Source organism: Sphaerodactylus townsendi, linkage group LG02, assembly GCF_021028975.2.
Source record: "Sphaerodactylus townsendi isolate TG3544 linkage group LG02, MPM_Stown_v2.3, whole genome shotgun sequence".
NCBI lineage: Eukaryota > Metazoa > Chordata > Lepidosauria > Squamata > Sphaerodactylidae > Sphaerodactylus > Sphaerodactylus townsendi.
This window is the reverse complement of record NC_059426.1, coordinates 8,092,399-8,163,589: the sequence shown is the minus strand read 5'-3', so window position 1 is coordinate 8,163,589 and position 71,191 is coordinate 8,092,399. Positions and strand designations below refer to the sequence as shown.

Below are 71,191 nucleotides of genomic sequence, written 5' to 3'. Positions count from 1 at the left end.
ACCTGTGAGGCGGGTGCATGGGTGGGGAGAGCATGGTGCTATGGCGGGAAAAACCAACCGGGGCCTTTCTCCTGGGTGTGTTTCGTAATCGCAGCGCGAATCCAGCATTTTCGGGTTTTGCAAAAGAACCACTAATTTAGCAGTGCCTGGAAAATCCGTGGATAAGTGTTTGCAAGTGTGTTTGGATTTTGAGTATCCCCCCTTTCTCTCCTGCAGGAGATCTTAGCAAGGGGCTGATTAATCTCCTTGCCCTACCCCTCACAACAAAATCAATTCCTGTGAGGTAGGTGGGGCTGAGAGACCTCTGAGGAAGCTGTGACTCGCCTAAGGTCACCTAGCTGGTATGTGTGGGAGTGCACAGGGTAATCTGAATTCCCCAGATAAGCCTCCACAGCTCAGGCGGCAGAGCGGGGAATCAAACCCAGTTCCTCCAGATTAGATACACGAGCTCTTAACCTCTAAGGGAAATCTTGTGGGGCGGGCCCAATTTAGGGCCAGAAGCCATGCAAAAATCATGCACATACCGGGATATTTCACCTCACCATCCCGGGATATTATGTCCGTGCGGAAAACGGCAGGTTCTGTCTGTGACTTATCGTCTAGCTTTGGGCATAGCAGAGACCTGCACGATAAGGACAGACCAACAGAGAATCTCCTTGACGATCAATAACCCACATTAGTTCATGCAAGCAGGTCTTCCTTATTCACCAACGATGACCTTGCTAACAATCTCCCAGCATGTTCCCTCTCACAATCCAAGATGGTGAAGTCAGGTGCCTTCCTGTTTATGATGGAAACAGTATCGCTCAGGAGGTCCTTTGAAAGATTTGTTTCTGCCAGGTAGTCTTTTTAGAGCGTTCAGAACACCATCTGTTTGGTGGCGGTTTCATTATATTAATTGATTTTTGTATAGTGTTCTGTTTTACGTGCCTATGCAGGATGGGCATCTAAGCCTGATAAGGGGATTGTTTCAGTCAAATCTACATTGTGTGAGGCTAGCTTTACCAGTTGAACTATATGTGAGGCAAGCTTTTTCACCAGCTTGAACTGGTGAGGCTTGCAGTACGGGTTTGAACCCTATGCAGGCTAGCTTTACTTCCAGCTGGAACTATTTCCAGAGGCTAGGCTTCACTTGAAGAGAGGCTTATACGTGAGGCTAGCTTTCTTTAATTTTGAAGCTGAACTATAAGTGAGGGCCAGCTTTCTCAAATGCAGTTTGTTCGTATTTGTGAGGCAAGCTTTACCAGTCAAGAGGCTGGGTATAAAGAGTTAGTGTCAGCTTTACCAGCTGAACTATACGTGAGGTAGCTAGCTTAATTAGTTGGAATCCATATGTGAGGCTAGCTTTTACTTGCTTGGGAACTGGCATGAGGCTAGCTTTACCAGTTGTAGGGTCCATCAGTATATGTTAGCTTCACGAAAGCTGAACTATATGTGAGGGGCTAGTTCTTTACTGAAAGTAGAGCCTTTTAAGGGCGTGTGAGGCTGGCTTCAATTTCAGTTGAACTATATGCAGAGGCTGAATTTTTTACTTTAAAGTGAGGCTATATGTGAGGCTAGCTTTACCAGTTGAACTATATGTGAGGCTAGCTTTACCAGTTGAACTATTTGTGAGGCTAGCTTTACCAGTTGAACTATATGTGAGGCTAGTTTTCTACCAGTGAGGCTATATGTGAGGCTAGCTTTACCAGTTGAACTGAAGATTACGAAAGTGGCATCTTACTGTGAATGGTGGTCTTCCTTTGATTGCTCCCTGTGGTTGCCAACTACATTGGAGATTAATTGCTCTTCTGACCTGTGTTAAACTGGAAGAGTGGATTCTTCAGTCATCTTCCACTTATAAGAGGTGTGGCAGCACCAACATAACTAGTATTGTATGTCTTTGGAGGGCTGGATATGCTTGTGAACTGTTTGGGACATATACCCACATCCATTTCAGGATTTATAATAGGTGGACTTTGAGGTGTGGCATATTACTAATTGATAGCTTGTTGTTGATATAGAGGCAACGCTGCTCCTCTTTCTCAGTGGGCCTAGAAATGTGTAACTGTGCTGCTGATGGTGGTGTGGAGATTGCCAACTTTGGGTTTGGTAATTCCTGGAAATTTTTTTTGGGGGGGAGACCAGGGTCTGGGGAGGGTGAAATAATGCCTTACATGTCACCTGCTGGAGCAGCCATTTTCTCTTGGCAAACTGCCAGTGGTGGGATTCAGCCGGTTCGCACCACTTTGGCAGAACCGGTTGTTAAAATGGTGCTTGTAAACAACCAGTTGTTAAATTATTCGAATCCCACCACCGGAACCGGTTGTTAAATTATTTGAATCCCACCACTGCAAACTGCCATTGGGAGCAACAGCCGCAGGAGGCCATTGCTCTCACATCCTGCATGTGAGCTCTCAAAGGCACCTGGTGGGCCACTGCGAGTAGCAGAGAGCTGGACTAGATGGACTCGGGTCTGATCCAGCTGGCTTGTTCTTGTGTTCTTATGTTCTTATGCCATCCAGAGATCAGTTATAATTCTGGGAGATCTTCAGCCCACCCCTGGAGGTTGGCAGCCGTAGGTAGAGCAAGTCCGGAAGAACTCTTTCAAACTGCTTAACCAGGGTAACTGAACAGAGGAAAGGTGTCCTTTTTTGTGTGGTTCCTTGGCCTGCTGCTTTGAAATGAGACTTTACGTCAATTTCCAGAATGACCCCGAGTCGACAAATAAAAAGACTCTGGCGTACGCATTCAAGAGGCCACTTTTCATTAAGTATGCCAATCCAGCAGTCAATTAAAAATTATGGGAACAATGCCCACGCCGTCACTCATTATTAGTTTAGTTTAGCTTAGCTCGTTCGTTTTGTGCGCTGCTCTTCTCCTTGCGAGCTCAGAGCGGCTTCCAACATAAATACAATTTAAAAATTAAAGCGTAATCTAAAAAACAGATGGTGGCTAAACACACGATATAAACCAATCTACAGAGGGAAATAAAGACGGAACGGCCGGGTGGAACAGCTCGGTGTTACAGGCCCTGTGGAACTGCATCAAGACCCAAAGGACTCGGGTCTCAATAGACAGAGATTTGGAGATATTCCTCTCAGGAATATCAACATTGGGCTTTTTCGCACACACGGTTTGTTCTTGAATTAAGGCAATCCGCATCGACATCCTGACCTTTTTGTTGCTGTTTCGACACTCAAGATCATTCACACATCACCAGGTTGTTGTGGATGTTCTTGTTGCTTCAGAAACCCCTTGGTTTTGCATTGCCCTGAAATGCAGTATGAACGAGAGTTCCGATTGGCTGTTGTGCCATCCAAGGGCGTGTTCCGTGTGACGCTTGGCCCCCGTCATCACGAGCTAACGAGCTAACGAGTCAGCATGATTTCACTATCTCAGCAAAAAATTACCATTGGCAAGAGAACTCCGCTTATCTCGAGATATCGGGGCGGCGTTGGAAACAATGCACTGCATGAGCAACCGCGAGGAGGGGCGGGAAGAGAGTGAGATGGAAACGAAACAGTGAAATGTGCACGCGCAACTGGAAAGCTCTACCGCATCCTGATTGGTTGGAGGAAATCGCATCACACAGTAATATGGATCCTCGTGAAGTCGCTTTGTTCCGCTGTATCATTTTGCACCTTCCAGGGCAATCCAGGATTGTGGGGGGAATCCGTTTTATCCAAGAAAGTTGCACAATTATCGAGCGACAGGAAAAATGTGAGACAAAGGCTGAAATGAGCGACAGATCAGGGGTCGAGGGACATTACGGCTCAAGTGTGTGTGAAAAAAAGGCAGAAACCATGACGACCTCATATATTAAATCAAGAACAAACCGTGTGTGCGAAAAAGACCATTATCTCTCAGGAATAACAAGGGTAGTGTTGCCAGGTCCCCCTGACCACCAGTGGGGGATGGGTGGTTGGTAGGGTTGCCAGCCTCCAAGTGGCAGCTGGAAATCTCCCACTATTATAACTGATCTCCAGACAACAGATCAGCTGACCTGGAGAAAATGGCTGCTTTGGAAGGTGGACTCTGTGGCTTCTACCTCTTTGAAGTCCCTCCCCCAAGCCACACCCTCCTCAGGCTCCACCCCCAAATCTCCAGTCTTGGAGCGTGAAACCCTAAACGGTACAGTTGCCAGCTCCCAGTTGGGAAATTCTTGGAGATTTGGGGGCGGCATAGGTGTACCACCCACAGGGATAGGGTTGGGGGTTGTCAAATGATCCCAGGTGCAATGGCAGGGGTCACAAAATCACCCCCACCTCCCTCCTCCCCTATGCCAACCTGGCTCGGAAGAGCTGGGTCGGTGCGGGGGAGATGCCTAAAGAAAGAGTTGACCTGCTACACTGGCACCTGTCCGAGCCACTTCCTCTTAGCCACTACGCAGCAGTGGCGTAGTGGCTAAGAGCAGTGGCTAAGAGCAGGTGCACTCTGATCTGGAGGAACTGGGTTTGATTCCCAGCTCTGCCGCTTGAGTTGTGGAGGTTTATCTGGGGAATTCAGATTAGCCTGTACACTCCCACACATGCCAGCTGGTTGACCTTGGGCTAGTCACAGCTGTTCGGAGCTCTCTCAGCCCCACCCACCTCACAGGGTGTTTGTTGTGAGGGGGGAAGGGAAAGGAGATTGTAAGCCCCTTGGAAGCCCAGGAGAGAAAGGGGGGATATAAATCCAAACTCTTCTTCTTCTTCCTTCCCTCCCCAGGCCCTTCGGGATGGGAGGTGGCTTGGACGGGTACCGCAGCAGTAGATTAATCCTGGGCTACCCGTCGTGGCACTGTGCCCCACCCCCACCACCCTACAGGCCGGCTCCTGCTGTCCCCACAGCCTGGGGAGGGCAAAAGACGGCCTGCAAAGAGTCAGGGGGCAGGCTGACTTTTGCCCTCCAGAGGCCCTGGGAACAGCAGGAGCCGACCTGCAGGGAGTCAGGGGCGGGGCTTGGCACCCCCCCTCCCGAGCCATGCCTCCGAGCATGGGGAAGGTGTTGTCCCTGGGTGCCATTTCCCCGATACGCCTCTGGGGGGCTGGAGAACAAGGGCCTCCGTGGAATAGTGTCATAGGCTCCGCCCCTCGAAAGCAGTCATTGGTGGTTTCTGCACAGCCCAAATATAATGGACTGAGGAAGCTATTTATCCAGTTTGGGGGAAGAACTTTACAAAGGACTCTCCTCCGAAACAGGTTCAGCCTGTTGTATTTCCCTCAACCTGGGTTTTCCAAAAATTGCTAAGCCACTAAGAGGGATCTTTTTGGAGGATCCGGGTAGAAGCTGCTGCCGAGAGAACAGCACAGAAACGGTTTCCACTTTACTTTTCCCGATTTTTCCTTCTCAGTTTTCCTGCAATGGCCTGTTGGCTTTCACTTTCGCTTCTGCAGCCGCCAGCCATTTCAAAACGAGCCCTAATGCTCGGTGAAATCGGGTTTCGACCCAGAAAGGGGTGGAGGACTCCGTGCTGCGCAGAGGCTGCAGAGCTCATGTAGTTTGGAGGAGACAAGGCTACCAGACTCGGACCTTGATTTGTATAAGCCCTTAACACCTTGTTAAGGTAACTGCAAATGCTGAAGTAGAAATTAGTGGGAAGGTAGCTGGTTTGTTTTGGCGGCGTTGTAAATTGTTGGAGTTTATTGTTTCAGGGGTTCTTTTTGTGGTTGTAATGGGTGAGAGTTCTCCTGGAAACTTTCATCATGTTGGATCCTGTTCATCAAGCCCTTGGAGTCTTCAGCAGTGGAGCCAAACCCAAGATGTTAAATGTGGCTGTTAGTATGTTATATGTTAAGAAAGTGAAACTATATTGTTTTTTAAATCATGTTGCGGTAACCGCATTCCAAGGTCTGCCCCACAGAACCCACAGATAGAGGTTACACAAACAGCACCCGACTTCTTCCCCCAGTTCACCAAGCATGGAGGGGGGGAACTCTCTGACTGAGCTCCTTTTAAATGTCCCAAGTGTGTGTGTGGGGGATTCTTTTTTAAAATTTTGGATGTAAATCCAACGCGGCATCCATGGAGATATTACCGGATTCTTAACTCCGTAGCGTCTATCGTTTAGGGATTTTAAAAAAGCCGCCTCGCCGCGAAGCGCGATTTCACAGCAACGGTGATCTGTTTGCAATCACCTCCTGGAGGTGGGTGAAATCTGGTGCTGGGCAAAACCATAGGAAACCAACCTGACTCGAGAGCCAGCGTTACACACATTATTAACATGCTGTGCAGAAACCACCATTTTCTCCCGATTTCTGTGGTGCAGAGATGAGCTTCGTAAAATCCAGAGGATCTCCCAACGACTCCCCGAGCTTTCTGGGCAATCCCCATCATCATGAGAGGGCAATAAAACCCAGCCCGCGTCTCTTCAAAATAATTCCCAGCGTGTTGTAGCGCGGCTTCAGTCTGCCGCCTGTTCTGCTCGCTGACCAGCAAAGAGGTCAGGCACATTCATTCCAACCATTTGCATAAGCACACTAGAGGGCCACGAGTTTGACACCTGTAATCTAAATCAAAACTGTGTTGTAGATGTGGCAAATTTCTGTTTTGCAGTTTGTTGTCAACGTTTTTTAAAAAAAATGGGTGTATATCGGCCTATGGCCCATGCTTAAAACCTATACATTATCGCATTTTGAACTCGGGTGCTCTGGTGGGCTTTGACCAAATCCAAGTCTGTGAGCGGCCGTGATAGCTTGCCGAGGGATTGGTGAGTTGCAGTACTTTGCAAGCTGATAGAGAGTATATTACCCTGCCCTGGATGGGTCAGGCTAGCGCTAGCCTGATCTCATGAGGACTTGAAAGTTAAGCAGAGTCTTCCTCGGCCAGTACAGGGTCGCTATGCAGTGGCAGACAATGGCAAACCAATTCCTTCTGCCTGCCTTGCTTTGAAAAATCGCAGAATGGGTCACTAGTAGGTGTAAGGCTGAATACACTAAACAAAAAAAAAGTCGATAATTAAAGTGCTGAAATCGAACTTTATTGAACTATGTCGCCCTTAGTTTTGTGCTGGAAACTGATAATTCTTGTCCTCAGTTCCAGGTATTTATTTCTATTTCTAAAATAAACAGTAACCAAATCTAACTCCTCCCGTGTCCTTCTGTCCCTTGCTCCCTTCCATTGCCTCCTCCAGAAATTGCGTTGTTTCTATTGAATGCGTAGCCTCCAGCTCAGTTTTCCGAAATTGGAATGGTCGGTGACCGGTGGTTGTTAAAGTTGTAGTCCTGACAATAGGTCAGCTACAACTTGATGGTATTTCCCACCACAACCGTGGGCTAGTGCAATGATTCCTGTTCCTTTCCGTTCTTTTCGAGATCCTTTAGTTTTATCCCCCAGACTCAAGGGCCAAGCAGACACTAGGAGGCAAGTCAGCAATCTTCATGCCACCCGTGGGTGTCATTTTAGTGGTTGCTGCCTAAAGGCTAGTTTAGGTTTCCATTGTGTTTACACCTGTTCATGCAGGGTTTTAGAAAAGCAGCTGCAAGGTAAGGAAATGCTGCCAAAACATGCACAGCGTGAGATGTGAAAAGAGCTCTCGGACGTGGGATCCTTGATTGATAGATCTGATTTCTGCTGAAAATTTATCTGAAACAAACATGGGCAGGCAGTGGAGAAGTTATCCCCCCCCTCCGCAATTACTCTGAAGCAGAGCTCAGCTATTGTTGCTTTGCTTTTGTGATATAATCAAGTAGAGATTCTGAAGAAAAGTTCACCAGTGAGTTCATTCAATTAAATAGTATGTATGGATGTGTGTGTATGTGTGTGCTTCATGCACATAGCTACACAAATAATATATTGCTATACATTATATTGTGTACTTAGCAGTGTGCTTCCATTAAAAGTATGAAATTTAAAACACAATGGACTCTAGAAAACTGTTTGCCTTTCCTCCCTGCTTAGCCCTGCAATTTACCACAGATAACAAAAACCTAGGCTAATTCAATGAAAAAAAAACTCTTTCATTTGCTCTAATCCTTTCCCTTCCCCCCACAAAGCAAACACCATTCGCAGAGGGTGGGGCTGAGAGAGCTCCCGCCAAGAATCTTTATGCCCAAAGGTCACTAACTGGCATTGTTGGAGTGCACATGTTTAATCTTGGTTCCCTTGGTGATAAGGGCTTCCTTCATAGCCTGGCGTGGCAGAGCGAGGAATCAAACTCGGCTCTCCAGATTAGAGTGCACCTGCTTTGAACCACTACACCACGCTGACTCTCAGCCCCCAAGCTGATGTGTGTTTGGTGGCTGGCTGGAAATAAGCCATGCATGGCAATTGGCTGAAAGTGAGTCATCTCCACTGGCTACTCTTTTATACTAGCAGTAAAGCCCATTGTGCTGAAAAATACAATGGACTCGACAGCTGTTGGTGGGTTAAAAGCACCTGGCAAGGAGAGAGGAAAAGGAGAGAGGAAAAGTGAATGAGACGTGCTTTAATGAATTCCTCTTCCGAGCAGTTGCTCTTAGTAATCAGTCATATCATCATCTTCTCCCAAAATATGGGATAAAGATGATCTTACATTTTATTCGTGGCTGAATTCATGTTTATTTCATTTAGATATTTATATCCTACTTTCCTCCCAATGAGAATCCATGGGAAGGGCTGGAATGTCCGACAACAACCCGCCAACCAATGGGAGCTCAGGACTCATGCGTGCTCAGGACTCAAGAGAGTCCTGCATGCCCATTGGTGGGAAGTGTGTCCTTCACTGTGACTTGCGAGAATCCTTCCAGATTCTCAGGTTCTTGCCCCTCATCCTTGGTGGCTCAGGTGTGTTAGCAGGTGATGGGCAGCAAACAACTTCCTTTTCTTTCCCCTAATCTTTTGCCCCTCCCTGGTATGGAGAGGCCTGGCTTCATACCCTCTCTCAGCCCCTCACTCCCGTTTGTTGTTGGCAGCACCCAGCCCTCCTCGGGAGACCCCCATGCCCTTCTTCATGTACAGAATGGCTGCTGCACTGGTTGGCAGAGGGCAGAGAGGCCTGGCAGATGCTGCTTCTAATGGGCCCCTTCCGCACACACAAAATAGTGCATTTTCAAACCACTTTCACAACTGTTTGCAAGTGGATCTTGCCATTCCGCACAGCTTCAAAGAGCACTGAAAGCAGTTTGAAAGTGCATTATTCTGCATGTGCGGAATGAGCCATTGTCTCCTTTCAAGAGAAACCACCAAGTTCCACTGCTTGGTTTGTGTTGTTTTTTTACCAGTTCAGTGTAAGCCCCGCCCCAAAGCCATGTGTTTGTGGCAATTGGTTGGAAGTGAACCCCATGTGGTGATTGGCTGGAGCTGAGGTGTCTCTAGACTTGCTCAATTATATAGAGAAAGATTATACAAGCTCATTGTGGATTTCTGGAAGGCTTTTAATTGTGTTCCCCTGATCTTTTCAAATGTCAACCCCTTCCACCTCTTTCGGCACTCTTCTGACACACAGGTAAATCCCTGATAAAAAACAATAATAATAATAAGAAGAGTTTGGATTTATATCCCCCCTTTCTCTCCTGCACGAGACTCAAAGGGGTTGACAATCTCCTTGCCCTTCCCCCCTCACAACAAACACCTTGTGAGGTGGGTGGGGCTGAGAGAGCTCCAAGAAGCTGTGACTAGCCCAAGGTCACCCAGCTGGCGTGTGTGGGAGTGTACAGGCTAATCTGAATTCCCCAGATAAACCTCCACCGCTCAGGCGGCAGAGCTGGGAATCAAACCCGGTTCCTCCAGATTAGATACATGAGCTCTTAACCTCCTACGCCACTGCTGCTCCTAAAAGCCCACAAATGAATTTTCTGATGGACTGTTTTGATGGCTGAATCATAGATTCTGTATTTGAGAATGTATCCTATATAGTAGGCTTCTCATGGCTATTTCTAAAGTAAATTTGTTAAGTCATTTCAGATATTACATTTATAATATTAGTTTTAATTTAATTATTACGGTTATTATTGTAATTATAAGTTGCTGTAGTAATTACAAGCGTGGCTATTAAACCTCCCTCCCAAAGCCCAGTTCAGAAAAGAGATATTTATTCAGTGATATTATTGCTTAAAGACTTGGCCAGACAAAAATTATGCTTGATTAATCCAGTGAAATTACCAAAAATTACAGGGGTGCAAACATGAAACTGCACAGGGCAGTGGCGTAGGAGGTTAAGAGCTCGTGTATCTAATCTGGAGGAACCGGGTTTGATTCCCCGCTCTGCCGCCTGAGCTGTGGAGGCTTATCTGGGGAATTCAGATTAGCCTGTACACTCCACACATACTACCAGCTAAGGGATCTTTTGGGCTGGGTCGCGAGCTTCTCGGAGTTTTTCTCAGCCCCTGTTCCCCGGGCAGTGGGTGCCTGTTGCAGAGGGGAAGGGCAAGGAGATTGTAAGCCCCTTTGATTCCCCTTCAGGAGAGAAAGGGGGGATATAAATCCAAACTCTTCTCTTCTTCTTCTCAGAGGAATGTCTTGAGAATATAAGAAAAATCTTGCTGGATCAGACCAGTGGTCCATCTGGGCCTGCATCCTGTCTCACTCAGTGGACTAGTTCCTCTGGAGGTCCAGCAACAAGGCACAGCGGCCGAGGTCTTCATAAGAACCTCAGAAGAGTCCTGCTGGATCAGACCAGTGGTCCATCTCCTCCAGCATCCTGTCTCCCACAGTGGCCCCATCACTTTCATCTCGAGATCTGGTCTAATGCTGGGAGATCTCCAGGCCCCGCCTGGAGGTTGGTAACCTGAAGGGAAATCGCACGCTCTGATTGCTGGCGTATTTCAGAGTTCAGCTCAGCTCTATCCTTGATACGTTCCTTCCCACTTCTTCTCAAGTGCATCTCCTAGGAGCCTGCTTTTGTTTTGCTGCCGTGTTTCTGTCTCGCCACCTTTCGACATTCCTCTGCTTCTGGCTGCAGAACGCCTCTGCTTCAGCTTATCTGCAGCCACAGGACAGGAAAGATCTTCAATAGTTCCTCCACCTCTCCTCATACTATAGAGTTCACCCCCCAAAGCAGCTATTTTCTCCAGGGGTTCTGGCCACTGCAGTTTGAAATCGATTGTAATCAGTGGTGGGATCCAAAAATTTTAGTAACAGGTTCCCTCGCCAGCCCCCCCTCAGCAAAGGGGGCAGAGGCGTACCTAGGCAAACCTGAGCCCTGGGCAAAACCTGAGTTGGGTGCGCCCCCCATGAGCAGCCACCCCACCACGACCCCCAAAATTTTTTTGCACCAGGTCATTTCTAAATCATCATCACATTATCGAAAATGCCCCAACTCACAAATCTGAACACAGCAATGGTGAAACACACAGGTTCTTTGATCGAGACTGGTGAGATAAAAGGCACGAAAGGCTGAGAATCATAAGAACATAAGAACAAGCCAGCTGGATCAGACCAAAGTCCATCTAGTCCAGCTCTCTGCTACTCGCAGTGGCCCACCAGGTGCCTTTGGGAGCTCCAAGAATCCATGAATTGCAGTATCTGGATCGGGATGAAACTCCAGTTCAGGTGGAGTTAAGCATTTATTAGTCCTAATTTCTATACGGAACCTTCACGCTCAGCAAGGTATGATTATTCTCGGGGAGTAGCGCGTGGAGATGGAGGCAAGCGGACTCAATTGAAAGGCAACCCCCTCTTGGCACAATACAAGCACTAGGTAACTCCAATTTCTGAACTGGTGAGGAAATCTGCTGGATCCTAACAATCAGATTAAATTCCCGGATAATACCTCTGGGGGCTTGGAACTTGGGCTCAAATTAGATGATGTTTTTCATGGCTCAGGTGAGCCTTTCATGTATGCTGATTTCAGCATGTGGAGCCCCCCCCCCCCCCAAAGTGGCAAATGTGTTTCCCGGCAGTTGCTACAGTTTGGGGAAATGGTGTCTTAAATAAACCGGAGTGGGAGGGGCTGCCGAATCTCCTTTCCCATTCCATGTTGCCATCACGAGCAAAATTGGGCACTGTAGCGCTCCGGAATGTTAGTTCCTTGAGAGGACGTAGGCACCTAAGTCAGGTTGGCTGATCAAGTGGGAAACTCTCGAGGCGTGTTGGTCCAGCCGACAAGAAAACTTGATTTATGCCCATTCTCAGGGCGGTGTAGGGCCATGCAACCCATCTTCCAAAGTGGCCATTTTTTCCAGGGAAACTGATCCCTGTCTCCTTGAGATCGGTTTTAGTCCCAGGAGATCTCCAAGGGCCACCGATAAGTCGGCTCAGTTCCCCTCGAGAAAATGGCAGCTTCAGAGAGTAGATGTAACCTCTAACTGTGGGTTCTGTGGGGCAGAACTTGGAATGAGTTTGCAACAACAAATTTTAAAAACAAGGTGGTTTACTTTCTTAACATATGACATATAACATCGACATTTAACATCACACTTCAAGGTCCTTTTCAGGTTGCATTTTCAAGTCCTTATATTTACAGTCTACTGCCAAGTCCCATTCTTCTTTGCAAGTGGGTTGGCTCCTGAAGACTCCAAGGGCTTGATGAACAGGATTCAACATGAGGAAGGTTTCCAGGAGAACTCTCACCCATTACAAACAAAAAACCCCCCTTAACAAGGTGTTAAGGGCTTATACAACCAAGGTCCGAGTCTGGTAGCCTTGTCTCCTCCAACTACATGAGCTCTGCTGCAGCCTCTTGCTGCTTTGAGTCTCCACCCCTTTCTGGGTCAACCCATTCTGAGCATGGGGGTTACATTGACTCACATCCTTCCCTTCCCCAAATTTCACCCTCTGTAGGCTCTACCCCTCCCCCCAAGTCAGACCCCAAATCATGTAAGTGGCAAGCATCACACTGGGAGCAGGGTGGGAGTAGTACAGCCCCACTAAACTAATTGCAGGGGAAATGCTTCCTCTTCTGCCCTTTCCTAGGGCCCATTGCATCTCCCCCCACAATGGGCTTTGCTGCTAGTTTTAAAATGGTTTGTTTAGTCTGGAGAAGAGGTGACATGATAGCCATGTCTCGATATTTGAAGGGATGTCATGTCGAAGGCATGTCATGTTGAAGCCCAGTGGTGCAACATCAGTCATTTGTTTTGTCCCTCCAATCAGTGCTAGGGTCTGCGTGAAACCCATCTCGAGTCTTTCAAGTGTAAAAGCGCTATGTAAAAAAAAGGAAGGAGTGGAGGTAAAAAGGTGTGAATCCTCTCATAAGTCTTCCAAATAGGAGCTCTGTATGCAGTTGGCTAGACAGAATTAGCATTGGGCAGGACCGAAAGACCCTAATTTAAAAATTGGAGGAGGGCGGTGATATTGGACGTTTGAAACGTTCTTTGCACGTTTCTAATTTTTGTAATGCTAGTCCTATTGCATTGCTTATTAGATCCCTCCTGCTGCTTGATTATGCCATGCATCGACCTTGAGTCTCAAGTACAAAATTGGTCAATAAATAATAAAGCACAAAGAAATAATAAAGAAAATAAATAACGATGGGCTGACCACCCATGATGATACTCATTTGCCCCCACCCCCCGGGCGCAAACATGGAGGGGGAGATGATGTTGCGCAATGCCACCATGCCATTTCCAGGCAAAAACCACTTTAGCAATCCTCCAGATCTCTGTGGTAAAAACATAGAGGTCAGGAGGATTCCTAGAGCATCATGTAACATAGTGACATCACTGGGGGGTGGGGTTGACTGGGAATGATGTTGCAGTGTTACTCCATACAATTCCTGCCCTGCCCCGCCCTGCATTTTTCTTCTACTGGCCATAGCAAACATATTTGAAGGCCCATCAGATTGAGTTTCCTTGTCTTGAAGGTTTCTGTCCTCCAGCTTCCTGGATTTGGGCGTCTTAGTTGATAGTTCCATGGGAATGTCAACTCAATGCATGGCAGCTGTGAAAAAGGCAAACTCTATGCTGGGGATAATTAGGAAAGGAGCTGATAATAAAATCCAGTAAAAGATTGTCATGCGTCCTTATATAAAGTCATCGGTGCGACCAAGACTTGGAGTAACTGTGTTCAGTTCTTGCAATCAGCCTACATCTCAAAAAGGATATTGAAGAGATAGAAAAAGTGCAGAGAAGGGCAACGGGGATGATTGAGGGACTGGAGCACCTTCCTTATGATAGGAGAGGCTGCAGCATTTGGGACTCTTTAGTTTGGAGAGGAGACGTCTGAGGGGGGATATGATTAAAGTCTATAAAAGTATGCATGGGGTAGAAAATGTTGACAGAGAGAAGTTTCTCTTTCTCACAATACTAGAACCAGGGGGCATCCATTGAAAATGCTGGGGGGAAGAATTAGGACTAATAAAAGGAAACACTTCTTCATGCAAGGTGTGATTGGTGTTTGGAATATGCTGCCACAGGAGGTGGTGATGGCCACTAACCTGGATAGCTTTAAAAGGGGCTTGGACAGATTTATGGAGGAGAAGTCGATTTATGGCTACCAATCTTGATCCTCTTTGATCTGAGATTGCAAATGCCTTAGCAGACCAGGTGCTCGGGAGCAGCAGCAGCAGCAGAAGGCCATTGCTTTCACCTCCTGCCTGTGAGCTCCCAAAGGCACCTGGTGGGCCACTGCGAGTAGCAGAGAGCTGGACTAGATGGACTCTGGTCTGATCCAGCTGGCTTGTTCTTATGTTCTTATGTTCCTCCGATTCCCTTCCATCTGGTCCCTGTTTCTCTGTCCACTTTTGATTCTGTTCCTTCCTTCCTCCTTCCCTCCAAGCTCACACCCCATGTAGAATCCCAACTTTATAGGATCTCTTCTTCAGTCCTCAGCCTGCAAGCAGCATTAAACCCACCCTTACAGACTCTTTCCCTTGCCTCACAGAAACTGGGCAGCCAATACAGAATTGTTCTGACGGCAGAATTGGTTGAAAACACTCCACCGCCGTGGCGGCTCATCCAATCTGCAGCTTTGCAGCCATCGGCCCAGTGCAATAGAGATGGACGTCCTGTCCTCCGTTACATCTGGTGTTAGCAACTGAGCAGTGTAACGAACTGCAGAAACTTGGAAAACATTCGCTGGCTAAATGCCTGCTTGGCTCCTGACACCTGCCTTAGGAACTGGGCTGCCTGCAGGTCTGAATAAATGCAATTTCTAATGAGAGCTTTTCTGGAGGGAGTCTCCTACAGCTGTGAGTATCTAATAAGGCTCCCTGCCAAGCTGATATGACTTACCCCTAAGGGTAGCCTTATTAGGAAGCACGAGTCTGGGATCCGTAGCTCCTGGCCCGGAGGGTGGGACCAAATGCCAAATTTAAGCCTCTTTAACCCAACGTGACGGTATTTAAAAGGGGTCTCGGCTTCCTCCCTGGTATGTTCTGATTAGAAGCAGAATCAGAAAGTTGGTACAGTCAAAAGCAGGCAACGGGGGAAAGTATTTTGAGATCTCTCGGCCGATCATAATTAGAAAAATAAATGTCTTCTGGGGAGGAATCGTGACTCATAGTTTATGTTCCCCGGAGTGTTGCTATGGTGAGAGGGGCCTGTGCCAACCGTCACGCAGATATTAATCCCCGATTTGAAAGGAAGATAAATAGCCCGAACTTTGCTTTAGCCAGAACCCAAACTAACTTTGTGTCAACAGTGGAATGTATCTTGTTAAACCAGACGGCCGGAGAAAGGAGGGGGAAAGCTTTCAATCGGCGAGGCTGAAAGAACACAACCTTGCTTTTAAAGGAAAACTATTTTTTTTAAACAATGTGGAGTGCCGCACCCAGTTATTGGGGGAGCTATGACAATACACTCACACCAGTGCGGTGGCGAACCGCTTTTGCGCATGGGTGCCAGAGGGGCGGCACTCAGAGCCCTCACCGTGGGCAATGTAAAATGAGTCCTCTCCACCCTCTACCCCCATCTATAGCTGGTCTGGGCTGGCTGGGCTTTGGATTATTAGCATTTACTAAAATCCATGACCGAAGTTTTGGGGAAGCAGAGTAGGTAACCCTGTTAAGCGCCGTTAAACCCCACTGATTTTCATGCTTAAGAACTAGATGCGATCCTTTACCTGGGAGTAAGCTCTGCTGCTGGCAACGGGTCTTGCTTCTGGAGTAAACCGTCGTAGGGTCGCGGATCTCACCCGCTGGAAGAGCCGCACGCTGTTGCTCCAAAGCAAAGCCACTAACTTCACCGCACCGCTTCATTCCCGTATAACGCATTACACCTCGGAGTTTAAATCCGCTTTTTTTCTAAACTAAAACCCTTAGTATCGCCAGGGGTTAAATTGCCGTGCTGGCAACTCTTTGGCGTATAAGTAAGTGGGTCCCTTTGGGCTTCGCACCTTTTGGGCACTCGGTCTCAAAAAGGTTCGCCATCACTGCACTATACTCTGTCCCACTGAAAGATCTCAGGAGATTTGTGAATCGATTCACCATTTCCTGGCCATCTTTGGCTGCTGGGACCGATTTTGTGCCTCCCATGTGACCAGATGATGTTTTGGCCCTCTAGCTGTCCCTGGGCAAATATGCCACTGGTGGAATGTTTTCCTTGGGAGTTCTTCGCTGCGCAGTAGGGTCATAGTACAGTCTCCTTTCTGTTTCCTGCTGCTTACCTACCCCTCATTGCCTGCTGCTTACCTGTCCCAACTTCCAGTTCATTTTCGGTCACGTAAGATCGGTTGACTTCTGTTTTACACCCCTTCGCAGTGCCTTTGCTACTGGCTACCTTTGTGCTGATTGGAGATTTCTGTGCTATTTAGTTATTTCTCTGCCATATCGATATTTTTGTGCCTTTTTGCAAAAGCCGGCTGTCGATCCCCCAGAAACGTCTGCAAGGAGTGTGGTTGTGTGGTAAGACTAAAAGGACTGGAAACCTCAAAGCGCAGGAAGACGTTGCAGCTCTCACTAACCGTGCGCATCGTAACACCAAATGCACCAGTACAGAAGTCTTTGCCCTGAAGGAAATGTTCCCTGGCCACGAAGCAGAGAGGCTATGCAGAGTGGAAGGTTTGAATGCAGCATAGGTTGTTGTATTTTCTTGAGTTGTAGAGGCACAGGTTCCAGTAGTATTTTCTCCCTAATATTCCACCTTAGATTCAGTGGCTGGGTATCCTCTCAGAGTAGATTCTTGAAGATGCCAGCCAGAGATGCAGGCGAAACGTTAGGAGAGAATACTACTGGAACACGGCCATACAACATGGAAAACCCACAACATCCAAGCGGTGTAGAATTGGTCTTTGTGCTAGCATTAATAAACATGATAAACATAGTTTTCCTTCCCTATGTCCCTGTGGCCAACTACTGCCAATAGTCATGGTCAGGATCAGGGGCGTAATGCCCATTGGGCAAGGTGGGCAGCTGCCCAGGGCACCACCTTGTGGGGGGCATCAAAATGCAGGGTTCGTTTTGGGGTATTTTTAGTGGTTTTCTATTTGTGGCCTGCAGGGGGTGCAGTTTTTAGACTAGCGGCACCAAACTTTCAGCGTATCATCAGGAGACTCTCCTTATGCTACCCCCCAAGTTTGGTGATGTTTGGTTCAGGGAGTCCAAAGTTATAGACTCCCAAAGGGGGTGCCCCATCCACCATTGTTTCCAATGGGAGCTAATAGGAGATGGGGGCTACAGTTTTGAGGGTCCATAACTTTGGCCTCCCTGAACCAAACTGCACCAAACCTGGGGGGTATCATTAGGGAAGTCTCCTGATGAGACCATGAAAGTTTTGAGACTGTGTCTTCAGAAATGTGCCCCCCTCAGCCTGCAACCTCCATTGACAGCAATGCAGAAAACTCAATGCAGAACAAAGATTCTTGGGCAAATTTCTGGGATGTTCCTGCAGGGGGTGCATTTTTGGATGTATCGGTACCAAAATATCAGGGTATCATCTGGAGACTGTCCTGATGGGACCCCCCAAGTTTGGTGCAGTTTGGTTTAGGGGGTCCAAAGTTATGGACCCTCAAAAGGGTAGCCCCCATCTCCTTAGCACCCCCCCCCCCAAAAAAAAAATTGGTTGTGGTGGAGTGGCCACCCATGGGGGGGGGGGCATCCAACTCAGGTTTTGCCCAGGGCTACAGTTTGCCTCGTTACGCCCCTGGTCAGGATGATCTGTCTGAGCATCGTAGCTTCAACTCTGTGGCATGAATGGGCTCCCTGAAGTGGTGCGTGGGGTCCCTTCCTTGAAGATCTTCTGTCTGTTTGTCAGGATCTTTGAGGGGGTTTGAGCTGCAAACATCTTTAAGAGGAGGAGGGCAGAGATTTCGGGTTTACTATTTTAATTTTTGTTTTGAGCTATTACGATGAGCTGCCTTGAACCACAGGGCAAGGAGGGCTATAAATATTTAAATAAATGCCCTTTCCCACGCCCTGAAAACTGTACTGAGATTCTGATTTTTATTTAAAGGACTTTCCCACTTTAGCTGATCCCTAAGGAGGGTTTTCCTGTTGGGTATATTTGGGTAACATAGCAGAGTTTGCCCAGTCATGGAAGCGTGATATTGAGTGCAGTAAAATCAGTCCTTCTAAAAAGTAAATGGCAAAATGGTCGAACTTGCATTTATTCAAGTAGGTTCTGTTCACGTTCTTGTTGCAATTGAAAGAAAGAGAGAAATCCTAAAGAATACATTTCCCTATACAAATGGCCAGCTAACCTGGTGTCATGTGAGTGCAAGTATGGACTATTGGCCTCTACAGGACAGACCTGTAGAATAAGGTGACCAGATGGTCACCTTTGTGAACTGGGACGGGGGTAGGCGGCCGCGCGCCCAGCCGCAGGAGCGCACTGCCTTCTGGGGCGCTGCCGTTTCCCACCCTGTCACAGGGCGGGAAATGGCAGCGCCCCAGAAGGCCGTGCTCCTGAGGCCGTGTGCAGATGCGCGCGCGGCCACAGGAGTGCACGGCCTTCTGGGGTGCTGCCGTTTCCCACCCTGAAACGGCAGTGCCCCAGAAGGCAGTGCGCTCCTGCGGCCGCACGCGCGGGAGGCTGCTGCACTGCCTTGCGCCCCAGAAGGCAGGGTGGCAGCCTCCCAAAAATCGGGACAATGGAAATAACCTGCGGGACGCGGGACAAATTGTGTGAAGGCGGGACTGTCCCGCCAAAAGCGGGACGTCTGGTCAGCCTACTGTAGAAGCGTCTAACTTCATGCAGGTCCATGTGGAAAGTGAGACAAGGAACAATGGCTACTGAGAGAGAAGGCGAAGGGGTCAGAGGGCAACTCCTGAGTACAGACAAAGAGAGGAACATCCCACAACAAAATAACATTTATACACTTAGATTTAGCAGCCCCCAATGTCCAGGCATGCTGAGTTGTTTTCACTCCAACATTTTCCGTGGGCCACAACCAAGAAACTGCTCCTGTACCTGCAGTTAAAAGATGACATATTGGACTTACCATGAAGGTGTCTTCTCTTCAGTGGACCACTCATCCACATCCCAACTCAGATGACTTGAGGCCCCCACCGCACATCCAGAATAATGCACTTTGCAGCTGTATTTTACTGTGTGGAATAGCAACATCCACTTTCAAACAATAGCGAAAGTGGATTGAAGCTGCACTATTCTGCATGTGCAGAAGGGGTCTGAGCCCTGCTGATGGAGAATGACACACAGAACTTACCGTGAAGGTGCCTTCTCTTCAGTGGGGTGAAGTCATGTAATTGACTTTGCCCCACTGATGGAGAAAAGCTCTAGGACAGTGATGGTGAACCTTTTCGAGACCGAGTGCCCAAACTGCAACCCAAAACCCACTTATTTATCACAAAGTGCCAACACGGCAATTTAACCCGAACGCTGAGGTTTTAGTTTAGAAAAAATGGTTGGCTCCAAAGCGCGCGTTACTCGGGAGTAAGCTTCATGGCTTTGCTTTGAAGCAACCGTGCAATGCTTTGAATGGGTGAATCACGAACCTAGGAGGGTTTACTCAGAAGGAAGCCCCATTGCCAACAACCGAACTTACTCCCAGGTAAAGGATCGCACTTTAGTTCTTCCCATGAAAATCAGTGTGGCTTAACAGCACTTAATAGGGTTACCTACATGGTGTGCCCAGCGGCCCAGGCCAGTCTAGATGTGTGTGTGTAGGGGGGCATTTTCCGCCCCCCCCACATGACAAACTCTGTGCGCGTGCCCGCAGAGAGGGCTCTGAGTGCCACCTCTGGCACGCGTGCCATAGGTTCGCCACCACTGCTCTAGGAAAAGCATGGCTTGTGATGCCAGTGTTGCAAAAAAAGAAAAGAAAAGTGGAATAAAGTGTGCCTCTCCGCCGTGGTGTCGGCCCTGCGTTGCTGATCCAACAAAACCTTTTATTTTTGCTGGTGAACCAGGCAGACATGATTAGGGAGGCATTATGAAGCGAGGCGTCGATCGTCCACTGTACTTGTTTCGACTCCAGTGATATAATCCAGGGGCCCAGGACACATCTGACAGATGAATCGCTAGAGCCTCAATCAAAGTGGAAATCCCTGTTGTTCTTTGGAGCCCTGCCAACGATGCCCCTGGACTTATAAAGGACGCACGTCAGTTAGGAGAGGTTTTCTTTTCTAGGAGCGCTTTGCCGATAATATGTGCATGCTATCTTTGTTACGTTTTGCCGACTCTCACATGGCATGCTGTCGCAACTGGCGATAGGCTTGCAAAGAAGGGGAAAAGAGTTCAAAAAATAGCTCTATACTGCAGTTGCACTGTGGCTGATTTGGACAAATATTTGGCAACCCGGCTTTGACTTGCTCCATTCCTTCCATCTTTGAGTCTGAACAATGACCCTTGGTAAAGAAGAACCCCTCTTTCTGCACATTTTCGCACGTCCCCCTCTGGAATTTCCTCCCTGCAGATAGTTAGCAGGATATGCCCGGAGAATGCATGAATTTGGGTGCAGTTGCAAAATCCCCCCGTGGCCTGCTCTAAAAATGGAACGAACAGCCCCATTTTGTGCTGTATCCAGGAATCAGTTAAGGAATGATATGCTAAGAAATAGATTGAAAGGAAGCTGAGCTTGATGTCAGCCAGCTTTTGTGACAGTTGCTGGACACAGTGGTGTAGGAGGTTAAGAGCTCGTGTATCTAATCTGGAGGAACCGGGTTTGATTCCCCGCTCTGCCGGCTGAGCTGTGGAGGCTTATCTGGGGAATTCAGATTAGCCTGTGCACTCCCACACACGCCAGCTGGGTGACCTTGGGCTAGTCACAACTTCTCGGAGCTCTCTCAGCCCCACCCACCTCACAGGGTGTTTGTTGTGAGGGGGGAAGGGCAAGGAGATTGTCAGCCCCTTTGAGTCTCCTGCAGGAGAGAAAGGGGGGGATATAAATCCAAACTCTTCTTCTACTTCTATGTCCCCATGAAGCTTTTTAAAAAATCTACCTTGGCTTCTCAACCACCATGGACTTTTTTTGGAGCAGAGTGCCCTCCGATCCTCCACTTTCTAGCCTTTCCCCTCCCTTGCTGCATTCTTTCTCACATCTGGTTTGGTGCGATCTCTCCGGAAAGGACGCAGTCCGCCACCTTAGGAAGCCATCTGGGTAAAAGGGTCACATTTGTAAAGGTCCCAACTATATTGGCACCATTTTTCCTTTGGCTGGCCTCTCAGATGACATTTCTCCTGCCACGCCACTTTTTTTTGGAGCGCTTAAAAAAAAAAAACCATCTGGCAATTGCTATACCGTAATTCAACAACAATATTTTATCAAGATTGATTCGCTCACCTAAATTCTCAGCTTTGAATTTGAAAGGAGGTCTCTGGCTCTTTTCAGTGTTAAGAAAGGTACCTCTCCCAGTACATCTCTGCAATGGAAATGTTTGCTTGAAAAAGAGAAAGCTGGGAATTTGGAGAAAGTAGTAGTAGTAGATAGTGAGAGATAACATAGTGGTGTAGTGGCTAAGAGCAGTGGCGTAGTGGCTAAGAGCAGTGGCTAAGAGCAGGTGCACTCTGATCTGGAGGAACTGGGTTTGATTCCCAGCTCTGCCACTTGAGTTGTGGAGGCTTATCTGGGGAATTCAGATTAGCCTGTGCACTCCCACACACGCCAGCTGGGTGACCTTGGGCTAGTCACAGCTTCTCGGAGCTCTCTCAGCCCCCACCCACCTCACAGGGTGTTTGTTGTGAGGGGGGAAGGGCAAGGAGATTGCAAGCCCCTTTGAGTCTCCTACAGGAGAGAAAGGGGGGATATGAATCCAAACTCTTCTTCTTCTAGTGGGAATGGAAGGACCGTTGCCTCTTTCTCGCTATAATCCCCCCCCCCCTAAACATAATCTTTTAAAGGGTGCTTTTGTTGTACCTGCTGGAAATATTATTTTGGCAGGATGGGTATCCACAAGAAACAGCTTTGTTTCCTTGCGCACTCGAAATCCACATTGGATTTGTGGAGAGCGCACGGCACTTCTTACTGTTTTATTTCAACTGCCAATGTTATTTTTATATCCTTGAAACAGACCGCCTTAAATTTCATCCTAGCATCATGACACACCAAAAAAAAAAAAGAAAGAAAAGAAAAAGGTTTGTTGACAATCTTGCAAGCGTTTTAAAGCTGCGGAAAGTTGACAGCTATCCCTAGAAGGTTAAACATACATGCTTTGGCCTGTCAGGAAAATTAAGCTTTCGAAAGGCCATGCGGCACTCCATAAGACATAGGTTTATCTGTGTGGATAAACACAGCACCCTCTTCAAAATGCTGCTGCTCAGAGATCTCTTCAAGGCACTGTATTAAAAATCGAGAGAGATTCAGTAAGAAATGCAGACGGCACTGAAGAATGCTCGGGCATTTGGCAGGCGCCCATTTGGAAGCTAAATTCGCAGTGTTAGAAAACACAATAAGCAGTGGTGGCGAACCTTTGGCACTCCAGATGTTAGGGACTACAATTCCCATCAGCCCCTGCCAGCATGGCCAATCGGCCAGCCCCTGCCAGCCCCCACGGCAATAGAGAGAACAGGGCCATTGTCTGCAAACCTGCATATTGGAGCTCCTATTTTTTGAGCGCTAAAGAAGATCCGAAGAAAGTTTGAGCTGAGAAATGGCAGGGGGAGGGGCTTAAAGCAATACCTCCCTGTCCCGTTTTTCTGCTCAAAATCCCCTCCGCAGATTTGTTTTTTTTAAAATGGGCATCAGGATTGGGGGAAAGGTGTTTGAAATCTCTAAGCCGGGGCCTCCCAATGTTTCTAAGTCTGTGGGCACCTTTGGAATGATCGCACAAGGTCATAAAATGGCACCCGTGGGAGTTGCAGCCGGCCACAAAATGGATGCCACGAGAGGAAAAGCCAGTGGCACAACAAACGCCACAGCAGTTTGGAATATGCTGCCGCAGGAGGTGGTGATGGCCACTAACCTGGATAGCTTTAAAAGGGGCTTGGACAGATTTATGGAGGAGAAGTCGATTTATGGCTACCCATCTTGATCCTCCTTGATCTGAGATTGCCAATGCCTTAGCAGACCAGGTGCTCAGGAGCAGCAGCAGAAGGCCATTGCTTTCACCTCCTGCACGTGAGCTCCCAAAGGCACCTGGTGGGTCACTGCGAGTAGCAGAGTGCTGGACTAGATGGACTCTGGTCTGATCCAGCTGGCTTGTTCTTATGTTCTTAGCAGGGGAGAAGAGGAGCATTTTTTTAAAAGAATACACTGGGAAAGAGTAGTGAGAGAATAAAGTCAACACTGCCATGGGCCCTGCCATCGAAACCAAGTTATTTGAATTTGCACATGTCAAACCTTCAATGGTCAATGGGAAGCCCTGTTCGCTCTCATGTACTTGGCGGACACCACAGTCGCCATGTTGGGGATCTCTACTCTAGATCCTCAGTTGCATGTGACACATCTCTGTCAAGGGTTGTTACCAGAGGTGGGATCCAGCAGGTTCTCACAGGTTCCCGAGAGTAGGTTGCTAATTATTTGTGTGTGCCGAGGGGGTTACTAATTGGTGATTTTGCCATATGATTTTGGCCTTAGTTACGCCCCTCCTCTCAGCAGTCGCGCGCAGAACTGGAAGCAGTCTAGCAGGAGGTGCACTGGCGTGCATGACAGCCTGCACCTGCGTGCATTCGTTTCCCGCTCAAGGACTGGCGCAGCGGCTGCATCCTTGCCACTGCCCTACCCCCGGAATGCCCGCCCACGCCCCCGTCGTGCCCCCCCAGCCCCATTGGCGCTACGCCACAGTTTGAATCCCACCACCATCATTGGAACCTGTTACTAAAATTTTTGGATCCCACCACTGGTTGTTACCTAGCAGGTTCAATGGGAGCCAGAAGACAATTCCAACCAGGAAGAGTACACATGCTTAGCTGTACGTGTTGCAACCTTTACACATCTTTCAACCAGGCTAAGAAAAAAAATATTTGTGCTAACCCAGAGGGAACAGTAAATTAACGATATACATTTATCCTTTTATTGGACCCTATAAGGATATTCTAGATTTCATATCGTGCATTTCCTTTTTTGGTTGAGTGCTGCTGGAAAGGAATAATGTTGTATCAGGATTTTAAAGTTTTTCTACCTTGTTCTGTTTTAGCTGTGTGTACGTTTGTGTATACCATCTATGGTTTCACTCTACAACTACAACTCTCTTGCTGGACTGAAATGAAGGAGAAATAGTCTGAGAAGAGTATTCTGCGAAGTTCGGCAATGACTGGGTCCAGACAAAAACCAACTCGGTAAAGTTTGATGTTTTCTTTATTGACTGGTCAACGTCTTCAGTTAGTTAACAGGTGGTGTTACAGTGTTATTAACGCAAAGTAAGATGCATCTGTGCAGATTACAACTCGGTTATTCCTACTGACTGCAGCTCTCTCATAATATTGCATTTTTTTATTTGAAAAATATCAACTATCAATAGTCCGGCTTTTAAGAAAAAAAAAATCAACGCTGATTAAACGTCCAGGAAGCGACTTTTGCATAGTTTGCCATCGTAAATATATGTTCTTACAAGACTTCCATAATTTGCGGTTCTAAATATTTCTTGGGGAGGAGGGCAAGGCTTTAGTGCAACATTATATAAAAGCAGATTTATCAGCAACAAAAGGAAAAGAATACATACATACAAACAAAACAAGATTGTCAAGCACTTGTAGGTTTGTTACTGGTTTACATTGATAATTAAGCGGAATGGGTTTTTCAAAAAAGATTTAATATGCGAAAGGAATGCATTTTACTTTCTGGCCATGTCCATCGGCTGGTTGCAAACGATAATACTCAGAGGCTATTTCATTGCAAAGTTCAGTACATAACACAAAATGCAACATTTGGAAAAAAAACAGCTAGCCAAACAAGGCCTGGGGGAGCTGCAAGGCTTTGATGAAATACATCAGAACTTGGCATGAGTAAATTCCCCGTTCGCCTTGCACACAAGCTCCTGGTGGATTGTGTTTATTTCTGTTTGTAACCGGTATGTTACCTGTGTTTGTAACTGGTATGTTAAAAACATTGCTGGCACTTTGCATAGAATTCTGTTCATTGCTGTTTGTAACAGGTACGGCACACAATACAAATACAAAATGGCATAACATTGCCAATTGAAAGAATAAAAACTCTCCCGCCTTTTTCAAAACAGTCAATACTTTCCCTGCTATGTGAATGTGTAGATCCTAGCTATTACAGTGAATGTTTGGAGTGTCCAAAATTACGAGATCGTTTCAAGTGAGTAGCTGTGTTAGTCTGTAGCAGTGGCGTAGGAGGTTAAGAGCTCGTGTATCTAATCTGGAGGGACCGGGTTTGATTCCCAGCTCTGCCGCCTGAGCTGTGGAGGCTTATCTGGGGAATTCAGATTAGCCTGTACACTCCCACACACGTCAGCTGGGTGACCTTGGGCTAGTCACAGCTTCTCGGAGCTCTCTCAGCCCCACCCACCTCACAGGGTGTTTGTTGTGAGGGGGGAAGGGCAAGGAGATTGTAAGCCCCTTTGAGTCTCCTACAGGAGAGAAAGGGGGGATATAAATCCAAACTCTTCTTCTTCTTCTTCTCTACAACAAATTTTGAGTCCAGTAGCACATTAAAGGCCATCAAAATTACCCAGAGGGTAAGCTTTATAGCCCAATCCAGACTGTGGAGATGGTTGGAGATGGTGCCGCCGCTGCGTTGCCCAGAGGCACAGGGAGGGAGAAAACAGCAAACATCCTTCCCACCTCTGGAAAACCCTCCATTACGGCCAATGGACTTAGCTTACCCCAAAAGGTGGCATCAGTCCTGGGCCCGGGCTGCAGGGAAACTGGTCCTGTGTAGGAGGTCTGCCCCCGGGAATGTCCCAGCCTGCCCCTCTCCCATGCCAGCGTCCGTTTTAGACACCAGCACAGCCTTACTGTGACTGGGACTTCCAGCTGTTGCAGCGGCGGGGATGAGGGCCACCTGTTTGCCCATATGTCGGACCCTCTACTGGCACATTTGCCCCTTCCGCCAGTAGGGTGGCCACCCACATTGGTGCAAGGTTGAGCAGGCTCTACAGCTAACGGCACCCCCCCGCGATCGGGCTGCCCAAGGGTCAAACTCTGGCTGTTTCCGCACGCTGCGCTGTCGTCCAGTTGACCTACCTGCTCTGCGGCCCTCCAGCACGTCGCCGAGGCCAGGGGACACCTCCCCCTGCCCTGCGTGACTGCTCCGGCATCGCAGGGCAGAGGGGGCGTGTCCCCAGGCCTCAGCGACGCGCTGGAGGGCAGCAGAGCAGGTAGGTTGACTGGACATGGGGGGAGGGAAGGCGCCTTCGAGCCTCGGGGAGCGAGGTAGGAAAACGGCGGCTTCACGCCGCTTGGGCGGCGCGGCTGCGAAGCAGCTGTGCCCCCTGTGCGAACGGCTACCTGGGGATGGTGTTTTTGCCGTCCCCAGGCCGCCGTATTAGGCCCGTGCAGAAAGGGCCTCTGTTTGCTTGATGAAGAGCAAGATTGGAATCCAGTTACCCCATCAAAACCCCCAAGATTTCCAGGGGGTATGATTTCAAGAGTCAAAGGTCTCTTCAGAGGATGATCTGTATCAGACGAAGAGAGCTGTGACTCTGGAAAGCTGACAGTCTGGAAGTATTGTTGGTCTTTATGGGCTAGTGGACTCGAATCTCCCTCTTCTGCTGCAGAATGTTACAGCGCCCCCTCTGGTGGTGTCTGAGGCAGTCGGTCTGGACTCTTGAAAGCTCATATCCTGAGAAAAAATGTTAGCCTTTAAGGAGCTAATGTACTCAAAATCTGTTTTAAAAAATGACAAGAGAATGTTAACAATTGCTCAAACATCTGACAAATGCTCAAGAATACGAAGACAGCTCAGATTCACCGGTCTACAACTCAATAAGCATCGTCAACTAGTGTTAACTTGGTATTGCTGGGCCTTTGCCGGGCCATGTGAAAGACTTTTGAGATTCCTTCGTGATACACAATGATGTTCTTACTATTGGATGAGGCAACTCAAACCCCTAGAAATCTATGAGGGGAAAATATGCATCACCCCATTCTGGGCTGTGACCATCAAAAGATTCAATTGATAACATTTCCTAAGCACTCCTACTTGTGAGCGTGGAATGAAAACATATCTTTCAACAAGAGTTTTACCTGCCCTGCTGAGAAGCAGGTCTTCGTTAGTTTGATGGAATCTTGCTACCCAATTCCTTCCTGAGTTTTTTTCATCAAATATTCTTTCAAACCCATGTTTTCGTTCTGCACTCTTTAACGACAGCAGTTCGGTGCACATCTGCCTGTAATCTACTTCTGCTTTACACATCGCTCTCTTTTGCCACATAAACATAAGTGGATTAGGCAAAGAGCATTTCTTTCTTGGAACAAAAAAAATCTGCTTTTCTCTTAAAATAGACCAAAGTAAAATATACATGTATATATACACAATCGTTGTGGAATCAGCATACTTGGAACACATGAACGCAGAGTAAACTAGAGCTAAGTTTATTATATATGTACACTCACTTCATTTTCTTGCTCAGCTCCCGATTAGCAGTTCTAACGTTAGAATCCACACAAACAGTGCAATCCCAAATAGAGTTACATTCTTCTCATTTCCATCCAAGTCAAAGTCAGCCATAACTGTTTAGGATGGCACTGCAATTCTTCTGCCGCGAAAGTAGAAGGGTGAACGAAGAGCAGCAAACTGCAACTTCCCCCAGCAATCCAAATTCCTCGTGAAGTATCCCTTCCCTCGATCGGAAGCCTCTTAGAGACCTCCAGAAAAGCGCAATCAATCATTCCGCTCTTAAAGATGCTTTATCCTAAACTGGTGTACAGGAGCATACCTGTTGAAAATGATGCCTGGAGCAAGTGCTACTGGATCGCTCCCCTCAACTCTACATGGAGTTTGGGGGCTGGTGAGCCGTTCAACACGGGGCTCAATTTGGCCAGCTTCAAACTGCAAGGACAAGGCCTACAAGCTTAAAACTCAACCCAGTCAGTGTTAAACAGGCATGCCTGCCCCTCCCCCCTGCCCAACTCTGCATGGAGTTTGGGGGCAGGGTGAACCCAGTTCAACATGCATTTGACCTGGCTGGTTCAGCATTCAACTGTGCACCACGCCCCCCAAACTCCATGGGGGCACAGTTCAGTGGTAGATGCTTGGAGGCTGCAGGGTGCAGGCTGGTACCCAGGGAACGTGCCCTACCTGTCCCCACCCTAGATACGCCTCTACCAGTCTAGGCAGGTGTTTTAAATACATCCCGCAGATACATTCACATGTCCTACTATCTCACCCTTTCTCCCCTACATGATGGCTACGCTTTCACTTTCCATATGGTTCTTTGTAATGGGATCAGACACACTGCAAAGGTTTTAATCCAAACCAGCCTTCAGTAGCCCCTTTCCAACTCAGTCGCATTTCACTAATAATACAATTCAACTGATGAAGATAGTTTTAGAGGGCAGCCATGTTGGCCTGATGTAGAACAATGAGATTAGAGACCAACAATATTTTGGAAGATATGAGCTTGCAAGACTCAAAGCTCTTTTGATCGGATACGAGCTCTCAAAAGTTTACAGCCCCACCCCAAATCTTGACAGTCTCTAAAGTGCTACTGGGTTCAAATCTACCAATTCTGGTAATATTAGCTTTTGGGGGGACTCTCTTCTCATCAAAACATCTGCTAATGCCAAGAGGGGGTTATTATAATATTTCTGGGGAATATTGTTTACAAAGTCCAAATATGATTAACATGGTCCTTACCAAGTTGCCAATGGAATAACCAGATGGCTCTGTCTCAGTAGTTAAAAATCAACAGTACTGCAGCTAAGACCTGATTGTTATATTGTTTTTCGATGCACTAAAATTCATCTGAAGGCAGCCTTTACTATGTCAGTTTTGACTGGAACAATATTTCTTTATCACACAGCCACGCTTGGTCAAGATTTTTTGATAGGATCCTCACTCAACAAGTTATTGGTCATCTGCTAGGAATAGAGCACCAGGTTTTGGCGACTCGTTCTGGTACGACGTCAGCTCTCTTCGCGTGACCCTGGGTTTAAGCTGAATGGCCATCATGTCTAGCTGCGCCTTACTACATGACAAACATGACAAAAATCAGGCCTAAATGGGTTTTGTAGGCATGGGATAGTGCACACAATCCTGCAGAAGACACAATCTGCAACAGGGGTCCCCAATACGGGCACCCACCTTTAAGAAAGTGGGCAGGGCGAAGTGGGTTCTTTCGATTGGCTGTGCAGATTTTTAAAAATGTTGCTTTGGCATCACAGTATAAGGATCTTCACGCGTGACTACAGATAAACTGCGGCAGCCATTTTGGCGGTTCGTGCTCTCTCTCGCAGCAGCCATTTTGTGGCTGCGTCCACCATAACATTAGGATTCTAAAGGTGCCAAAAATGATTGGGGACCCTTGATTGATTGAGTATACCGCCCATCCCCGAAGGGCTCTGATTTACAGAACCAAGGCAAGAATGAATAACCTCTTCTGTCCTTAAGTCAGAATATTTCTATGGTCCACAGCCAGCCATTAGCTTGGATAAGCAAAGCAGGATATAACTAGTGGCTCACTCGATATAGGCTTATTCTTTTCCCACAAATATACTCTTCCGAAGCATCACAGTTGGTGCCACATCTGCACAGCGCTGGATATTGGGCTAAGGTGAGCAGCAGTGGCGTAGGAGGTTAAGAGCTTGTGTATCTAATCTGGAGGAACCGGGTTTGATTCCCCGCTCTGCCACCTGAGCCACTGTGGAGTCTTATCTGGGGAATTCAGATTAGCCTGTGCACTCCCACACACGCCAGCTGGGTGACCTTGGGCTAGTCACAGCTTTTCGGAACACCTACCTCACAGGGTGTTTGTTGTGAGGGGGGGAAGGGCAAGGAGATTGTCAGCCCCTTTGAGTCTCCTGCAGGAGAGAAAGGGGGGATATAAATCCAAACTCTTCTTCTTCTTCTTCTACCCCTGAACTCTGACTATCAGTCACTTGCCTAAACAGGAACATGGAGTTGCAAACGATTTCTAGAGGTGAATGTCCAATGATAGCATTGATGCAGCCTGGATAAAATAAGGCAGACTCGGAGTGAGAATATTGCTTGGAGACTTTATCCCCGAGGAAACATAAAAGCCTATCTAGTAAACCCAGTGTCGACTTTCCCCTCCAAAAGTAGACTAGCCCACGAATTGCCTCCAGGGGGTTCTTTTAAACCTGCCCCCAGTTACCATTAACTGTCGCAATTCTCAATTAATAATGGAAAGTGATTTTCTGTGGGAATTGCCTGTGAAATAAAGGAGAAAGAATTGCATGGAAGTTACGTTTGCAACAGACTCCTCATCTGTGGATTACAAGTGGAATTTCAGAAATGAGCCTGGTGGGGAAATCGACATTTTTTGTTTGTTTTTCGAAACCCTCTGCCTTGGATTACTATTGCTCCATGGTTATTGTGTAATGGACATATATCCTAGTTACTGATGTGATTTAGAAAAATGACACATCGTATTGATTTAGAAACATCTGGGAAGACTCGGAGGATCTATGCTGTTTGGTCTAACTGGAGCACAGCGGCCTGGTTTGATTCTTCATCCGACCGTTCCATTTCCCTGCTAGCTGGTGCGTTTCCTTCTTCGTAATACTCCCTTCTGCGCTGCCCGGACGCCCCATAGTCCTCATCTTCTTCGACAATAGCCAGCTCAATGTTGTTATTGACCATAGCTTCTTCTTCCTCGTTCCTCGTTTCTTTTTCCAGGGAATCGGCAAAGGCTTTCCCTTCTTCAGTTGGAGAAGTGGGAGAGATCACGTCGGAGTGGATCTCTGCGAAAGAGGTCTCCTCGTCGTTTGCCGCCTGCTCTCCACCGGTCGCTTCTGCCGGCTTCTCTTCCGCTTCTGCGGGGTCGTCACCTTCGCGCATTTTCTTCACGTTGAATGTGAGGGGAGAGACCTTGAAAGAGGAACTTTTTGAAGAGGAGGACTTCTGGTGGTTCGGGGTGAAGGACTTCTTAATTTTCTCCCTCCGTTCAGCGGAGACGATCTTGGTGCCGATCTTGTTCATCTTCTTCTCGATGTTCTGGCGGGAGAACGCTTTCTTCAGGCTGTCCACCTTCTTGAGGCTCGACCTCTTGATTTTCTCGGCTCTCGACTCCTCCATTTTCTCGTCCAGGCTGTCCTCCGCGCCGTCTTCATTGTGAGGCGCCTCATCCTCCGAGGACAGCTCCACAGTGTGCATGGTTTCTTCCAAAGCTTTGTTCTCGTCCACGGGCTCTTCCTTCCCCTCGGTGATACTGGGAACGGGTTCTTTCACAAACACGCTGGCAGGGATCTCGTTTTCTTCCTGCAAAGAATTTGACATGCGTTTGTTTCAGAGTTCACATGACACCGACTTGATAAACAACCCGCCGCCCTGCCCTGAACAAAATCAATATTTTTCTTGGGGATAATGAGGTAAAGGAAGTTAAACATTCGGTTGTTGCTTCAGTGCATTTAAACAGCAACAATCGCTTATTTCCTATGGAATTGTTCTGTTACATGGGGAAAGACTAATGAGCTGTCAACAACAGTTACAGCAGAACTCGTTCTGGGCCACGTTCCTACTGGGGCCAGTGCGGATGGACAACTGCCAACTCCTTAACCATGGTTACGCAACTGAGATCAGGATGCCGGGCCACTGGCTGTTTCCTCCCGCCCTTTCCCTTCTGGAATCCCATTTGCCCTTGCCAAGTTTAATTGTTAACGTCAGCAAAAACATTAAGGCGCTATTCAGACATGGCCAACAAACCAGAGTTGGTTCCTTATGAGACCAGATTCTCGGGTACGCACCCTCCTCTCTTCACAAGAAGTCGAGATTAGCGCTTTCCCTATCAGATGCAATACCGATTTGCCGTGATAGCCAACTGTGAGCAACCAGTTAGAAAACTGAGGTTTGTTTTTTTTGCCCAACAAACACGGAATCTAAATTGAGGCTTAATCCTGGATTGGAATCCCTGTCACTGGGAAACATACAAGCTCCCATTGGGTAAAATACTCTCATTCAAATTAACACATTATGGTGTAGTGGTTAAGAGCAGGTGCACTCTATTCCGGAGGGGTTTATCTGGTGAACCAGATTAGCTTGTGCATTCCAACACATGCCAGCGGGGTGACCTTGGGCTAGCCACAGTTCTTCGGAGCTCTCTCAGCCCCACCCACCCCACAGGGTGTTTGTTGTGGGGGTGGGGGGAAGAGAAAGGAGATCGCAAGCCCCTTTGAGTCTCCTTACAAAAGATAAAGGGGGGATATAAATCCAAACTCCTCCTCTTCTTCTTTTCTGTCTCCTTTACCCAGCCTAGGGGCAAATATATTTATAAGTTATTAACAGATTTTAATGGTTTCTCTTTTTTCCGGTTATCTGATCCTGACCCTTTAATTACGCACAGTGTGTCACTCTTTGCTTTGGCTGCTAAAAAGATACAGCTTTTACAATAGCCCTCCTGAACAATTTTTACAGATATTTTTAATGCTGATTTGCAATCCTGAAACGACAATGCCTATATACATTTTATATACATGTGCATATTTATGAATTCATACGTACGTAGTGTAATGGCTTATGGCTATTAATAATAAATCAATACTACTACAAGTAGTAGTTAATCAGATTTCCCAACAAACTGAAATGTCATCAAACTACAGGGCCTGCAAACACAACTCCACATGGAAGGGGGGACGGGAGGGTGAATTAGAGCTCAGAAATAAACCAGATTCGTGCTCATCCCGAACAAATCCCCCTTTGTTCATGATGCCCCAAAGCATCCCACGTGCAGTTGTGACGAACCCAAGTTCCCATTTGACTCAGCATATCAAAACGTTAAGAAAATTGCAGCATTATGTTTTGCCTAAACCTGGATGGCCCAGCCAGTGGCGTAGTGCCAAGGGGGAGAGGGGTGCATGCGAAGCACCGGGCGTGTGCTGGTGTGGGGGTGTGGCAGGGGCGTTCCGGGGGCGGAGCAGGGCATTCCAGGGTGTGGCGGGGCAGGGGGGCAGGGCGTTTGCGTGCCCCAGCGCAGTTCCCCCTCGCTCCAGATCTCACTGCGCCGGATCTCAGAAGCTCAGCCGTGCCAGCCCTGGTTTGAAAGGGAACCCACAAGGAAGTTCAGGATTGCTACCCAGAGGCAGGCAATGGCCAAACACCTCTGCTCCTCTCTTGCCTTGGCATTCCTGCAGTAGGGGTGGCCAATTGGCCATGCTGGCAGGGGCTGATGCAGAGGTGGGATCCAGCAGGTTCTCACAGGTTCCCGAGAGTAGGTTACCAATTATTTGTGCGTGCCGAGAGGGGGCTACTAATTGGTGATTTTGCCACGTGATTTTTGCCTTAGTTACGCCCCTCCTCTCAGCAGTAGCGCGCAGAACTTGAAGCAGTCTAGCAGGAGGGGCACCGGCGTGCGTGGCAGCCGGCGCCTGCGTGCATTCGTTTCCCGCCCAAGGACCGGCGCAGTGGCTGCGTCCTTGCCACAGCCCCGCCCAAGAATGCCCCGCCCCAGGAATGCCCGGCCATGCCCCCATCGTGCCCCGCCCAGCCCCATTGGCACTACGCCACAGTTTGAATCCCACCACCATGGGAACCTGTTACTAAAATTTTTGGATCCCACCACTGGGCTGATGGGAATTGTAGTTCATTAACATCTGGAGCATCATAGGTTGGCCACCCCGCCCTACAGGGTCACCATACATCAGCTGTGACCTGATAGCACTTTCTGCCACTTTCAGTCTTATACTTCCAGTGCCTCAAGCTTTTCCCTGCTAATTTGCTTAACTCTGGAGCAGTGTATTTCCTCCCTTGTGACCAGGTAAGGGTTCCAAGCATCTGCGGCAAAACAGGGGCAGTACAGATAGCGCTGGATTTCACCTCCGTAGGCCCTGATATACGGCTAATTTCTGACATCAAAGTGGTCAGTACTGCTTGACCTAAGTTCCTTCCCTTTTGTTCAGAATATCTTCTTCCAACGGCACGAGTTGAGGGGAAAGCTCTCTTGACGTGCTCAGATGAGCCCCCCCATTTTATTTATTTATTTATTTTTCTGCAGACTTATTTCCCGCCCATCACCAAAGTCCCTGGGTGGGGTACAATCACCAACCGCCATAAAACCATTTTAAACCATCACGAAATCTGTTTTAAAAACCATCCCTGTTCCCCACCGTAACCCTCCTAAAACCCCTCCTAAAAAAACCCCAACCAGCCCTCCCCAATAATATCCCCACGTCTCTGCTACTCAAAGGCCCAGCCCCAAAGAACCTCTACATATAGCAGTGGTGGCGAACCTATGGCACGGGTGCCAGAGGTGGCACTCAGAGCCCTCTCTGCGGGCACGAGCAAACAGAGTGCCCCCCCCCCCCCCCCCCCCCCCCCCCCCCCCCCCCCCCCCCCCCCCCCCCCCCCACCCCCCCCCCCCCCCCCCCCCCCCCCCCCCCCCCCCCCCCCCCCCCCCCCCCCCCCCCCCCCCCCCCCCCCCCCCCCCCACCCCCAACCCCCCCCCCGCCCCCCCCCCCCCGCCCCCCCCCCCCCCCCCCAAACGCCCCCCCCCCCAACCCCCCCCCCCCCAACCCCCCCCCCCCCCCACCCCCCCCCCCCCCCCCCCCCCCCCCCCCGCACCCCCGCCCCCCCCCCCCACCCCCCCCCCCCCACCCACCCCCCCCCCCCCCCACCCCCCCCCCCCCCCACCCCCCCCCCACCCCCACGCCCCCCCCCCCCCCACACCCCCCCCCCCCCACCCCCCCCCCCCCCCACCCCCCCCCCCCCCCACCCCCCCCCCCCCCCACCCCCCCCCCCCCCCACCCCCCCCCCCCCCCACCCCCCCCCCCCCCCACCCCCCCCCCCCCCCACCCCCCCCCCCCCCCACCCCCCCCCCCCCCCACCCCCCCCCCCCCCCACCCCCCCCCCCCCCCACCCCCCCCCCCCCCCACCCCCCCCCCCCCCCACCCCCCCCCCCCCCCACCCCCCCCCCCCCCCACCCCCCCCCCCCCCCACCCCCCCCCCCCCCCACCCCCCCCCCCCCCCACCCCCCCCCCCCCCCACCCCCCCCCCCCCCCACCCCCCCCCCCCCCCACCCCCCCCCCCCCCCACCCCCCCCCCCCCCCACCCCCCCCCCCCCCCACCCCCCCCCCCCCCCACCCCCCCCCCCCCCCACCCCCCCCCCCCCCCACCCCCCCCCCCCCCCACCCCCCCCCCCCCCCACCCCCCCCCCCCCCCACCCCCCCCCCCCCCCACCCCCCCCCCCCCCCACCCCCCCCCCCCCCCACCCCCCCCCCCCCCCACCCCCCCCCCCCCCCACCCCCCCCCCCCCCCACCCCCCCCCCCCCCCACCCCCCCCCCCCCCCACCCCCCCCCCCCCCCACCCCCCCCCCCCCCCACCCCCCCCCCCCCCCACCCCCCCCCCCCCCCACCCCCCCCCCCCCCCACCCCCCCCCCCCCCCACCCCCCCCCCCCCCCACCCCCCCCCCCCCCCACCCCCCCCCCCCCCCACCCCCCCCCCCCCCCACCCCCCCCCCCCCCCACCCCCCCCCCCCCCCACCCCCCCCCCCCCCCACCCCCCCCCCCCCCCACCCCCCCCCCCCCCCACCCCCCCCCCCCCCCACCCCCCCCCCCCCCCACCCCCCCCCCCCCCCACCCCCCCCCCCCCCCACCCCCCCCCCCCCCCACCCCCCCCCCCCCCCACCCCCCCCCCCCCCCACCCCCCCCCCCCCCCACCCCCCCCCCCCCCCACCCCCCCCCCCCCCCACCCCCCCCCCCCCCCACCCCCCCCCCCCCCCACCCCCCCCCCCCCCCACCCCCCCCCCCCCCCACCCCCCCCCCCCCCCACCCCCCCCCCCCCCCACCCCCCCCCCCCCCCACCCCCCCCCCCCCCCACCCCCCCCCCCCCCCACCCCCCCCCCCCCCCACCCCCCCCCCCCCCCACCCCCCCCCCCCCCCACCCCCCCCCCCCCCCACCCCCCCCCCCCCCCACCCCCCCCCCCCCCCACCCCCCCCCCCCCCCACCCCCCCCCCCCCCCACCCCCCCCCCCCCCCACCCCCCCCCCCCCCCACCCCCCCCCCCCCCCACCCCCCCCCCCCCCCACCCCCCCCCCCCCCCACCCCCCCCCCCCCCCACCCCCCCCCCCCCCCACCCCCCCCCCCCCCCACCCCCCCCCCCCCCCACCCCCCCCCCCCCCCACCCCCCCCCCCCCCCACCCCCCCCCCCCCCCACCCCCCCCCCCCCCCACCCCCCCCCCCCCCCACCCCCCCCCCCCCCCACCCCCCCCCCCCCCCACCCCCCCCCCCCCCCACCCCCCCCCCCCCCCACCCCCCCCCCCCCCCACCCCCCCCCCCCCCCACCCCCCCCCCCCCCCACCCCCCCCCCCCCCCACCCCCCCCCCCCCCCACCCCCCCCCCCCCCCACCCCCCCCCCCCCCCACCCCCCCCCCCCCCCACCCCCCCCCCCCCCCACCCCCCCCCCCCCCCACCCCCCCCCCCCCCCACCCCCCCCCCCCCCCACCCCCCCCCCCCCCCACCCCCCCCCCCCCCCACCCCCCCCCCCCCCCACCCCCCCCCCCCCCCACCCCCCCCCCCCCCCACCCCCCCCCCCCCCCACCCCCCCCCCCCCCCACCCCCCCCCCCCCCCACCCCCCCCCCCCCCCACCCCCCCCCCCCCCCACCCCCCCCCCCCCCCACCCCCCCCCCCCCCCACCCCCCCCCCCCCCCACCCCCCCCCCCCCCCACCCCCCCCCCCCCCCACCCCCCCCCCCCCCCACCCCCCCCCCCCCCCACCCCCCCCCCCCCCCACCCCCCCCCCCCCCCACCCCCCCCCCCCCCCACCCCCCCCCCCCCCCACCCCCCCCCCCCCCCACCCCCCCCCCCCCCCACCCCCCCCCCCCCCCACCCCCCCCCCCCCCCACCCCCCCCCCCCCCCACCCCCCCCCCCCCCCACCCCCCCCCCCCCCCACCCCCCCCCCCCCCCACCCCCCCCCCCCCCCACCCCCCCCCCCCCCCACCCCCCCCCCCCCCCACCCCCCCCCCCCCCCACCCCCCCCCCCCCCCACCCCCCCCCCCCCCCACCCCCCCCCCCCCCCACCCCCCCCCCCCCCCACCCCCCCCCCCCCCCACCCCCCCCCCCCCCCACCCCCCCCCCCCCCCACCCCCCCCCCCCCCCACCCCCCCCCCCCCCCACCCCCCCCCCCCCCCACCCCCCCCCCCCCCCACCCCCCCCCCCCCCCACCCCCCCCCCCCCCCACCCCCCCCCCCCCCCACCCCCCCCCCCCCCCACCCCCCCCCCCCCCCACCCCCCCCCCCCCCCACCCCCCCCCCCCCCCACCCCCCCCCCCCCCCACCCCCCCCCCCCCCCACCCCCCCCCCCCCCCACCCCCCCCCCCCCCCACCCCCCCCCCCCCCCACCCCCCCCCCCCCCCACCCCCCCCCCCCCCCACCCCCCCCCCCCCCCACCCCCCCCCCCCCCCACCCCCCCCCCCCCCCACCCCCCCCCCCCCCCACCCCCCCCCCCCCCCACCCCCCCCCCCCCCCACCCCCCCCCCCCCCCACCCCCCCCCCCCCCCACCCCCCCCCCCCCCCACCCCCCCCCCCCCCCACCCCCCCCCCCCCCCACCCCCCCCCCCCCCCACCCCCCCCCCCCCCCACCCCCCCCCCCCCCCACCCCCCCCCCCCCCCACCCCCCCCCCCCCCCACCCCCCCCCCCCCCCACCCCCCCCCCCCCCCACCCCCCCCCCCCCCCACCCCCCCCCCCCCCCACCCCCCCCCCCCCCCACCCCCCCCCCCCCCCACCCCCCCCCCCCCCCACCCCCCCCCCCCCCCACCCCCCCCCCCCCCCACCCCCCCCCCCCCCCACCCCCCCCCCCCCCCACCCCCCCCCCCCCCCACCCCCCCCCCCCCCCACCCCCCCCCCCCCCCACCCCCCCCCCCCCCCACCCCCCCCCCCCCCCACCCCCCCCCCCCCCCACCCCCCCCCCCCCCCACCCCCCCCCCCCCCCACCCCCCCCCCCCCCCACCCCCCCCCCCCCCCACCCCCCCCCCCCCCCACCCCCCCCCCCCCCCACCCCCCCCCCCCCCCACCCCCCCCCCCCCCCACCCCCCCCCCCCCCCACCCCCCCCCCCCCCCACCCCCCCCCCCCCCCACCCCCCCCCCCCCCCACCCCCCCCCCCCCCCACCCCCCCCCCCCCCCACCCCCCCCCCCCCCCACCCCCCCCCCCCCCCACCCCCCCCCCCCCCCACCCCCCCCCCCCCCCACCCCCCCCCCCCCCCACCCCCCCCCCCCCCCACCCCCCCCCCCCCCCACCCCCCCCCCCCCCCACCCCCCCCCCCCCCCACCCCCCCCCCCCCCCACCCCCCCCCCCCCCCACCCCCCCCCCCCCCCACCCCCCCCCCCCCCCACCCCCCCCCCCCCCCACCCCCCCCCCCCCCCACCCCCCCCCCCCCCCACCCCCCCCCCCCCCCACCCCCCCCCCCCCCCACCCCCCCCCCCCCCCACCCCCCCCCCCCCCCACCCCCCCCCCCCCCCACCCCCCCCCCCCCCCACCCCCCCCCCCCCCCACCCCCCCCCCCCCCCACCCCCCCCCCCCCCCACCCCCCCCCCCCCCCACCCCCCCCCCCCCCCACCCCCCCCCCCCCCCACCCCCCCCCCCCCCCACCCCCCCCCCCCCCCACCCCCCCCCCCCCCCACCCCCCCCCCCCCCCACCCCCCCCCCCCCCCACCCCCCCCCCCCCCCACCCCCCCCCCCCCCCACCCCCCCCCCCCCCCACCCCCCCCCCCCCCCACCCCCCCCCCCCCCCACCCCCCCCCCCCCCCACCCCCCCCCCCCCCCACCCCCCCCCCCCCCCACCCCCCCCCCCCCCCACCCCCCCCCCCCCCCACCCCCCCCCCCCCCCACCCCCCCCCCCCCCCACCCCCCCCCCCCCCCACCCCCCCCCCCCCCCACCCCCCCCCCCCCCCACCCCCCCCCCCCCCCACCCCCCCCCCCCCCCACCCCCCCCCCCCCCCACCCCCCCCCCCCCCCACCCCCCCCCCCCCCCACCCCCCCCCCCCCCCACCCCCCCCCCCCCCCACCCCCCCCCCCCCCCACCCCCCCCCCCCCCCACCCCCCCCCCCCCCCACCCCCCCCCCCCCCCACCCCCCCCCCCCCCCACCCCCCCCCCCCCCCACCCCCCCCCCCCCCCACCCCCCCCCCCCCCCACCCCCCCCCCCCCCCACCCCCCCCCCCCCCCACCCCCCCCCCCCCCCACCCCCCCCCCCCCCCACCCCCCCCCCCCCCCACCCCCCCCCCCCCCCACCCCCCCCCCCCCCCACCCCCCCCCCCCCCCACCCCCCCCCCCCCCCACCCCCCCCCCCCCCCACCCCCCCCCCCCCCCACCCCCCCCCCCTCTGTCAACATTTTCTACCCCATGCATAATTTTATAGACTTCAATCATATCTCAGAAGCCAGGCAGGATCAGTGCTCGGATGAAAGAACACCAAGGAAGGCTGTGCGGAGGAAGGCAATGGCAAACTCTCTCTGCTTCCTAGTTATGGAAAGTTAAGCAGGGTAGATAGGAGACCACCAATGAAAACTCTGAAGAAAGGCAATGGCAAACCACCTTTGCTTCTTGCTTGCCTTGAAAGCCAGAGGTTGCTGTAAATTAGCTTGACAGCACTTTCTACGGCCCCTTCCGCACACGCAAAATAATGCGTTTTCAAACCACTTTCACAACTGTTTGCAAGTGGATGTTGCCATTCCGCACAGCTTCAAAGAGCACCGAAAGCAGTTTGAAAGTGCATTATTCTGCATGTGCGGAATGAGCCGGTCGCACAACACTCTGTACACAAACACATGCAAACGCCCTTGCTAAATAGGCCAGGTCATTTCCAACTGAGGTTTGGATGGGCAGGATCAGGTTGGGAAATACGTGGAAAATTTTGGGCACGGGGCCTAAGGAGGGAGGCGGTTTGGGGAGGGGTGTAATGAGACAGGGTCCACCTTAGGGTGGTGTATACACACAGAAGACAGGTACGGACAGAAGAAAAGCGGGCTTGAGGAAAGATATTTTGATGACCAGAGCAGTAGTGCTTCCTTTTGGGACCAGGAGCAGCAGTGGCGTAGGAGGTTAAGAGCTCGTGTATCTAATCTGGAGGAACCGGGTTTGATTCCCAGCTCTGCCGCCTGTGCTGTGGAGGCTTATCTGGGGAATTCAGATTAGCCTGTGCACTCCCACACACGCCAGCTGGGTGACCTTGGGCTAGTCACAGCTTCTCGGAGCTCTCTCAGCCCCACCTACCTCACAGGGTGTTTGTTGTGAGGGGGGAAGGGCAAGGAGATTGTAAACCCCTTTGAGTCTCCTGCAGGAGAGAAAGGGGGGATATAAATCCAAACTCTTCCTCTTCGCTTCTTGGTGAGTTTCCCTCAACCTGCCCCTCAGGGCAGCCATTTTCCCTGCCTTTCCCCCCATCACACCAGCGGTGGACTTGAATTAACTGCTGCAGTTATGGCTGCCCGAGGAGAAACTATGAGGAGCTACATCCACAATTGCCCGAAAGGTCAACAGAAAAGATCCGACTGGGTATGGAGAAATCAAAGCAAACCAACATCCAGAAAAATTCTATACCTTGGCGAGCCTCTGGTAGTGCAAAATGACAGCATATTTAATGTCTGCCTCAACATGTGCACAATTACAATTAGCCACAGAAATCTTGCAAGAAGGCAACACGTATCCAATATTGGTGCTCAGATGCAAAAGCAAATCGGTTCATCAATGCAAACATTATCTGCTCGTTTCGTGGAATGAATTATCGTCCTCTTCCCTGGTATGGTGCCACCAGTCTTGATGGCATCTCTCTAAGGCCACCTTCCCATTAGTCATGACCATCTCTTACAACAAGGAGGTGTCCCGTCTGACATGCAGCTAAGCTAGGCTGACCAGACGTCCCGCTTTTGGCGGGACAGTCCCGCCTTCAAACAATTTGTCCCGCGTCCCCTTTAAATTGTCCTGATTTTCGGGAGGCTGCCGCACTGCCTTCTGGGGCGCAAGGCAGTGCGACAGCCTCCCGCACGCGCGGCCGCAGGAGCATGGCCAGAAGGCAGTGTGCTCCTGCGGCTGCGCGCGCAGCAGCCAACCCTGTCCCGGTTCACAAAGGTGATCATCTGGTCACCTTAAGCTAAGCAATCCCAGAACTCTCTCAGTTCCACCTGCCTCACAAGGTTCTGTTGTGGGGAGGGGAAGGAAAGGAGTTTGTAAGCCACTTTGAGACATGTTATGGTTGAGAAAAGCGGGGTATAAATCCAAACTCTTCTTCTCCTCTTCCTCCTCTTTGATTTCATTTGCAATTACTTCCAAAAAACTATGTCTCCAACTCTGGCATTAATTCTTTTTTCATCTTGGCTTATTTAAAAAAAAATAGGTTATCCATTACCTTTATTTAGAATGCAATCAGAGCTATTATTTGGTCACATTCCATTTGGCAAAGTTAAAGAGCAGCGATTGCAATTCTAATTAGGAAGCATTCATTTTTTCCCCTTCTAAATCACACACACGTTATTTCATTTAAACGCTGTGCTTACAAAATACACTGGCTAGGAAAACAGCGCGTTGCAACAGACCGTTGAGGAGAGCAATGGAAATATATTTTCATCTTCAGCTGGGTGTATTTTAGTCTTGGAATATTTTCCCTGCTTTACAAAAAGTGGCTTTCTTAAGAGACAAATAAGAGATTATGTTCATGTGGAGTCCTCTGCACACAGTACATACATTTTGCACGGCTGTATTACTTGAGGGGTTGTTTATTTACTACCCCTCTTCCTCACAAAAGTTTTCTGCCTGTGTCAGACAACTAGTATGTCAAGAACTTTGGCTCCTGAATACATTCCAAGGTGATGATACTACTACTACTACTACTACTACTACTACTACTACTACTACTACTACTACTACTACTACTATCGTTGTTGTTGTTGTTGTTATTATGGTAGATTTCACAGCTGCCAGTTCTTTAGCTGGTTGTTGGCTTTTCATTACAATTCGAGCCTCACCCAGAGGCCTAGGAAGTTGTAATGTATCGGTGTAAATCCCAGCAGGGCTGCCTTCTGAATTTGACCAATGTTAACAATTTATTATTATTATTATTATTATTATTATTATTATTATTATTATTATTATTATTATTATTATTATTATTAATTATGGTAGATTTCACAGCTGCCAGATCTTTAGCTGGTTGTTGGCCTTTATTACTATTTGAGCCTCATCCAGGGGCCTAGGAAGTTGTAATGTATCGGCGTAGTATTCGTGCGGATCCCAGCAGGGCTGCCTTCTGAATCTGACAGATGTTAATTTTGCCAATTCGAAGATGCTTCAAGTTATTATTATTATTAATTAACTAACTTCATTTATATCCCAGCTTTCTCCCTAGCACAGCTTGCACCTTTCCCATGTCTTCCATTTTATCCTTACAACGACAACCCTGCGAGGTGGGCCATGGCAGAGCGGGCATTTTGAATCCCAAGCCAGGATCATGCTATCATGTTTTAATTGGTTTGCCCTGGTAAAAGTTTCCAAGGGCCCCATTAATGCCCCCGGTCCTCTTGGGTTTTTCTCTCTCTTTTTGCAACGGTTATCTCTCATTTTGTCTAGATTGTGGAACACGGAAACATTTTGCCTGTCCTCAGAAGCAAAAAAACAAACAAAAAAAAGCAGCTAGGCAATTAAAACTTCTTATCTTCTATCGCTCGCTTTGCTCTTTCATTCCGAGATCAAATATTTACCAACTGCCACGTCCGGAATGGGTTTTAATTTCAGTTCACTGACCAGCTTTAATTATCGAGAATTTTCTGTTCTCCGTGTTTATAAAAGAGTTAATTGTCTTTTTTTAAAAAAAACAACAAAAAACCTCAGCCGTATTCCTTTCTGCTTTGGATGGTCGATTCGGTTGCTGCGTTTCAGCGCGCGGCTGGCAGCGTGACGTTTATTCTGAACCCGTGTCAGCAGAAATCACGCAGGTCATGTGGTTCCAACTGAGCAGAAAGAGAACAACGGCAGAGCTTAATCGGGCTTTGCAAACAGCCATTTCAGTGTTTTGTTTGGTTTCTGGGCTGCCGGCGCTTGTAATAACTCAGAGCCTTGCAGCCATCTTGGAAAGAAAACAGAAAGAAGCCAAGAAGAAGGGACACAGTTTATCTAAATGACAACACGATAGACCCCCCCTGCAGGATTAAAAAGAAGAAGATAAGCATTTAAGATTTCTGAAAGTAATTTCAAATAGCGTGTGAAGAGAAAAAAGTAGCATCATGGGGTAAGAGGGGCAGATTCTAATCTGGAGAACTGGGTTTGTTTCCCCGCTCCTCCACATGAGGAGGAGCAGCAGTGGCGTAGGAGGTTAAGAGCTCGTGTATCTAATCTGGAGGAACCGGGTTTGATTCCCAGCTCTGCCGCTTGAGTTGTAGAGGCTTATTTGGGGAATTCAGATTAGCCTGTGCACTCCCACACACGCCAGCTGGGTGACCTAGGGCTAGTCACAGCTTCTCGGAGCTCTCTCAGCCCCACCCACCTCACAGGATGTTTGTGGTGAGGGGGGAAGGGCAAGGAGATTGTAAGCCCCTTTGAGTCTCCTGCAGGAGAGAAAGGGGGGACATAAATCCAAACTCCTCCTCCTCCTCCTCTTCTTCTTCTTCTAAATAACTCATTCATCCACATGCTGTTATACAGCACCTGTGCAAACCTGGTTTATCTCATCTTTCCCTAAATTATCTACCAATGAACAGATCTGGCCGTGTGCAGCAGGTTGCACAAGATACCATGATGGTGCTTGGGGTGAGATAACCTGGAATAGGGTTAGGAAGTTCTTCCTGATGCAAACATTTGGGTCGATTCAGGAAACCGGAAGGCGTCACAAATGTCTGCTCCTAATATATGGCCCAGTGTTTGTCCCAGAATTCTCTGAGAGGCCTTCATTTCGTGTGGAGCAGCGTCTTCCTCTAATGCCAATCTTTGGTCTGGCAGCCTTTATGTCTTCGGTCTCTGAGCCTTTAGGGTACCCTTCAGCAGAGAGAGGGGACTGGCTGCCTGCATAAGGATATATCCCAAACCCCAGCCTCTGTAGAATATCCCCCCTCCCCAGTGGTGGGATCCAACAATTTTAGTAACAGGTTCCCATGGTGGTGGGATTCAAACTGTGGCGTAGAGCCAATGGGGCTGGGCGGTGCACGACAGGGGGGTGTCCGGGCATTCCGGGGGCGGGGCATTCCTGGGTGGGGCTGTGGCAAGGACAAAGCCGCTGTGCCGGTCCTTGGGCGGGAAACGAATGCATGTGCATTCACGCAGGCGCAGGCTGCCATGCACGCCAGTGCACCTCCTGCTAGACTGCTTCAAGTTCTGCGCGCTACTGCTGAGAGGAGGGGCGTAACTAAGGCAAAAATCACGTGGCAAAATCACCAATTAGTAACCCCCATCTCGGCACACACAAATCATTAGTAACCTACTCTCGGGAACCTGTGAGAACCTGCTGGATCCCACCTCTGCCCCTCCCCCAAACTTCTGAGATTTCCAGATCCTAAGTTGGCAACCTTATGTGTCAACATTTTATTGAAAAATCTGTGCTTCTACAGCGTTTTTTGGCTGATTCATGTTTGTGTGTATCCCATAAGATCTGTTATCATCTGACTTCCAAACACTGGAAGCAATTCTTCCTGTGCCATCCCAAGAACCCTTTCCTGGGAGTAAATCCCACTGAACAGACTTTCGTAGTATTCCGAGCAGACTTGCTTAAGATTGTTCCCTTACCGACTTCAGCCCAAAACACAGGCGTTTATTTTCACATCCACTTGTTACTCTGAAAGGTGAAGACAAGGCATTTAGGAGTACGCGCAGTCTCAAATTTACTCTTGTCTCTTTTGTGCACGGAGAGCTACGCTGAAACTTCAGACTCGGCGCACACAACCGGCTCTTTGTTTTCCACAAAAACCCAAAGGCTAATATTGCCTTTTGGGAGAAATATCAAGCCTGTTTGTCTCCCGGAAAGTTTAAACACTCCCTGGTTCACCCCGCCTTCCTTTCTTTCTTTTGGCTTTTCATCCTCGGTTCAAATACTTTCTTTTCTTTTTAAACAAGACGGTGGCCTGAACAACTGAACAGGCCCTCCCTTTTGAAATCGGTATAAAAGAAACCATTGAGAGAGGTTTGTCGGCGAAGGCTTGCGAGAACTCCCCGCACGATCTTTTTCCAGGGTGTGGCGGGTCTGTTTTTTAGACTCCGGGGTTCAATATCTCAGCCACTCCCCGAATCCTAACAGTACCTTTGGGATGATATTTAGGAAATCCAAGCGGCATGAAAAAGGAAAAAAAACAACAACACTGTCATGTTTTGCTCCGGGCCATAGATTCCTGGCGCATGAATGCTGTACGCAACGAGGCCACTCTGTTAAAAGTCATTTTAACAAGATGTCAGACCGTGTGTAACTTTGCCTGGCTAAGTCTTCTTTTGTGCACACGCCCCGCCCCAGTATCTCATGGGGATCAGCTATGCGGTGGCGTAGTGCCTAGGGGACAAGGGGGAGCGTGGCGCCCCAGGTGTGCGCCTCGGCGGGGGCATGGCTGGGGCGCTCCAGGCGGAGGCGTTCAGGGGTGGGCGGCGCCACGGCAGGGGCACAGGGCGTGTGTGTGCTCTGTGCAACTGCAGTTCTCCCTCAATCCTGCAGCTATAGCTCATTCCGCACATGCAGAATAATGCACTTTCAAACTGCTTTCAGTGCTCTTTGAAGCTGTGTGGAATAGCAAAATCCACTTGCAAACAGTTGTGAAAGTGGTTTGAAAATGCATTATTTTGCGTGTGCGGAAGGGGCCTATGTTTTGGGATTTCAACCTCCCAGGCATCAAACACCCAAGTCTTTTGAAGTAAATGCAGAAGATAATCTGACAGCCCTTTTCAAGATTTCCACTCAAATGAAAAAGTGTGTTCAAACACTCCTCATCAGTTAGCAGAGAAGATCTGGGACTTAAAAAAATCGGACAGCCACCCCCCCCCCACAATTCTTGGTGCAGGATCCAGAATTTGGGACTCAGTCCCACATTCCAGGTGATAAGCCCCCACAGAACAGCTTCTGGGGGGGGGGGTTGAATTTGGGGAAGGGGAAGATGGCGGCATGGTATATAGCCTGATCTCATCAGATCTTGGAAGCTAAGAAGGGTCAGTACTTGGATGGGAGGCCAGCAAGGAAGGCTCTGCAGAAGAACCAATGGCAAACCACCTCTGCTTCTCAGTTCCCAAAAACTAAGCAGGGTCAGTACTTGGATGGGAGGCCAACAAGGAAGGTGATGGCAAACCACCTCAGCTTCACATGTATCAGAAGCTAAGTAGGGCCAGTACTTCCACGAGAGACCACCAGGGACGACTCTGTACAGGAAGGCAACTGCAAACCACCTCTGCCTCTCACTAACATTGAAAGTCCTTTACTGGGGTCACCATCAGTCAGATGTGACTCGACAGTGCGTTACAAACATACACGTTCTGGGGAAAGCAACCTGAATAGCTTGTTTGAAGCTTGGAAGCTCAGCCCTGGGTGGCAAACCACCTCCGCTCAGCTCTCGCCTTGAAAACATCATGACTGGGACACCACAAGTTGGTTGCGATGTGATGCCATTTAGAGAAGAGAAGAGAGAGTTTTGGATTTATATCCCCCCTTTCTCTCCTGCAGGAGACTCAAAGGGGCTGACAATCTCCTCGCCCTTCCCCCCTCACAACAAACACCCTTTGAGGTAGGTGGGGCTGAGAGAGCTCCCAGAAGCTGTGACTAGCCCAAGGTCACCCAGCTGGCATGTGTGGGAGTGCACAAGCTAATCTGAATTCCCCAGATAAGCCTCCACAGCTCAGGTGGCAGAGCTGGGAATCAAACTCGGTTCCTCCAGATTAGATACACGAGCTCTTAACCTCCTACGCCACTGCTGCTCCTTTTACTCTGCTCCTTTTACAATTACTCTGGAAGGACCTTCTGCTAGCGTGCATGTGTGGAAAGGTTAGAGTCTACTGGTTTGTATCACCTGTGGTTTTAAAAGAAGCTAGTAAGGAATGTTAAGGGTCTTTCCAGTTGGGAGACACACACTCTGGAACTCTGAATGCCTGATCCAAATATTTGTTGACGGGTTGTATAAAACCAGCCTCTTATCTTTCTGCATTTTCCTTCACCAGGCTACAGAATGTTGATGACTATAATGTGCCCGGCTGTACAACAACACAAGCCTTTATTGGCATATAAAACAGGACAACATTTTAAAACAAAGCAAGGTTAAGAAATGCAGTTAAAACTACTAATTTCCAGTATAAAATTTGCAACAGTTTCACAAAAGAGCACATCAGAGCTGTTCAGGAGATTGGGTATCTTATAACGCTCATGCCACTGAGAACATGGCAAGAAAATGGAATCCATGTATTTCGTGCGTATCTTATTGTATTTAGGGCATAGAAACAAAGAATGGTCAAGTGTTTCAACCGTAGTCATATCACATGAACAAACGCTTTTAGCATGTCCCATATTCTTAAATCTTCCCTCCAGCAGAGCTGATGGCAGCACATTGCATCTTGCAGTAGCCAAGGCTCTCCTCTGGGTGGGATTGATCAGCAGACGAAGATATGCTGCCATAATTCCACGCTCGCACGGGATTAATAATGTAGTCGGAGAACAGATGTGCCCCGTTGTAGCCCTTCTAGGGTGGCCAACTTCAAGGTCGGGCCTGGAACTCTTCCACCATTACAAGTGGTCGTCAGATACGAGTTCCCCAGGAGCATCCAGGGGCGAAGTCTATGGTCGAATCCCCACTACCGTCTTAGCCAGGTTTCAGAACACAAACTAACCGGGTTTGAGGGACGACCTCCCCGGTCGAATACCCACTACCGTCTTAGCCAGGTTTCAGAACACAAACTAACCGGGTTTGAGGTTGTTTGTGTTCTGAAACCTGGCTAAGACGGTAGTGGGGATTTGACCTATGACTTCACATCCCTGCAGAACTCCGTCCATCCCTTAAACTCAGTTATCCCTAGGTAATGTCCTCAGATCTTCAAAAATTGCTCAAGCTGGGGTTGGGCAGTTCAAGGACTTCTGATACAGTTTTTGTGATGTTCCCAAATGCTGGTTCTTCAGGCCAAACCAGAGAAGACACCATCCCTGAATCTGCCCCCTGTCTGGGTCTCAACTTGACCTCTCTACCCAGTGGACCAACCAACTCAGTGGCAGCAGGAAGGGAGGTGGGGAAGGCAATCTCCCAGGGATGGGCCCAGGGGAAACAAGCCAGCTTGATCCCAGCTTGGAGGGCGGAATCATCCTGTGCCTCTTCGCCGCTCCATTCCGATCGGCTACTAACCCAAGTGCGGAATCGACCTAGGACTCTACAAAATGGAGACATGCCCCTGGAGCTAACCTAGGGACAGCCTCTGGTCCCATTTGGCCTTATTCTAAAACTCTGAACGAAAGCGTCCCAGGGCATTCCTGAAGAAGCCAGAACATAATAGAGTTAATTATACAAAAAAAATATATTCAATAAGGAGGGACGCAAGCTTAGCCCTCTGAAAGCAGGATCATGTTGCTAGTTCTCAGAGAAAAGAGATATTTAGATGAAGGTGCCAAGATTTGTAGAAAAAATACACAAGGAAGTTGGCAATAACTAAAGACGGTTGTGAGGGAATTCTTTTGGGGGGCAAGAGAAAACAGATTCCTGCTCCACCGGGAACATTGATCCTTGTCACTTTCACTCCACACTTTCCGTTTTAATCTACCCTTAAGCGTGAGCCGGCATGGTACAGTGGTTAAGAGGAAGGGGGTTCTATTCTGGAGAACCAGGTTTGATTCCCCACTCCTCCACTTAACCAGCGGACTCTTCTCTGGTGAACTGGATTTGTTTCCCCACTCTTACATTCCTGCTGGGTGGCCCTGAATTAGCACCAGTTCTCTCAGAACTCTCTCGGCCACATCTCCCTCGCAAGGTGTGGGGAGAGGAAGGAAAAAGGAATTTATAAGCTGCTTTCAGACTCCTTAGAGGGGAAAAAAGGTGGGGTATGTATCCAAACTGTTCTTCTTCTTACCATTTAACCTTGCAAAAAAAATAAAAAATAAAAATCCAAATTCTGCAAGCACAGAGTCAGAGTAATATATAATTGGTTTGCAATTCCATGGAAAATCATATCCCTTGATTTCAATAGGCTTACACTGGAGGAACTCTTATGCATAAGACAGCACTATCAATGTGTAGGTGGAAAGGGACGTCAAGTCGCAGCTGTGTTTGGGGACCCCGTAGGGCAGTGGTGGCGAACCTATGGCACAGGTGCCAGAGGTGGCACTCAGAGCCCTCTCTGTGGGCACACGCAAACAGAGTCCCTCCCACACACATCTAGGCTGGTTTGGGCCGCTGGGCTCGATTATTAGCATTAAACCTAAGACCTAGTTTTGGGGAAGCAGTGTAGGTAACCCTGTGAAGCGCTGTTAAACCCCACTGATTTTCATGCGAAGAACTAAAGCACGATTCTTTACCTGGGAGTAAGCTTGGGTGCTGGCAACGGGGCTTGCTTCTGAGTAAACCCTCCTAGGGTCGTGATCCACCCATCGGAAGAGTTGCACGATTGCTCCAAAGCAAAGCCACCGACGACCACCAAGCTTACTCCCGAGTAACGCACGCCTCGGAGCCAACTGTTTTTTTCTAAACGAAAACCTCAGTATTCAAGTTAAATTGCCGTATTGGCACTTTGCGATAAATAAATGGGTTTTGGGTTGCAATTTGGGCACTCGGTCTCAAAAAGGTTCGCCATCACTGCTGTAGGGCTTTCAGGGCAAGCAACATTCAGAGGTGGTTTGCCGCTGCACAGAGACCCTGGACTTCCTTGGTTGCCCCCCATCCACGTACTAACCAGGCCCACCCGGCTTAGCCTCTGTGATCCAATATAAGCGAGTTAGCCCCGGACTTCCAGGTCAGGGTCTACTTAAATTACTGGGATTTATTTCCAAGCAAACGTACATCAATCCAGCTGTTTTTTAAAGGGGGAAAAAATTTGCGGACTGTATCTATTTTAAAACAGCGGCAACGCGGCGAGATCTGAAGTTCACTCCGGAGACAAAGAAGAAGAAAAAACCCTGCATGCCGGAGCCCCAAACGCGCTGGGATGTTTTCCTGATCTGGTTTCATAATACGAAGGTTGGGGGAAACAATGGGATTCAAGCAGAGCCGGCTGGTCCCGGAGGGAAAGGAAAGGAGGTTGGCGGGACCGCTCCGCCAAAACGTTTTCCACTCCGGCCCTCTTAATGTATTTACAGTCACATCTCAGAGAGGTTTAACAGGAAAGAGAAGTCAAAGGGAAGCGCGCGCACAAACAACGCACACACACACACACACACATACGGACACCGCCCGCTCCCAGAGCTGAGGTTTTTCAGAACAGAGACGAACGTCTTGCATACTTGATTCAAATTTAGTGTTTGTATAATCCCGGCCGCTGCTAAAGAAGGAGATGGAATGCAACCGGCTGATCTTATAAAAAAGCAAGCAGCGGGTTTTTTTTAAAATACAAGAACGTTTTTAACTGAACAGGTCAAAATGGTCCTAGAAGGTTTGGAACCAAGATGCCCCGACTTTTCTGAGCCTGAGGCACTGCTGGGATTCTGACACAGGGCGTGGTAGGGAACCGCGCAATGGCCGCCACGGGAGGCGGGGCCAGCCACAAAATGTCGGGGAGCGAGGTTACGAACGGCTCCAATAGCAACGCTTCAACATTTCATGCAGACGCTTGGTTTGACCGGATGCCTTTACGGCTAGTCGGAATCCCGGCTGGGTACAAACCCCAACTGGCACGGCCATGACTCTAAAACAGGGGTCTTCAAACTATGGCACTCCAGATGTTCATGGACTACAATTCCCATCAACCCCTGCCAGCATGGCCAAGTGGTAGGGCTCGTGGGAATTGTAGTCTATGAACATCTGGAGGGCCATAGTTTGAAGACCCCTGCTCTAAAAGCACGGAACAGGTGCCGGGAAAGATATTGGTGTCCTCCGTGATTCCTGTAGGCGCCATGTCGAGGACCCTTAGCTTCAGTTGACAATCTGTAAAGAGCCACCAAGGCATACAAGCGACTCTACCCAGCAGTTGCATGCTCTGGTTTGCAGTCCGGGTTTGGGGTGGGTGGTTTTTACACCAAGGTGCCAACTGGAGCCCACCGATGCTTGGCGGGAAAGAGGATTGGTCTGCAGAAAGTTCCTCATTTAGTCCCCAGCCTCTGGAGTCAAAGGGAGCAGGTACTGGAGCGCCTAGCCTGATATCCAGAACAGCTTCAGCCAATCAGAGCAGACAATACTGAACTAGATGACCCAGTATAGGACATTTTCATACACTGTATGGTGTATGTTTCATACACCCGTAGGCTGCATGTTTATTTGAGCCGTATAGCCAGCAGAAGCACGGCCTCTGAGTTCGAACATGCTGTTTAGTCTCACCAATCCAGGAGCAGCAGTGGCGTAGTGGTTAAGAGCAGGTGCACTCTGATCTGGAGGAACCGGCTTTGATTCCCAGCTCTGCCGCCTGAGCTGTGGGGGCTTATCTAAGGAATTAAGACCAGCCTGTACACTCCCACACATGCCAGCTGGGTGACCTTGGGCTAGTCACAGCTCTTTGGAGCTCTCTCAGCCCCACCCACGTCACAGACAGCGTGTTTGTTGTGGGGTGGTGGTGGGGGGAAGGGTAAGGAGATTGTCAGTCCCTTTGAGTCTCCTTAAAGGAGAGAAAGGGGGATATAAATCCAAACTGTTCTCCTCCTTCAGTTAATAGCTTTGCCACCTAGCTCACCCAGAAAAGGATGCCAACTTACACCCAAGCAAGCTAAAAAACAGCCAATTGAAAGATGATAAAACGGCCAATTAAAAGATGATAAAAAACAGCCAATTAAAAGATGCATAAAAATGGGTTTGGTATGCCAAGTGATGGACAGAGCAAGCCCAGGAAGGCCTTGAGACCATCACGGAGCCTCAGCCGAGTGCAGAGGTGTCCAACTCTGCCCCTGCATGTTGGCAGGGGCTGATGGGAATCGTAGTCCATGAACATCTGGAGGGGGGGAAATGGACACTCCTGGCCCAGTGCATCTCAGGGGGACGTTGCGAGGACAAAACAGGGTGGTGGTATGCACAGCAAGGAGGAAAAAGAATGGTGCTGCAGACTGGGCGTGGTCCGCGCAAGCAATCTGTACAGGCACATATTCTGCATAATTATGCACGCTGCCAAACCACACAGAGATAAATGCGCTCGTATCAGTCACCGCTCCGGTCTGGAAAATGCATATCCATTTGACAGTGCTGCTCCACGAAAATAGCAAAGAATGAGCCTTATTTATGAAAGCAGATACGGAAAACAAAACAAAAAATCTAGCAGGAAGGAAGGCGTGCACAAAACACGCATTTCTTTCAGCCGGAGGGCTTGAGAACCTTCGTAGTCATCATGCCCACAGGTTTTGAGCAGGGGAGAGTTAACAGAGTCACCATAAAAATCAGGATATAGAGACTAATTAAATCGGAACGCTTCATCCAGCTCCGTTTCAACAGGGATGGCCGGACGTTTCAACGTTTACAGAAAGGCCAAACTTTTCCGGAGAAAAGAAAGCACAAAAATGTAACATTCGGGATGAGATGGGGAAAGAAGAAGAAGAAGAAGAAGAAGAAGACGATGACGACCTTGGATTTGTAGCCTGTTTTCAACCAAAAGGAGTCTCAAATAAGCTTACAAACTTCCTTGTGACTTGATTGGGGCTGAGAGAGTTCGGAGAGAACTGTGACTAGCCCAAAGTCACCCAGCAGGCTTCATGCGGAGGAGCAGGGAAACAAATCCAGTTGTCAGATGAGAGTCCACCCCTCATGTGGAGGAGTGGGGAAACAAACCCGGTTATCCAGATGAGAGTCCACCGGCTCTTACCCACTACGCCATGCTGGTTCTCAGAGCCAAACTGAACCACATAGCTGGCAATCCATGAATGGATATCCCAATTCTTTTTTTAAAAGAACACCGGACACTGCCCAGAGCCCTCCGGGGATGGGGCGGTATAAAAGTTTAATAAATAAATAAATAAATAAATAAATAAAATATTATTAAAAAGCTGCTATTGAGAAGGGGAAAGATATTTCAGTGAGGGATGGGTGGGACAAAAATATACTGAGTACATCCTTAGAAGCAGGGCAGTCAAATTTTAAACATTTTTTTCCCCAAATGAGAGTGTGGTTAGTAGAAGCCACTCCATACTTAACATTGTCGTGCTACTGTAAAGCCAGAATAATTTGACTAATAGCCCAACTTGGAATCCAGTCTCACTGAGTTTATACTTACTTTCCCCCCCCTAAGTTAGCATGTACAGGTTGGCAGCTGGCATATTTTCCCAGTCAGAGACTTGTGAGAATCTCCAGTGGGAACAGGAGTCGGCTTTTCAATCGCTGGCAGTTTGCTCAAGGTGTTCAACCCGGGTGGTACCGAAGCGCCAGGCGGGGGAATGCCTCGTTCGGTTCAGGAGGCTCAGACAGGATACTAACGGGGGGGGGGGGGCAAAGTTACTAAGAGCCTGCTGCAAGGGGCGAGCATGCCCCCCGTTTACAACCGCTCTCTCAGAAACAGAAAAAAAAATTGAAGTATGCGTTTGCATTTTTCAAGAGTTTTTCGTGTCTGCAACGATAATTTACAAGTTGGGTGCGGTAGATTTTTCTTGCTCTTTCTTCCCCTGCTTTGGATTTCTCCAGCTGTCAAGGGAGGGGCCGAGACAGACCACCTGCAGGGTGGACTGCTAGCAGAACTGGCATTATGCAACACTGCTACAGCGGCTAATCCCTAGATTGGCACGTCAGCTCTGCCCGCTTTCCCCATCGCGAGGGCTGGGAACCTCGAGACGGTAGCTGGAGACCACCCACTATTACAACTGATCTCCAGGCAGTGGTGTAGCAGCCAGGGGGTAGGGTGGGGCGTCTTGCCCTGGGTGTGCGGGCGTTTTGGGGCGTTCTGGGTTTGGGGCGTGGCAGGGGCGCGGGGAACACATGTGCCCCGGGAGCAGTTCCCCCTCACTCCGCCCCCGTCTCCAAGCGACAGAGGTCAGTTCCCCTGGAGAAAATGGCCGCGTTGGAAGGTGGACGCTACGACACTGTACCCCTCTTCTGCCTCCCACTGCTAGTTATTTTCACTGGAACAAATTCAGGTATGTTCTTCCACAGGTACATTCTTTTTTTAAAAATAAAAGCTTGTTCATAGGAATATGCATTCCTATGTTAAACTTTGCTCCTATTTCTCAGAAATGAGACCTGAACTCTGCGAGACCTGGCTCAATTCCACAGGGCCTACCCTGTTTGTTTGTTTGTTTGTTTATTATTGCATTTATAAACCGCCCCATCCCCTAAGGGCTCTGGGCGGTGGACAACAAACATTATAAACAATATAGCAATAACAATCACATTTAAAATCAATAAATATATAAATTACATAAAATTACAGTGTTCCATATAAGTCATATGGCGTCCAGTATTAAAACTATCAATAAATAAAAGAACCCCTGCCGGAGAGGGGGGGCGGTATAGATGTTGTGAGCTCCCAGAATGATAGAGGGAGGAACAGGAATATAAGACATCCCCGGAAAATAAGACGTAGTACGCAGGGGTAGGGAACCTGCGGCTCTCCAGATGTTCAGGAACTACAATTCCCATCAGCCCCTACCAGCATGGCCAATTGGCCATGCTGACAGAGGCTGATGGGAATTGCAGTTCCTGAACATCTGGAGAGCCGCAGGTTCCCTACCCCTGTAGTAGAGGTTTTGCTGAAGTGCGAAATATAAGGCATCCCCCCAAAGTAAGACGTAGCAAAGTTTTTGTTTGGAAGCATGCCCGATGAACAGAATACAGAAAAATAAGACATCCCCTGAAAATAAGACATAGCGCATCTTTGGGAGCAAAAATTAATATAAGACACTGTCTTATTTTCGGAGAAACACGGTATAAGATGGAGTTGTCCCGCCAGGCCGATGGCTGATACAGCAATGGTACGGCTGATACAGTAACGGCTGAGCTCCCTATCCTTTTCCCCTCCGTGATCCCAGTGGCGTAGCGCTGAGGGGATGTGGCAGGGGGGTTCTGGAGCATAGCAGGGATGCATGCATGCCCCGGGCGCAGTTCCCCCTTGCTACGGCTCTGCGTGATCCTGTACATTTACTGACTTCCGTCATTTGTTTCTGCAGTTGAACAAAGGTTGGTTTATGGTTTTACTCCATGTTCTTTTCACCTGGTGTGGTCACGCAGGGAACGAGAATTTTTTTAATGTAATAACTGTGGAGCCAATTGGGAAATTTGACAGATGGGGGGGGGGGGGTGGTTAAATTAATGCATGCATTTTATTTGTTGACATTTCTGTATCGTTGGCCAGGGTGAGATACAAAGCTAATAAAGTAATAATTTTTTTCTAAAAAACTTAACTTGCAGTGTTTAGCCAGCACTCAGTTTTCACGCGGCACCGAGGGTGTTCGTAATGTCAAAACACCGATTGTCGCTGCAGCGGCTGAATCTGCCAAACTGAACCAAACTCCGAAGTTGCACTGCAGTGATGTGCGGAGTTACTCCTCTCTAAGCCTACTACTCTGAATAGCCTTACACCAAAGTAACTGTCACAGGTTTGCACTGCTGTCCTAGCAATGCTTCAAGGTGTATCTAGGAAGCAACAGGAGGGGAAGACAACACTTCGTGCTGTTCTGAAACCTTTCTGGAAGCAAGACTTTTTGCCACACCTAGGAAGAAGAAGAAGAAGAGTTTGGATTTATATCCCCCCTCTCTCTCCTGTAGGAAACTCAAAGGGGCTGACAATCTCCTTGCCCTTCCCCCCTCACAACACACACCCTGTGAGGTATAGCTTGTTTGAATAGCTTGTTTGAAGCTTGGAAGCTAAGCCCTGGGTGGCAAACCACCTCGGCTCAGATCTCGCCTTGAAAACACCATGACTGGGTCACCACAAGTTGGTTGCGATGTGATGCCATTTAGAGAAGAGAAGAGAGAGTTTTGGACTTATATCCCCCCTTTCTCTCCTGTAGGAGACTCAAAGGGGCTGACAATCTCCTTGCCCTTCCCCCCTCACAACAAACACCCTGTGAGGTAGGTGGGGCTGAGAGAGCTCCGAGAAGCTGTGAGTAGCCCAAGGTCACCCAGCTGGCGTTTGTGGGAGTGCGCAGGCTAATCTGAATTCCCCAGATAAACCTCCACAGCTCAGAGCTGGGAATCAAACCCGCTTCCCCCAGATTAGATACACGAGCTCTTAACCTCCTACGCCACTGCTGCTCTGGATCTGGATCGCATTTGTATGCAGGCATGTTGGGCTGACCTGTAACCCAAAGAAGCAGTCCAAGACGGTTCAAGCAGGGCCTAGGGTTGCCAGCCTGCAGGGGAGTCCTGGAGATCTCATTATATTTGATTTCCAGCTGACAAGCCAGTTTCCCCAGAGGAAATGGCTGCCTGGGAGGGCGGGAACTATGGCATTATCAAGTGGTGTAGCGCCAATGGGGTGGGGGAGCACCCTGCCCCGTGCATGCATCATCGCCCCTTGCGCCCCCCCACTTGGATTTATATCCCCCCTTTCTCTCTTGCAGGAGACTCAAAGGGGCTTACAATCTCCTTGCCCTTCCCCCTCACAACAAACACCCTGTGAGGTGGGTGGGGCTGAGAGATCTCTGAACTGTGACTAGCCCAAGGTCACCCAGCTGGCGTGTGTGGGAGTGCACAGGCTAATCTGAATTCCCCAGATAAGCCTCCACAGCTCAGGCGGCAGAGCTGGGAATCAAACCCGGTTCCTCCAGATTAGATACACGAGCTCTGAACCTCCTACGCCACTGCTGCCCTAAATGAAGGGGCCGCGGCGGGGAGGGGGGCAGCGCCGTGAAGGGCGTATGGGGCCGGGTGCCACTTCACCCCCCTACGCCATTAAACCCCTCTGAAGCACCTCCCCTTACGAAAACCTCCCCTCATCAGGCTCTACCACCATATTTCTCAAATATTTCCCAAACCAAAGCCTGCAACCTTTCGCCAGGGCCCGGTAGTCCATTCCAGGGGGTAGTTTGGACAATAGGTTAAGGAACAGTCTTGTTGGGTGAGCTGGACGAAGGGAAAGGGCTTGTGTTTTGGAAGGGTTCCCCCTCCCCCCGATTTTCAACAGGGGGGAAAGTTGGTGGGATCCAACCCTACAGATACGATCAGGCTGCATTTGATATGCTCTAAGCAACAAAGGAGGTGCTGTTGAAGAGGGAGCGAGGAGGAGGAGCGAACTCACAGGAGGGGAACTGTGCAAAAACTTTCTTGGCCTGCGGATCGGACCTTTGCTGTCTGGCCCCGAAATAAGATCCTAAGGAACAACCGTCGAGGCAGGAGCACTGTTTTCAGGAATGCCTTAAAAACAGCAAGGGGTTTGTTGTTCTTTTTTTAAAAATGGAGAAAAAATGCCAGTACTAAAAAAAGAAAGGGCGTGTTTTGCTGCCATCCCAAGTAGAGCCACATCATTCCATTAAAGGGGGAAAAAATCACAGAAAGATGTAACTTTGCTTAAGATTGCTCTGGTTCCCAGCCGCCAGATGAGGCCTGGAGAGATCTCCTGGAATTAAAGAAGAAGAAGAAGAAGAAGAAGAAGAAGAAGAAGAAGAAGAAGAAGAAGAAGAAGAAGAAGAAGAAGAAGAAGAAGAAGAGGAGGAGGAGGAGGAGGAGTTTGGATTTATATCCCCCCTTTCTCTCCTGCAGGAGACTCAAAGGGGCTTACAATCTCCTTGCCCTTCCCCCCTCACAACAAACACCCTGTGAGGTAGGTGGGGCTGACAGAGCTCCGAGAAGCTGTGTCTAGCCCAAGGTCACCCAGGTGGCGTGTGTGGGAGTGCAGAAGCTAATCTGAATTCCCCAGATAAGCCTCCACAGGTCAGGCGGCAGAGCTGGGAATCAAACCCGGTTCCTCCAGATTAGATACACGAGCTCTTAACCTCCTACGCCACTGCTGCTCCCTGAGTTGGATTTATATCCCCCCCCTTCTCTCCTGTAAGGAGACTCAAAGGGGCTGACAATCTCTTTTCCCTCCCCCCCACAACAAACACCCTGTCTGTGAGGTGAGTGGGGCTGAGAGAGCTCCGAGAAGCTGTAACTAGCCCAAGGTCACCCAGCTGGCGTGTGTGGGAGTGCACAGGCTAATCTGAATTCCCCAGATAAGCCTTCATAGCTCAAGTGGCAGAGTGAGGAATCAAACCCGGTTCCTCCAGATTAGAGTGCACCTGCTCTTAACCACGACCCCACACCGATCTCCTCACACTCCCCAAACCCAAAGTCTCTGGGAATTTCCCGCTCTGGAGCTGGCAGCCCTAAAATGCCTGCAACCAACGTGGTGTAGTGGTTAAAGCACTGGACAAGGCTCTGAGAGACTGTTCGAATCCAGCTTCCAGGGACACGTTCTCCACCTGCCCCCAGAGTTGTTCTGGGCATAAGGGGATCCCAGCAGGGGCAACTCTGAACTCTTTGGAGGAAGGGGAGGTTAAAAATATAGTAACTAACTAAATAAAAACCCTTCCTGCTCCACTTAATTTGGAAGTAAGACCTGCTGTTTTTGTTTTCTGGGACTTTCTTTCCCTTGGTAGCACGGCTTTGCTGATTTCAACAGATCGACACCGTGGGAGACGCCTTGAAGAACGACATCCGTGCCCTGGGGGGCACAGTTTTCACGTGAAGGGAAACCACAGCAAACTATTCAACGCCAGGAGCTTCACAGAAAAAGCTGCATTTCACCCCGGTCGCCATCAGAACATCCAAACATCGCTTCCAAATGCATCGTTCCAAAAGATGGAAGACGTATGTTAAAGCATCACATATTTCTTCCCCAAACAAGCTACATTAGGAGCAGTAGAAGTCCGTTGAAATGAGGTAGGATTCAGTATGTTCCAACCCCTGGACGGGACCCGGGTGCCAGCCGTTCACAGATCTTTCCGCAGCGGAAAAATGCAACCTCTGTTGACTTAAGTGGAATTTTGGAGCACAGATTGATATTCTGTGACAGAGATCCACGTCCAGCTAATTTTTAAAAATGGAATAAAGGAGATTTGATCTTCTAGCCGTCAGAAGAACACTTCCAAGTGAATAAGCCTTACTGAAATTTTTCTCTTTATTTATGAATAAATCTTACTGGGGAAAAAAAAATTACTTGCTGAGACTCAAAGTGGATGAGAATTGTTTCCAAGCTGAGGACTGCTTTAGACACTGGCAGTTGTAAGGCCTATAAAAATATTGAACTGTAAATAAGATTTTATGTATTGATATTAGTTCTAGGCATGTCGGGGATACTTGTTAACCTCTGAAGAGGATCCAATGGGATCAAAATGCATCAGGTATTTTTTGGGGTAGTCTAACCATTGAGGTCTTGTGAGTATTTTTGGTGTATTCTGTGATGCTTTTATGTTTTACGTATATTTCCTATTGAGATTTTTATTTATTGTTTTCTACTGTTAACAGTTAAGTACAGTGCACTTAAATGTACATTTTATTGGACTGTACTTATCTGTTAACAGTAGAAACCTATAAATAAAAATCTCAATATACATACATATTAGACTTTCAACTTCTTTGATTCCTAGCAAGCTAGAAGAAGAAGAAGAAGAGTTTGGATTTATATCCCCCCTTTCTCTCCTGCAGGAGACTCAAAGGGGCTTATAATCTTCTTTCCCTTCCCCCCTCACAACAAACACCCTGGCCGTTTCCGCACGGGCAAAATATGACGTCGTCGCAACGGAAAAAGAAGCGTCAGAGCGAGAGCGTTCGCACGCGCAGCGGCGGAGGTGCGCCGTCGCGCCGTCGCGAAAACGCTAAACCGGCGCGAAGACGGTGTATTCAGAAAACGCTTAAAACCACTCTTTTTCCCCATGTGACGCATCGACGCCGCACTCGTGCGAACAGCCGCCACGGAGCTGTCGTCAAAAATGGCGTCGGGCCTGCACGTCTCGCAAGTCGCGCAGGGCGCTAGCCACGTCCAGAGCGCCCGGGCTTCCGCGAGCGCTTCGTCGCGAACCGTCACATTTCTGCGGGGCTGCGGACGCCCGCAGCTCCGCCTGTCTGTGTGAACGCTTTTTTTGGGATGCGTCGCAATTTGCGACGTCATCGCGTCGCTGCTTTTGGCCGTGCGGAAACGGCCCCTGTGAGGTAGGTGGGGCTGAGAGAGCTCCCAGAAGCTGTGACTAGCCCAAGGTCACCCAGCTGGCATGTGTGGGAGTGCACAGGCCAATCTGAATTCCCCAGATAAGCCTCCACAGCTCAGGCGGCAGAGCTGGGAATCAAACCCGGTTCCTCCAGATTAGATACACGAGCTCTTAACCTTCTACGCCACTGCTGCTCCTTTATATCTATTTATTGTTTTCTACTGTTAACAGTTAAGCACAGTGCAATTAAATGTACATTTTATTGGACTGTGCTGAACTGTTAACAGTAGGAACCTATAAATAAAAATCTCAATATACACACATATTACTTTCAACTTCTTTGATTCCTAGCAAGCTAAACGCCTGATCTCATTTTCTTCCTATTTGCGAACTGCTTATCTGCAAGGCAATCGATAATCAGGAGCGCCCCTGTGCACGGGCAGAGTAACGACAGTCGACATCTGGAAATTTCTCAGGAAACTTTCACACCCAGCCTGCTGAAACTGCTGGGTGTTTTTAGAAATTTACAGTGGATTTTTTGGCTGTGTGCGTGTGGGTGGAAGGTAGGGAAGGAAGGAAAAAAAAAGGAAAGAAACAAATCGGAAGTCTGTGAGTACAGCCGGGAGGCAGGAGGCCAGGGAGAAAGGAGCGGAGCCTCCCAGACTAGTTGGGAGCAAAGTAAACTGGACTAAGGCCAATGAGCTGCAAGGGAAAGGTCTCGGAAGATGGCTGAATCGTTGCATCCTTGCCGAAGCCGAACAAGGCGGGGTCCAGCCAGTGTCTAAGGGCAAGATGCCTTTGGAGGGACCTTACAGTGCTGAACAAAAGTGGGCTCTACAAGCAAAGGACATTTTTATGAGATACTGCAAAAGAGCCAATACCTGAACTTTGACAAACACAGAGATGCAAGGAGCACATAACAGAGGTTTTCTCCAGCAGCAAAGGGTGGCGGTTCGAGTGTCAGAGCAGGACGAGGCAGTTCAAATTATCCCTCAACCCTGGGTTCAAATTATCCCTCAACCACGGTAGCTTACTGGGAGGGCTTATGTGAGCAACACGCACTCTCTCTCTCTCTCTCTGTCAAATCTAGCTCACAAAGTTATGGAGAGGGTATAATGGAAGACACAGGATAATCTACCTCACAGGGATGTTGTGAAGGATAAAACAGAGGCAAGACAACCCCCAATAAATAAAGGCAATAAATAAACCCCCAATAAATAAAGGCAAGACAACCCCCAATAAATAGACTGCTGGGGTGGGTGGAGGGAAGGAAATGGCTTACCAAAGCATCCCTCAACCAAGTTGGGAGAGCGTAGCTGTGATCCTAAGTACACTGGGCACTTTCACACACGCTGAAAATGCACTTTAATGCACTACAGCACAGGTGTCAAACTCGCGGCCCTCCAGATGTTATGGACTACAGTTCCCATCATTCCCTTAGCTCCCCTGAGCCAGACTTGGGTCAGGATTGGGCACGATAAAAATCAAATGGGATGAATTAATGACTGAATGACAATACTGAAAAAGTGTTGAGAACCTCCCTCACAATACTTGCATAGACTTAGCACCCCTATTCTAGAGTGATATCACGTCTCTGCTGAGCTCCCTTCCCCCAAACTCTCCTCTATCTAGTAACTACCTCCAATTCTATAGGCATTTCTCAAGTAGGATGTCTTGGCTTGAGCTGCGAGGCAGAAATATCAGATTACAGCAGGGAGCTGAGTCCAGTCTGAGAGTCAGGTTTCAGCATCCAGTCTGAGGGTCATAATGCACAGAATCCACAAGTCAGAGGAAGCATTGCAGCAGTCACATGCTTTGTGGCATTCAGGCTGGGATATTCTGTGAACCTGCTTGATATAGGCCAGTGGTGGCGAACCTTTGGCACTCCAGATGTTATGGACTACAATTCCCATCAGCCCCTGCCAATTGGCCATGCTGGGAAGGGCTGATGGGAATTGTAGTCCATAACATCTGGAGTGCCAAAGGTTCGCCACCACGGATATTGGCTCTTCCAGAATGTTAGGCTTCATCCTGTGAATACTCTGCTTCCCCTGCTGCAGAAGGTGCTAGCTAGAAGGTACACACACAGGGTGTTTGTTGTGAAGTGGGAAGGGCAAGGAGATTGTAAGCCCCTTTGAATCTCCTACAGGAGAGAAAGGGGGGATATAAATCCAAACTCCTCCTCCTCCTCCTCCTCCTTCTTCATTTAACACTGTTAGGTTTCGTACCTTCAGCCAATAAACAGGCACTAGATTCTTATCAGTAGTAATTATTGAAAGGCAACAAAAGACCCAGCTTGAGAAAGACAGTTCTGCCAGACCTGGCTTTCTTGAACCCCTTTATCACCAAAGAGTCCCCCCTCTGGAGGGCCGCGAGTTTGACACCTGTGCACTACAGCGATGGTTTGCAAATGGATTTGGCCACTTCGCAAAGTAAAATCCAGTCGCAAAGGGGCCCGAAAGCGCATTATTTCACATGTGTGAAAGGCCCATTTTCAATCCACTTGAGCGATCTCTTGCAAATGGACATGTTGCCCTCCCACAACTGAAAGTGGACTGAAAGGGCCCCATTTTTCGTGTGTACGACAGCCTTAAAGTGCAATCCACTTTAGTGATCTTTTGCAAGCGGCTCTTTGGCCCTTCCACCCAGTCGCGCCGCGCAGGCAAAGTGGCCTGAAAGCCCCATTATCCCACCAGTTTGAAAGCCCCCTTTTCCAAGCCACTTGAGCGCGTGCTTGACCTGGGCGCATTGGCGATCCAGGCGCACGCGCACATCATCCCGCTTCCAACCCGCTTGCAAACGGGTCCTTGCCCTTCCACCCAGGACCCTCCAGCTGCAAAGGGCAGGGGAAAGGGGCTCGAAAGCGCCCCATCCCGCAAGTGTGGAAGCCCCCTTTGCAATGCACTTGAGCGACCTCTTGCAAGACGGGCAAGAGCCGGCCTGGGGGCGCGCGGGGGCGCAGGAGGGCCCGCCCCCCGCCCCCCGCCCCCCGGGGGAGCCCCGGCCGCACCCACCTGGAAGATGAGCACCTTGAAGTGGTTGCGGCGCAGCAGCTGCGCGTGGTTGTGCTCCAGCCGCTTGACCTGGGCGCACTGGCGGTCCAGGCGCTCGCGCACGTCGCGGGTGTGCGCGCTGACCTTGCGCGACTTCTCCAGCAGCTTGGCCACCGTGTTGGCCGTGGACGCGTGGCTCTTGCACAGCTTGCCCAGGTCGCCCTGCACGCCCTTGACGGCCGCCTCCAGCTCCAGCTGCCGGCCCTCCATGCGCTGCTGCTTCTCCTGCACCGACTCCAGCATGTGCACCAGCTTGTCCAGCAGGGTCAGCACCGTGATGGCGTTCACCGGCGCGCCGGCCTCTGCGGGGGACCCCCCCGGGGCCGGGTGCAAGCTGGGGCTGCGGCTCCCCGACGGCACCGGGCTGGAGGAGCCGCCGGCTTCCAGCGGGGCCGCCCCGTCTTCGCCCATGGTCGCCAGCCTGGCAAGGCGCCGAGCGCCGGCAGAGGCAGCTGCGGGACCGCAGCGGCCTGCACAGCGCCGCCCTCGGGGCTCGAACTCGCCGCCTCCCCAGCCGGCACGGCCGATTCCCCGGCGCCTCCCTCCGCGCTCGGGCTTTATGCGCGCAATGGCACCGCGGCCGCATGACTTCATGGCCAGGCGGGGCCGGTCATGGGGTGGGGGTGGGTGTCACAGGCAAGGCCCGGCCCTGCGCGAGCACCCATTGGCTGCTGGGAGGATCCCCCTCCCCGGGTTTTTTTCCAGGACTGAAACTTACAAAGAGAAAAATTTGGAGGGGGGGGGGGGGCAAAGTCCAAACTTGGCATGGGATCTCCAGTGCGCCCACTGGCCGCAACGGGAGCGGTCCACAAATGCGGTGCCAACTTCCAGGGGAGCGCCGACTCAGAGAGGAGGATAAACTGTATAAAAAGTGCAAGTTTAACTCTCTCCTAAGCAAATCCCGGAAGAAATAACCCAAGGAGCAACAGGCTGTTCTTCTCGGTTTGGGGATTTCTTTAGGGCGCTGCTTATGATGCAGAGTTAACCTTGAAGGGGTTTTTTTTTTTAACAGAATGTATAAACTAGACCCGAGCTCAACAGTATAAAAAGTGCAAGTTTAACTCTCTCCTAAGCAAATCCCGGAAGAAATAACCCAAGGAGCAACAGGCTGTGCTTCTTGATTTGGGGATTTGTCCCAGGGGGGTGGCTAACCTATGGCGCTCCAGATGTTCATGGACTACAATTCCCATCGGCCCCATTGGCCATGCTGGCAGGGGCTGATAGGAATTGTAGTCCATGGAGTGCCATAGGTTGGCCACCCTTGCATGATACTAAGTTAAACTTTTTTAAAATCTTGTTAAGCCCAAGTGCAGGTTATGCTTTCTGCATTAGTTCTTCTCTGCAGCTCCCCACCTTATCTGGGGTTACTTTGGAGGTTCTTAAACAGAGGCTAGATGGCCATCTGACAGGAGTGCTTTGATTGGGTGTTGCAGGGGGTTGGACTGGATGGCCCTTGGGGTCTCTTCCAACTCTAGGATTCTAAGATTCTATTATTCTACTTCAGGTTTCAAGTTGCACTGAATTCACTTCCATTGACTTTAGAACTGTTGTTGTTGTTGTTGTTGTTGTCCACAGGTTGAAGAATGCCAGCCCCCCCCCCCCCCCCCGAGCACGGCCTGGAGAACTGCTAGGATTACACCTGATCTCCAGATTATAGGAATCCCCTGGAGAAAAGAGATACTTTGGAGGGTGGGCTCTGTGGGATTCTACTGGGCTGCAGTTCATCCCCTTGCCAAATTCAGCCCAGGATGAAGGGGGCTGGCCTCCCTCCACATGGGACTGGGGCAGAGGGAAAGTGGGGCAAAATGGCACCCTGTACCCCACTTACAGCAGTGCAGGGAGCAGCAGTGGTGTAGTGGCTAAGAGCAAGTGCACTCTGATCTGGAGGAACCGGGTTTGATTCCCCGCTCTGCCGCTTGAGCTGTGGAGGCTTATCTGGGGAATTCAGATTAGCCTGTGCACTTCCATACACGCCAGCTGGGTGACCTTGGGCTAGTCACAGCTTTTCGGAGCTCTCTCAGCCCCACCCACCTCACAGGGTGTTTGTTGTGAGGGGCGAAGGGCAAGGAGATTGTCAGCCCCTTTGAGTCTCCTGCAGGAGAGAAAGGGGGGATATAAATCCAAACTCCTCCTCCTCCTCCTCCTCCTCTTCTTCTTCTTCTTCTTCTTCTTCTTCTTCTTCTTCTTCTTCTTCTTCTTCTTCTTCTTCTTCTTCTTCTTCTTCTTCTAGTGAACTGCACAATTCATTTACTGAAGGAGTACTTCCTTCTGTCTATATGGAATCTGGTTTCTCCCTGTTGGATGCTCTTGAGTTCCCGTTGTGGGCAAAAAAAATATCTTCCTCGAACCACTTCCTCCAACCCATTATAGAGGTTTAATTTTATAAACCTCTATAATGTCTGAGCCTTCATTTTCTCTAGACCGAAAAGGCCCAGACTCTCCAACTTTCCCTCATAGGAAAGGTGCTCCAGCCGCCTAATTATCTTGGTTTATTACTCAATTACTCAAGAAGATGAGATTCGTTCCTCAGGCCAGACTCTGAATCTCTGGAGTTTTATCTAACAACATTTATGGATTTAAAGGGAAAAGGGATAGACTCTATCTTGGCTTAACCACCCGCGATGTGAAAATAGAAGTGGAGTTAAAGGAAGTTTCATAGAATCATGGAGTTGGGAGAGACCCCAAGGGCCATCAAGTCCAGCCTCCTGCCATGCAGGAAGACACAATCAAAGCATCCTTGACAGATGGCCGTCCAGCCTCTGTTTAAAAACCACCAAAGAAGAAGACTCCATTACATTCTGAGGCAGGGTATTCCTCTATCGAGCAACCCTTACTGTCAGGAAGTTCTTCCTAATATTTAGATGGAATCTCTTCCTGTACCTTGAATCCATTACTCCTTGTTCCAGTCTCTGGAGCAGCAGCAGCAGCAGAAGAGTTTGGATTTATATCCCCCCTTTCTCTCCTGTAGGAGACACAAAGGGGCTGACAATCTCCTTCCCCCCTCACAACAAACACCCTGTGAGGTAGGTGGGGCTGAGAGAGCTCCGAGAAGCTGTGACTAGCCCAAGGTCACCCAGCTGGCGTGTGTGGGAGTGCACAGGCCAATCTGAATTCCCCAGATAAGCCTCCACAGCTCAGGCGGCAGAGCTGGGAATCAAACCCGGTTCCTCCAGATTAGATACACGAGCTCTTAACCTCCTATGCCACTGCTGCTCCTCCCTCTTCAAGTTTCCTCCCTCTTCAACATGACATCCTTTCAAATATCTAAACATGACTATCATGTCACTTCTTGACCTTCTCTTCACCAAACTAAACATCCCCAGCTCCCTAAGTCTCTCCTCGTAGGGTCTGGATTCCAGACCTTTTACCATTTTGATCGCCCTCCACTGGACCCGTTCCAGCTTGCCAATATCCTTCTTGAAGTGTGGTGCTCAGAACTGGACACAGCATTCCAGGGGTAGCCTGACCAATGCAGAATAGAGAGGTACTATTTCATTCGGGAATAGCCAACATGATCTGTGAAGTTAGACAGAACATTTTAAAATAGACAGACAGACAGATGGACAAATGGGTGGGTAGGTGGGCAGGCAGGCAGGCAGGCAGATAATAGTGGGCTTGAAGGACCAAGACTGATTCAGGATAAGGCCACCTCAGGGGGAAGATAACTGGATCTTGGAATCCCCAAGGCAATTCACTCTTCCTGCTCTTGCCTGCAGAAACCTAACAGACCCATAAAATATACATTTTCAGAGCCTTCTGTTCTTCAGTCGCAATTCACTATACCAATTTTACGGCTGGAGACAGTCCCTGGGATCGTGTGCCGTCTCTTCCCGCCTGTTAGCTTTCCACCGTGGCCCAGGAACGCCACGGAGAGATGCCTTTCAGGGGTGTGGCCTCGGTCCGGCTGTCATTTAGATGCCGCCATCCCCCTTTGGAATGCCGTGGGTGCTTCTGAAGAGGTTTAGGAATTTGAGCCCAGGTGATCTCTGGGGTAGGTTGGAATGCAGAAGCTGCCTTTTAAAGTGCAAATCAGGGTGACGTCTGGCCAAAGGTGGGAAGGGGCTGTTTAGCCCCCTGCGAGTTCAAAAGGCCCACCTGGTTTGTTCCTTTTGTTCTCTCCCAGGAGATAAAAGATAACCCTTTTGCGTGTCACCTGTGGATAGACCTGGGCCGAGAGATTTTGAGCAGACAATCAGCTAGCTTGGAAAGAGTTAATCAGCCCTAACCTTGCTCCCTCCAGTTAATCATCATTCCTTCTAGTGAATTTTAAATGAAAAATAGCTATGGGGTTACACACCCCCACCCGCCCTGGACAGGTTTTCTCATCAATACATTCCTGCATGCTTTTGCAAAATCTGGGAACTTGCTTTCCCCCCCCTCCCCGCCCCCAGCATCTGTCACTCATTCAAACAGCCATTACAAAGCTTGTTTGATAGCACTAGGGCTAAGATTACCCCCACCCCCACCCCCAATATTAGCAAAACTGCCAGGGTATTTAGATGGGCTCTGTGTAAAACATTTTCTGATAGCTGAAGACCCTTCCTACTGTGAGGCAAGTGGATACCCTTTGTGCTTATGTGTACCAGGTTCATAGTAAGCAAGTTAAACGTGTTTCTGAGAGCAGACAACTTTTCGAAAAGCTTAATTTAAAACTGTTTATATTATGAGAGCCAGTGTGGCGTAGCGGTTAAGAGCAGGTGCAGTCTAATCTGGAGGAACCGGGTTTGATTCCCCACTCCGCCGCTTGAGCTGTGGAGGCTTATCTGGGGAATTCAGATTAGCCTGGGCACTCCCACACACACCAGCTGGGTGACCTTGAGTGAGTCGCAGTTCTTTGAAGCTCTACCAGCCCCATCTACCTCACAGGGCGTTTGTTGTGAGGGGCGGGGGGAGGGAAAGGAGATTGTAAGCCCCTTTGAGTCTCCTTGCAGGAGAGAAAGGCGGGATATAAATCCAAATCTTCTTCTGCTCCTCCCCCTCTGCTCCTCCCTCCTCCTCCTCCTCCTCCTCCTCCTCCTCCTCCTTCTTCTTCTTCTTCTTCTTCTTCTTCTTCTTCTTCTTCTTCTTCTTCTTCTTCTTCTTCTTCTTCTTCTTCTTCTTCTTCTTCTTCTTCTTCTTCTTCTTCTTCTGTATTTTTTAATTAATGCTACATATTTATATATAATTAGATTAGATATGGCTATGGTTTAATTTTAGTAATCATAATTTAGGTCAAAAAATGGAGCTTGCATTTGTATCTATGACTGTAATAAACTTCAGGGTTTTTTTTTAAAAAAACCAACACTTTAATGGCTAAGAGAATTCAGGGAAATCAAACAGGATTTTATAGGTGTCTTATATGTAGATGTCTTCTAGATGAATTCAAAGTGGAGTCAAGGGACTTCATGGAAAAATACCCAAATTTATGGACCCTCAATGGTGTAGCCCCCATCTTTTATTAGCTCCCATTGGAAACAATGGGCAGTCCATAACTTTGGGAGTCCATAACTTTGGACGCCCTGAACCAATCCTCACAAAACCTGGGTGGTATCATCAGGAGAGTCTCCCAACAAATCCCTGAAATTATGATGTTGCTAGCCTAAAAACCAAATCCTCTGCAGGCCAAAAACTGAAAAGGACACTAAAAATACAAAAAAACCACAAACGGGGTGGGGGGTGGGGTGGAACATGAAAGTTCATTCAGTCCAAGGGTGGAATGAACATGGTGTTCTGATCGCTAAATGCCTGAAGGGAGCACACACTTCCCTGGAGAGTGAATTCCCAAACACAGGAAGTACCAAACACACAAGATTTTTAGATCATTTCCTTTTAGATGGTGGTAACATCGAGAGAATTTGTCCTTAGGTGACCTCATAGACTGTTATCTTACTATGTCTGAGGTAGTGATTCCAACCTCCAGGTGAGGCCTGAAGATCTCCTGGTTTAGTTCCATTTATTTTATTTACAGTTGATTGGCAATATCACAAAACAACAACAAGGAAGTAGTAGAAGAAGAAGAGTTTGGATTTATATCCCCCCTTTCTCTCCTATAGGAGACTCCAAGGGGGTTACAATCTCCTTTCCCTGTTAAGTGGGTGGGGCTGAGAGAGCTCCGGAAAGCTGTGACTAGCCCAAGGTCACCCAGCTGGCGTGTGTGGGAGTGTACAGGCTAATTTGAATTCCCCAGATAAGCCTCCACAGCTCAAGCGGCAGAGCTGGGAATCAAACCCGGTCCCTCCAGATAAGAGTGCACCTGCTCTTAGCCACTACGCCACTGCTGCTCCTATCTTGTGAGGGGGGAAAGGGAAAGGAGCTTGTAAGCCCCTTTGAGTCTCCTACAGGAGAGAAAGGGGGGATATAAATCCAAACTCTTCTTCTTCTCTTCTCTAAGCAAGACCAACAGGAGCACATTATTTTGGGCTCTTGAAAAAGCCCAGTGAAATTTAGAAAAGGTAATATACATTAGATATGGCACAGTGGAAAATCCCACCCAGGTCTTTAATAGCCTACATGCACTTGGGAGAAGGGCAGTTTCTTTGTGTAGCTTGATATCTGGGAGTCGTTGATGAGCCAGATTTTTCGCTCTCACAAGTCCCATTTCCAGTAAATGAACAGGTGTGTTTGTCTGTGCGTGTGTGTGTGGGGGGGGGGGGGGGAGACCAATAGTGGGAGGTTTAATAATTACCCTCTGACTCCAAGAAAATTGTGGGTTGGCTGACAGAATTTTAAAAAAAGGATACTGCCCACAGGTTGAAGACAGGAGCTCTCCTGGAATTACATCTCCAGATTACAAAGATCAGTTTCCTTTGAGAAACCTCCCAAACTTTTTGGTCCCGTGGGCACCTTTCTGATATAGCGTGGTGGGCAGAGCCACAAAATGGCGGCCGCAGGAAACAGCACCAACCAAAGAGTGGTCGGTGCAGGGAAATCTTTCTGTAGTGGCGGCGGCGGCTGCTGCCAAAGCAACATTTTGAAAAATCTTTACAGCCAATTGAATCCCCAGCAGCCAATTAGAAGCCTTGCTGGGGCCACCCCACTTCAGGAAAGATGTTGGTGGATGCTGTGACGCCCCTTGGAACCAGGTTGCAGACGATGGGTTAGATGTATTTTCCATGGATTGGATTGGTTAAAGCCCCCTTTTTAAGAAAGCTCATTCATGGTCCCAGTGGATTCCTTGAACTCCTTGTCTGCTTTGTGCAGGACTTCCTGTCGCTTGCTTTAAATCTGCTGCTTGTCCTGGTTGGTTCCAAATATTTTGTTATGAGACTGAATCGTTGGCCTCCTTTGTCTGCTCCACAGATGCCAGCGGACCTCCCAAACAGCCACTGAAATGTATGGAATTCCAACTTCCCTAGGGTTGCCAACCTTCAGGTAAGGCCTGGAGATCACCTAGAATTACCACCGATCTCCTGACAGCTTCAGCAAACAAACTCTGTGGTTTACCACAGATTCTAGGTATCAAACAGCCTCAGACTTCCCTCTGCCCTGGCGGTAACCCTGCCAGCTCCAGATTAGGAAATACCTGGAGACTTGGGCCCCTTCCGGACATACGAGGCGACTCAGGTTCGACTCGTGTCAGTGGAGTCGTACCTCAACTCAAGTCCTCCCGTTCCTCCGCACAGCAGCCGACTCATGTCTCCGGAGCCGAGCTCAGAGGGCTGGACCACCTCCCTGCGCTGTGTTCCGATTGGTTGCTGAGTCCCCCGTTCTGCGCGTGCCCAAAGCTTTTTGCACCGCCACGAGTCTCCCCTTCTGCGCATGGGCGAAATACTTAGCTGTGATTGGCTACATGGCAGAGTCGAGTGACGGAGATTCCGCACTCCGTCGGCTTCAGCT

General features: G+C 51.6%; 1 protein-coding gene across 1 annotated transcript; it reads right to left on the bottom strand.

The window, feature by feature from the left end:
- Positions 1-30,325: 30,325 nt before the first annotated feature.
- CAVIN2 (caveolae associated protein 2) lies at positions 30,326-63,985 on the bottom strand. Its single transcript, XM_048483599.1, has 2 exons — positions 63,338-63,985; positions 30,326-31,494 (listed from the first exon to the last, which is right to left on the bottom strand). The coding sequence occupies exons 1-2, from the start codon at positions 63,968-63,970 to the stop codon at positions 30,700-30,702; spliced, it is 1,428 nt and encodes a 475-aa protein (XP_048339556.1). The 5' UTR covers positions 63,971-63,985; the 3' UTR covers positions 30,326-30,699.
- Between the last annotated feature and the right edge of the window lie 7,206 nt (positions 63,986-71,191).

Excerpts from the sequence above, each read along its gene's own strand:
- CAVIN2 (XM_048483599.1), bottom strand. The coding sequence starts at position 63,970 with ATGAAGTCATGCGGCCGCGGTGCCATTGCGCGCATAAAGCCCGAGCGC. Across the intron at positions 31,495-63,337 it reads TCAAGGTGCTCATCTTCCAG|GAAGAAAACGAGATCCCTGC; the intron begins GTGGGTGCGGCC and ends AATTCTTTGCAG.